The sequence below is a fragment of the Mytilus edulis genome, chromosome 13 (assembly GCF_963676685.1).
Source record: "Mytilus edulis chromosome 13, xbMytEdul2.2, whole genome shotgun sequence".
Taxonomy (NCBI): Eukaryota; Metazoa; Mollusca; class Bivalvia; order Mytilida; family Mytilidae; genus Mytilus; species Mytilus edulis.
In genome coordinates this window covers 56,681,921-56,754,009 of record NC_092356.1, presented here as the reverse complement: position 1 = coordinate 56,754,009, position 72,089 = coordinate 56,681,921, and the positions used below count along the sequence as shown (strand labels likewise).

The following is a 72,089-nucleotide window of genomic DNA, read 5'->3' as shown; positions in this document are numbered from 1 at the left end:
CATATCAAAAAGTTTTAGAAATCAAAAAAGTTCTACAATTTGTCGCACAATGTGACTGTGGTTTCCTGTTACTTCGTACCTTTCCAACTCGTATTTCTACCATCTGTATTCAATATTTTATTCTTCATTGAAGTTGTGATGTTCTTTTAAATAATATAAAAACATAAAGGATTAGTAAGGCCTTTACATATAAAAACACAAAGGATTAGTAAGGCCTTAACATATAAAAACATAAAGGATTAGAAAGACCTTTACATATAAAAACATAAAGGATTAGTAAGGCCTTTACATATAAACATAAAGGATTAGTAAGGCCTTTACATATAAAAACATAAAGGATTAGTAAGGCCTTTACATATAAACATAAAGGATTAATAAGGCCTTTACATATAAAAACATAAAGGATTGGTAAGGCCTTTACATATAAAAACATAAAGGATTAGTAAGGCCTTTACATATAAAAACATAAAGGATTAGTAAGGCCTTTACATATAAAAACATAAAGGATTAGTAAGGCCTTTACATATAAAAACATAAAGGATTAGTAAGGCCTTTACATATAGAAACATAAAGGATTAGTAAGACCTTTACATATAAAAACATAAAGGATTAGTAAGGCCTTTACATATAAACTAGTTAGAAGAATCTTCTTGAAGAATATTTTTTACTGATATTTGCGTTGAACATGTGTTCAAGGGAGATTTGTTTACTTAGTTCATATATTAAACGATTTTAATTCTTTTGATCTGATAAAGTCAGCACAGGACTTAAACAAAGTTCAAACGTTTTTACAAATAAATAAAGTGCATTTTACCTATTTCGAAATTGCCTATTACAAATTCAGAAATGTAGGATTATGGTGGATATTCTCTTTCATAGATTTGTACAATACAATTTTTGAAAACAACAAAAATGAAACAAAGAAACGACTGATTGTTAGGCTTTCTTGAGGAAATCTTATCTTCCATCTGTATCACGAACAAAATAAGTGTAGGTTCTTATGACATTATTAAATACATATCTTTGGTGTGATTTATCTATATTTTAACAAACTGGTATAACCAATGTTCAAAAAAACATGTTTCCTTTCTCAGTTCGGTCGTTTGAAATGGTTTAAGGATGGGAAAAAAGCAAAAGCAGAAGCTTATTTCTTAAAATTTTTAAATTTGTGCAAGATCTATGTGACACATGAACAGCTAAATTTTTGCACCGATGGGACTTGTTATGCCATAAAATGACTAGAGTCATAAGTTCACCATTTCTTTGTTGAAAACATTATTAACTTTTACAATGATTAAGATTATATCACATTTTTGGCTGCTGTACACACATTTTTGTATTTTTTACCTATGATGTCTATTTATTTTGCTCAAACATTTTTATCAATATAATGGAATTATATACGGTTGTTGTATAACACCACGTTTGTAAACAACCATGTTTTATGTAAGGAAGTGCCTATACCAATACAGGAGTATGTTAGTTGTTTTCCATTCGTTTGATGTGTTTATGCTTTTCCTTTTCGATTTGAAAATTGATTTTCCGTTTTGAAAATTCCTTTAAGTTTGGATATTTTGTCATTTAACTGCTCTCCCTTCAAGGGTGCACGTCTAGTTTTTCGCTAATATTATTACAAATCAGTTGTTTTCTATGTAGTCATTTGTGAAAAAGGTATTGTTTGCCTTTTCTTTTCCTTATGGCAAAGATATTGCCTTAGCTGTATTTGGAAAACCTTTTAGGAATTTTGGTCCTCAATGCTCGTCAACTTCGTACTTTATTTGGCCTTTTAAACTTGTTGGATTCGAGCGCCACTGATGAATCTGTTGTAGACGAAACGCGCTTCTGGCGTAAGTTCAAACTTTAATCCTGGTATCTATGAGGATTTTATCTATTGTCTATCTTCCTTTAGAGTAAATGCAAAGCGGTTTCACTGAATGTGCATCTCGGCTGTTCATGATCTGAAGCTATGTCTTGTCCATAACCGTTGCTTTCATAAATATTTTTTAAAATCGGGTGATAAATTAGTTTGATTTAAAGATAATTCAAGGATAAGAACTTATGACGGGATTATAACTACTACAAATCAAATATATTAGTTGATGTGCTTAACACAGGTATTCGTCGTATTTTAATAAGGACTCAAACATACCATAATGGAGATTTCCAAATTATTATAGAGACCGTGCTTACTTTACTTTCACACAAAGTCTAGGCTTCCTAATAACTATGAGTAGTAATTCACTTCTATAAAGATATTTCTATATACTTTTAGAAAGAAATATGACGTTTATTATAGACATTATATCGAATGTGTTTCTTCTAGTGGAAATACGACATTAATTTAAATACAAATTGATAAGTACTGGATTATTTGTTTTAAAATAAATGAAATAAAAGGATGATATTTCACTTTTCATATTAACACATTTATTTCCCAGGGTTGTTATAAACTGTCGTTTTAAAATCTTCTGCATGTAGCAACTTTTTATTTTAGCTCGAATTGAAAATGAAAAATCCAGAATTTTTTATTATCTGTTTAATTGAAGAAGATATAGGAAAAAATCGATTTGTCTTTATTATCATCCCTATTATAATCTGGAAAATGAATCTTCCTTTTTCCTCATCTTAATGAAATTGTTAATTGAAATTTCATTATTATTTTTATGGATTAAATTTTTTTTATGCTACACACGCATAAAATAGGTTTGACAGTCGCGCTTCTGTATACTTCACTTTAAAAATAATGTAAATTTAAACAATAGTATGATGATACTTGTCCTCTACTACTTTTTGGAAATTGTTCAAAAAAATTTCTATTTTTCATTATGTAATTTAAAACGAGATAAAATACGTATGAACAGTTTTCAGTCCGACATGTTGCCCTCCGAAAATTATTTCATATATTAAATAAGCTTAAATAAATTCACTGATTTTAAATAGACCTGTACCAAGTCAGGAATATGACGATTGTTGTCCATTTCTTAGATGCGTTTGATTTTGCAAATTCATTAGGAACTTTCTGTTGTGATTTGTTCTCGGAGTTTTTTTTACTTTTTGTTGGAAACAACAAAAAAAAAGAAAAAAAGTAGAAATATCAAATTAAACTACCTGAAAGCCGATTTTATCCACATGTAGGCAATATTGATATATACTGAATTTTTGTTATTTGCACTTAAACAATGTTATTAAAAATTCAATATCGATAATTTGCGATTATTTTTTGATATTTTAATCACTGGATTAATTCAATAATTCTTGAAAGGATGATACCGTTCAACGTAATTTATAATTTGGGACAGATGTTTGAAATTAAATAATACGGGAATAGTTCGAATGGCCTACACAATATTCACTAATGTTCACACGAAGGCATGATGACGTGGATTTTTATGAATGAAATATAATTTATAGTGGAGAACAAATGGATAAATTTGAATTATACAGGAATAGTCCGAATGAACCATATCATTATTAAAACTTAACCTTTTGTTCACATAAATGCATGGTGGCGTGGAGTTTTATGAATGAAATACCTTATATTTAAAGTACATTAGAAACATTAATCGACATGATAGATCATAGATAGAAACTGCTGATACGCATTTATAGAGTACCTTGTATAGGGGGTATTACTCACAATGACTATGTTTGTAAAACAACAAAGATGCCAGGTCAAATCTCACTTTCACATAGTTTTAAATAAATAAAAACATTGGATTAAATACAAACGTACTTTTAATGATTCATTATGAATATGGTACTTATGTGTTAACTAATCAATTATAGAAAAATAAAGTGAAAAAAAACTGTATGTCATTTCGTGTGGTCCTCATCTAGTATGACTGTATATACATTTTATTTTTATTAAAATTATTGCCGAATCGTGAAAGCTATGTAAACTAATACATCTTATTCTTTTCCTTGTTTTCACGTTTTTGGTCAAGAAATAACTACCATAACTTGTAAGTTACAATTGACAAAGCCGATAGATAATAAAATTAATTTATAACATATTACAATATTAATTTTTCATTTTTATGAAAAGCCAACAGTTACGATTTCAAGATGATACGTAATTATTGTTTGAACACACTGAAAGCAGGAATTATGCAAAAGCTATATGTCGGTGATCGGTATTTTTGTTAGTTTTTAAATTTTTTTGTATTTAGTATTGATCGCTGAACATCATTCCAGTTGACTGGAGAAAAGGAAAAAAAAGCTTGATTTTTCAAAAAATCTATTGTGATTAAAAACTTGGGAGCAACAAGTTGAGTGGTATTATTTGATAAAAAATATGTATTTAGAAGTATTATATACTTGTTTAGCTCACCTTTAACTTTTCAAATTCGTCCCTGAACACCTGTACCGAAAAGTCATACACTAAACAAGCTATTGAATTTTTGGATTAGACCCCTATTTTGAATAATATATTTCTTATATCTTTAGACAGTGACATTAAGTTTATTAAATTATATTACAGTCAACTCAATTTAAAAATAAATCAGAGAAATAATTATAAAATTCTTGATGATTTTTTTTAATATTCCTATTCCTATTCAACCAGTGTCGCTGTGTTTAAAGTTTATTTGATATATATATATTCAAAATGTGCAACTACTGCAAACCCTTTTTGGAAAACCTGGACATTTTATGTCAATAATACAATTACCTGAATCTACTGACATTTGATGATGCACTTACATTAGTTGGTATTTGACATCGTAAGTTGAGATGTTCCCAGTTGTTTGGAGTCGCATATGGATGGTTGTATATGCACTCTACATTTGATGTCTTTCTCTTTATGAGTGTGCGTTGCTGGTCAATCAAATTGCAATCGTTTCTAAACTTGTACTACAAGAGCTACCAAAAAGATCTCTTTCCATAATTTCTCGATATAAATAAAACAGAGACAAAATACTAGGAAGACATTCAAATAGTCCAAAAAAGTAAGTCAATCCCGTGGCAAAAAAAAAACCCCAACCCAAAACAACGATTTCCCCCCAATAACGATAGCAAATACATTACATAGACAGTCAAATAATCGGCAATAAATCATCCGGAGCATAATTAGGTGAACTCGAAGGGTAAGCATTTCCTGTTCCACCTATCAAACGTACTTGTATATAGATTTCAACATAAAAAATGATACAAGCATGATTTCTTTTACTCCACTGCACTGAACCTAATGACATCAACACTCATATCCTCTCCCATTAGATGATGAAACGAATAACTTCACCATGTATAATAGATCTCATATAACGCGCTACAAGAAATATTTACGACTCCATCGCATGATAAAGATAAATGATATTGATACAATGCATATCATAAATTATGATTCCGTAATCTGCATACACGGTTTGAATAGTCATTTTGAAGAAGGTCGAATGACTTGATTAAACATTCTTATGATTGTGCATGCTATAATGGATTGATTGCTTTCAAATAGTCAATTGTAAATGGTGATACACGAATGGGTGGAATTAAGTTTTAACTTCAAAGTAATATCTGGGTTTTTGTACTTTAAAATCATCAAGTATTTGTCGTATATTTCTTTTTTATTTGATTAAATTAGCCTGATTTCTAAGAGTTTTCATCTCTTATACTTAGCAATAATTTTGCCGTAGCAGATTCTAGTCAAATGCGAAAAACATGAATTATAATCTTCAATTAAGAGTCAGTAGTTTTCTAATGTTCTATTATAAGGTCTTGCAATTTGTGGAATTAAAGATTGATGTCCGAATTTGATAATGTCTGTTAGATGTATTCACAAAATGCAATTTATATCTTAACATATTATACAGATACCTGCTTATTGTTGAAAGGACTGTTTACTATTAGTGGTGTTCTCATCTAAAGTACAAATAATGTAATTGACCAAGCTTAATCGGTCAAACATTTACATAATTAAATAATTTAAAAGTGCTTTGTTTAAAGATATGACGGGAACGACTCCTAAAATAAAGAAGAAACTTTATATTACTATCAAACGTACGCAATACAGTTATATACGTGCCTAACGGCAGCATTCACGTGCTTAGCACTCCGGAAATGCCTTACATGACCTAAAGTACCAGTAACCGCAATACCACGGCTTCAACCGTAAACGGGAACAGAGCTATAGTATTCATAACAAGTAATTAATTACCAGATAGTTATATCAGAAACAATCATGTTAATGTAAATAACAATTTTACAAAATTTACAATGTTCACGCATGGTCAAAATGGAAGAAATATGATCTATGTTTCATATAGGAAGCTCATCCAGTTATAAAATTGAAGTGTTGAATGAATTTTAAATTCACATATAGGTGAGGTCTCATTATCGTTTCGCAATCTCACCCTGTGTTTATGTTTCAAAGAGTACAACAAATAATACATTGAGGCGGTAAGGTGGTCGATTTTTTAAGTTTTTGTGGGCGGCGCTCCCCATGATTACCCCCAACCTAGATGCATCAGAGATGACTATTTAATTTGTAAATGGTATATAAGTTGAAACGTCTGAAACAAAAATTAAATAAACATAATATTAGAAAACAATGATGGACAGAAATATGATTTCAAAAATATTTTGGACACTTTGTTTTATATCTGCAGTGCAAGCTATTCCTGTACGGAAGGTATGTATAGCGTATTTTTATAAAAACTTTGTTAATTTAAACAGCATTTAATATTTTACTCATATTCTAAGATCATAATTTCTATCTATTATTTACACAAATGATTATTATAGATGATTTCCGATTCGAATATATTATAAAAAAATAATAATAGAAAAGATAAGAAAACACTCTTTTGTTTGAAAGCCTTTTGCTTTACACTCTAACGTGTTTATTTGGAAAAAAGAATTTTGCATTAATTCTACTATTTTTGTAAGATTTATAAAACATTATTATTATTGTTATTAGCATCAATTTAAATCGAATGTTCTTTTCAACATAAAATAGAATAAAACGTGAAATATTGACACTGATATAAGAATTATCATAAAAAAACATCAGCAACAGTAACAATAATAAAAGTAATTTTAAATAATTATAACTTTGATAAATTAATTTTATTGTAATGAATGAATAAGGGCATAACTTAAAACAATAAATAAATAACAATAATAATTCTTATAAATGATTTCTCAAAGTACGATTTTGTTATTGTGACAAATATCACAAAATTGCTGCACCTTTTGTGGTTATCTACAATTTACTGTGTTAGTTATAGATTGCCTTTTTTTAATTTCAGAGAGATTTAAATGTAGAAGACGACCAATTGATACACTCGGACTTGCAAGATAATATTTCACTTCTTGATTTAGAAAATGACATGTACAATGCTGAAATTTTACAACAATATTTGGAAACTATAGATACATTACATATTGAAAATGACATACTATCTGGCTTACTTAATGACCAACTGTCAAGAAATACAAAACAAACACGGAGATCAAGAAAACGGAACCAACGTATGGACCGTAATAGACGATCTTTTGATTCAATATCGCATTCAACTGGTGGTTTTAGCACTGCACAATTAACAGAAAATCCAACTTTACGGCGATTGCGTGAATTAGCAGCACTTCATCAGCGGAGAGTTTTAACAAGTACAAATAGACCACAACTTCCAAATGGTTTAGAGGTACTTTATCCAATTCTTCATCAAGGACAGAGATAACTGATTGCAATTTTCTGTTACCGTCTGTGTTCATTCTAGCCATGACTTTCAAACTTACTCTAGTGATTATTTTGTCTCATTAATTTATTGGATATATTTATTTAACGTATGTATTTATTGAATAAAGTTGTTTAAAAAATATACATTTTGGGTTATCATCATGCAGCCTTCTACAATACCAAAAGTTGAAAGGAACTGGCGATAATGATTTTATTATATAATGATAAAATTTTGACAAATTTATAGTATTTATCTTAAAAAGAAAAACCAAGACCATAGAAACTACATTCAAAATTCTCATAAAAGTTTTCAATCGAAAAATATTTTGTCAGAATCGAATTACTTTCTTTTAATGCCTGTTGTTCATTAACTCAATATTTCGCAGAAAACATACAAGTTGCGATGATATTTTCCAGCTATATCTTTAAATGATTTATTAAATTTATACGAACTTCTGTGTACCAAGATTGATCGATTTTTATTTCATTATGCTTATATTTAATATTTATGTACGGTTAGAATCCAATCTTAATATCAGTTTCATAATATGTATCTATACAAGTAACCCTTACGACTTATATGTTGCGCTGTGGAAGTTAATTTATTTGCCTTTGATCACGACGGGTAACAAATAAAATTTTAATATGTGCTTATGTTGTTTCAAAGATGGTACATATATTCAAAGGAGTAGGTTCGATAAGGGTCGATTTTGGCCTCAAATTTCAGGTTCATCTGACGAAATATGTTGGACACTCATTAAACACTTAAGCGTCTATTTCAGTTGATTCAATAAGTTTATGTGAAAGATTTTAACTGATTTACTCATCAAAAACGCTCCGATTCAAGCTTAAATATGAAAAATCTATCAAATATGCCAAAAAATGTCACTTTTCAGATGATGTTGTCAAAAATGAAAGTGGCCGAATCCGTGTTCATCCTCAACCTTTATATATCTATAATACTAAAATAACGAGGTCCAATTTGTCAGCCGTCATCACGTAAAAACGATGAATCGAAGAATTCAACTCTATATATTACTAATATAGTACAATGTTGTTGATTAAAAATTACACCACTCCAGGCCCCTTTGTTTTCCACGTAATTAATATTGCCAATAATTAAGAAGGTGTCAGACCACCAATTAAAAATCCCTATCTGTTCAACCAAATTTTGCAATTTTTACAGCTTTCTAAATATTTTACCTTAAGTTTAACTTCAAGGAAACCAGGTATATCCTGAATTGTACATGTATCACCTTCCTACATGCCAATTTTCAACCAATGTTTAAAGTCTTGTAACAAATTTCTGATTTTGAAAAGACAGGTACTACCAAAATAACTCCCGGTTTTCTGGAAATCTTAAATTAGTGTACTATGTAGCGCATTAATCCTGAATTTTTAATGCAAACTCATAGACAAGTGAATTTTGGCTCAAAATGGTCTAAATATATTTCCCTTTCACCAAAAGTTTCATTTCTGCAAATTTATTGGTTAGTTTAAGTAAACAATGACATCAAAAGCACTATTTTGTGTCAAAGTAGTAATTGGTGGTCTGACACCTAAGAAGTTCCGGATCGAGTCCGACACCGATACCAATAGTATATTCACCTGTTACCTATTACCTTATATGTACGTTCCGCATCTGACAGGCGCACCACCAAACGGTGTATTTAGAACTTTGCTGTATACTGTAGAGTAAAAAATACTCCATTCCAGGCCCTTTTGTTTTCCAAATTATTAATATTACCAATAATTGATAGGTTCCAGGTCGACGGGTTCAAATAGAAAGATTTTGAAAGCAGAGAAAACTGTGCATCTTATAATCGGCATGACTTTATCAGATGACAATACCAATACTAAAATAAGGCATACGCAAAGTTTTATACTTTAATTCAGTCACGGACCCGCGATATCACGGGTGTGTTCTAGTGCTATTTTTTATCATCAAATACGACTAACTTTTCAATATTTAGAATGAACATAAATGCGGCCACTTTCATTTAAGACGGAAACCGTCTAAAATTTAACTAAAATGCGTAAATTGTGTGAATTTTTCAGTAATTTAGCATGCCTTTATGATGCTAGTACTCGATAAATGTGTCAAAATATTTATGTAGCATAAGCCTTCTACTCCCTAATAAATAACTAAAAGTTAACATTTTAACAATTTTGTAAAACTGCTATATTTTGGGGCCAAAAAGGGGTCATCAGATAACGCATTTTTAAACAAACAATATATAAACTTTTTGTAGGAATAAATCATGTATTGATTTTCATACCAATGAGTTAAAATGTAACTTAAAAGTAACATTAACCAGCAATTAATGCAATTATTGTTTCAACGGAATGAAGTTATTTTCATTTCTGATTAGAAATACAATATCTTCAGATTTGGTTGAGTAAAACTGTGCCAAAAAGTTTTTTTTTTGCTTTGATAAAATGCATTAATAATATTTTATTGTTCAATTTAATGAAAAAGAAAATTAATGTGTAGGTCAAATAATAAATAACCACTTCATTTCAAATTGAAAAAATTGATTACATGCCTCTGTTTAAAAGGCAAATATAAAAAGAAAACAAAATATGATGGTGCTTTCATTGCGCGAAAAAGTGTTTAAAGTATAATTTCAGTAAATTGTTTGAATGCTCGAAATCATTATTGATGAAAAACCAAATAAAAAATGAGTTTCAAAACCGTAAATCTAAGCACGGTTGTAGATTTTATGGAAAAATCTTAGTTCTAATACAATTACCACATAAGGTCTGCGAATATTCATTCAAAATATAAAAGTAAATCGTGTCAGTAACAAAAGCCCTTGATAATAGCTTAAACGTACCTAGGACAACTAACTACTCCATCAACATCAATACCGACACTAATGCGTTGATTACCGGGTATCTAATCGTTTTAAAGCACCATACTCATCAACTACAAAACCGTTTAGGGTCAAAAGTAAAATCACAAAAATACTGAACTCCGAGGAAAATTCAAAACGGAAAAACCCTTATGACAAAATTCAAAAGCTCAAACTCATCAAACGAATGCATGGATAACAAATGTCTGACTTGTACAACTCTGTCTGAAAAGTTGTTACCATTAGTTGAGTACAATGACTTCTTTTAAAAAGAAATACTTTTTTCAAAGATATGTCAGTAGAGAAACAATTACTACTTAGCGGCGGGTGCCTGCAGAGTCAGTCATTATTAGTAATACTGACACGATTTTAGTTATTACCAGGGATACAGATACTATTGTTCATATATCTTACAATTTATGGAAAGAAGATCCAAACAGTGAGTAATGATAAACGAAATATTGTGAACTGCAAAAGCAGAAATATATTGCGTCGACAGGGTATGCCTTTGTTGCTATCTATTTTGTATTTGTTTAACCCATACCTTGCTATGTTTGAACTTCAACTCTGCATTTTCTAATATCATTTATCATTTTAAGCAATATATATATATATATGAAAAAAGTAAAAAAGAAAAAAAACAGAACTCCATAGAAAATTCAAAACGGAAAATCCCTTATAAAATGGCATAATAAAAAGCTCTAACATATCAAACGAATGGGAAACAACAATCATAATACAGACATGAATTCGTCAGATATCAGACGTGTTTTTGGCGATATTGAAAAGATGATAAAAGAATAATAGTTCACCAACTGTTCATATCTTAAATGTTCAGTTCACTGGACACTTTAAATTTTGTCTATCCCATGTGATAAATAAAATCTAATGGAACTAAAATGTTCCCATTGGACCGAAACAATCACATGGGGTTATAAATCCCATGTTTTTTTAAATACAAATTGAATATCAACTTTATAGTCTACAGCTTTAAAACTTGAAATTTAAGAAATCCCATGTTATTCTACACATTTATGTTATTTACAAGACCCCGTACTTTAACGTGATAAATGGCTGCAGCAGATTTGCAAGGAAGTGTTTTTGCAAATTCAAAGGATCCGGTGTTGTATAGTAATTAAATCACCTTTGGTAGACGTCGGCGTTGATGGACAACAAACTAATTCTTGTAATTTTTCATAGTTTGTGTTTATATATATAAAAAAAAAAATTGGAATGGTCATTTGTAGGATGAATTTATTTTTGTTTTATTGTGTGATCTGTTGTGGAATTGGTTAAAAACGTTATTATTCAAACGCACCCGTTTGGGTTTCAGCAACGCGCAGTATAGATTTTGATGTCAGACAAATCAAGCACTTAATCAATTGATGATTTATTTTCGTTTGTCTATGTAAATTATGATGTCACGTCATGTACGTTATTTACGATAGACTATGAAATGGATCGTTTAAAGCATATCAGTTCTATCATTGAAAATAACATTTCCCTCATACTCAAAACCGAATGAACACAAATGCATTACATTAGAAAGAGTAATACAGTGCAAAAAGCAATATTCGCACGATTTAAAATCAAACGTACCTGCTCAACTTTTATAAACATCAACTTATTAATCAATGTTTATCATTGAAAAATATGTCTTTATAAAATAAACTAATTATTAGACATTTAATTTCAAGTTACCAAGCGCTACCCAGTTAAAAAGCCAATATTTCAATAACAGCTCCGCCGATGGTTATACGGTATAACGGAGTTCAATTGTCGTGAAAGGTTTCGTGACGTTTTCCGTCAGTAACGTGACCGGAAACACATGTTGTTCAATCTTGTTAATGAACTTGTTTTTTTCTTGAATCATTAAATTTTCTTTGAAATTAATGTATCAAATGATCGGATGAAAGATCTCCCATAATATAAAAGTGAAAGAAAGCGTCATGCAAGATGAACATTCAAAGATCTTAAGTCTGTAAGTGTACATGCTAGAAACATGTTAGATTTAATCACTTTTATAGGTTTAAGATGATAACGATTGCAATTCCTGTGAATTTGTAATGAACGTCAACGTAATTTTGTCACAATTGATGTCCATAAAAAAAGCCGGTATCTGACATTTTCATTATCAAACTAGCCGGTTACAGACAGTGTCTGTATCAAGATAGCCAATCATTGACAATTGCCATCCCAGTCATTTATTGCACACAGTATATGTTTTATAACATGAACAAGTAAAAATGCTCATCCTCAAGGATAGGAGTAATTTACGACGGGATGTTGTTTTTACCGTCAAAAGATACATGACTACTGTTATAGACTACGCTCTCTATTCGTATGTCGGAGACTTTTGTCGTTGCTGTCTCATTTGTGCATCCCCATTCAAGGTATACCGGTATTTATATTTATAAATTTCCGTAGAGTTTTGAGAAATTTCAATACATATTTACTTGACCATGATATTCTGATCAATTGATTCTTGAACACGTATAATAAAAAAGTCTTCTTTTTTTCAACTGTACCGGTTCTTATACATTCTTGGTTTTAATTGTTTGGCTTTATGCGTTCCTTATCAAGGTAAATACAGAAAAGGACAATTAATTAAATGTTGTTTGCATATTTTTTGTAAGGAATGCCTTAACTTTAAGTTCTAAAAGAATATATCATCATTCTGTGTGCTTTAATTTTCTAATCCTTTTATGCCAGTGATATGACGTATCTTGTAATAAATAACAAAACACTTGCAGATGGTAACGATATGGTATAAATCAACAGATTTCTACAATTAAAATCAAAAAGTATTTTCAGAATTCTTTAAAGTACTGAAATTGATAATCAATCTCTGAATATAGATGTTTTGTACTTATGTAGTAATGACGACGTCAATTCATAGTAATCAGGTGTTCAACTTTTACTATCAATGGAATTATCGTATCTGAACCTAAGTTGTCGTTTTGACCATAAAGGCCAAAGGTAAACGTCATCGACTTTAAGAGTTCTAAATGTGCACACAATTTCATAAAAATAAGAACTATGTATGGATATAAGTACACGTATAAGTAAAACAAAAACATATCTTGTCTTCTCACTACATAAATAAAGACAACAGTAGTATACCGCTGTTCGAAAAAATATATAAAATGGATCGTATGAGGAAGCGACTTACTAGCAATTTTTAATATGTACGCGACTTATTAAATAAATAAACGTTGTCTTCATTTACTCCCTCCACCACCGCCCCCCCCCCCCCCCCCCCGCCGACCCAAACATGCCTCTATTGTTTTCCCTACCTCAACAAATAATGATATAGAATTAAGATTAATTTGATAGATAATGTTGGTTGCATAATTGCCTTGAAACGTCCAAAATATACAATCATAATCGTGTTCATTCTGCTGTTGATAATATACAATTATGGACCGTAGATAAGGTAAATATACTAACTGGTAACTCGAAAAGGTTATGTTATAGATAATGCATATTTTAAGGTTTTTCTTGTCGTAGAACACACCGAGGGGTGTCAGGATTGATCAAATGAAAGACCGACCGGAGGGAGGTCTTTCTTTGAACAATCCTGACACCCCGAGGTGTGTTCTACGACAAGAAAAACCTTAAAATATGCATTATCTGACTTATATACCGTCAAAAAAATATTAATTTTATAAAGATTTGTAAAATTTAGTATCCTATTTTACCGACAACACTCAAGTGGGATATTCCTTTCTAATGCGTTCAGGTTTTAATACGTCCTGCGGCTCATTTAGAATGTGAAATAAAACTCACTAAATAATTTAGATATAAACCTTTTAAAAATTATTATCCATACACAATAAAAATATTACTGTAACTGCATGAAGTAATTAAGACACACATGTATTGTTACCATCCGATAACGGTGTATGACAAATACAAGACACATTGTAAGTAATTTATTGTACCACTTAGCTTATAGAAAAGGGGGATGGGTATGTTTTTTTTCTATTTGTTATGTTTTTTCTATCTCGGAAAAGTGGTTATTTTTTTTAACAATTTTACTTGAATCGAATGAAAAATTCAGAAAGATTGTATTTTGAATGGCAATACAATTTTATTAAAAGATAATCAGGATATAATTATACCTCCAGTCCGCACCCGACCCTTTCGTGAGTTACGTTAATATTATTCAATAGAATATAAGATTATCTTATTAGTTGATCATTTGATAGAGTAAAAGGTATACATAAATTTTAAAAAGCTAAGAACTGACACGAAGACGAATATGAATACATGTAGGTCACAGTATGATTTCCTATTCAGTGTGTATCGTTCTGAACATGCATGAAATATTTGCCACTGGACGTTAAGCAAGCAACCAAAATCAATCAACCTATTCAATTTGACTTAATAAGATTTTCAAAATCTTACGCACGAATATGTTAAATCTGGATTTATTTTATGAAAGTCTACATTAAAATTTATCTGACATATATAGTAACGTTTCTTTATTGTAGCGATAAATTAACAAAACTTCACGTACTTCACGTTATTTGTTTCTAAAATTAAAATGCGGGACTACAATGACGGTTTCTTTTACACCTATCATCGATTGAACTTTAAAAAATAAATTTCCAAATCGGCAACAAAAAACTGTTAGACGAATTAAGTTCTGAAGTAAATCATAGATTGCATGTTTATCAAGGAAAATAATGACCTCACACAGGTCATTATTTTATGCCTTTGAGCATATTTCAATGAAACATGGTATCGTCCGGGTTGATTCTGAAAAAGAATGACCTGTCGTTCTAAAAGAAAATAACTCCATATAGGTATATAAAACACTGATAGTGCATAAAGGGGATGAAATATTTCTTAGGGTTGACAATTTTGGATGTTCATCGTATTTTAGGTGTCATTTTGATAATTTAAAAAAGCGCTTATTTTACTTAAGTAGCAAACACAAGTTGACGTTAAAAAAATCATTTGTCATTTGTGTCTAAGAATTTTTCGTTTGTGCATAAAAATAGAATATTTTTGCAAAATATTTATGGCCCTGAAAAAGACCGTTTATACGATATAACATTGGCACTAAATGCATTTCCAAATCCTCGTCTCTCGGTGGGCTTCCTGAAACGTGAACGTTGCCTTCTTGCTTATTTACCTCTGTGCACCATTTTCATGGGAGATAACTCGCGTACAAATAGAGACATTCGAAAAGGTTATTCGCTGGTGAAAAATAGGATAATAGACTAGGATTAATCACTGGTGGTATACATTTTAAGGGCTATTCATCCTTTTTTGCAATTATGAATTAACTATATTATTCTATGTCACATGATACCAAGTTTCCAAATAGAATTGTTTGTATTATATGTACGGTATAATAAGATAAGATGTTTAACGCTCAGGATAAATGAGATTGTGACACATAGATGACTGCTATATCCCTATTCTGGCAATTTGAAAAATTATGTCGGTTTTGTTCACGTATCGTTGTAAATATAATGGAATTTGATGCAACTGTCATACGATTGAGAGGTTCGCTATAAAACCAGGTTCAATCCACCATTTTCTACAGTTTGATGTGTTTTATCATTTGATTTTACCATTTGATTGGGGACGTTCCGTTTTGAATTTTCCTCATAGTTCAGTAATTTTGTGATTTTACGTTTTGCTTAATATCACGGCCCGGGCCATATGTATATTTCATATGGCAGCCAGTAAGGTTCATTTTTGTCAAATTAAGCTAAGCAACATTGATGATGAATTATTCTACTAGAGATGGATAACGCGTGAAGTGTGCGTGATCGGTTATTTGAAGGAAAAGAATGTCAACATTGAAAGTGAAATAAAGTTAAATCATTTGATTGACTGATTCGATCCAGAAAAAAATCATTCTTATACAGATTAAAACTATGATTAACATTTATTTTCAATATATACTATGAAATTAAACAGACATAGAAACATCAAATTGCACGAGTTCTCTTTCTATTTACATCTATATTTATGTTTATATCGCTTATATGACATTCAGAGGTATTCTGTGGTCAACGCAATAGTTAATTAGATGACGTCAAGATTTAAATACACATAAAGCTACAAATTATCGAGCACATGCCCTTTTAATTATGTGAACATGAATTTGACAGTTAGTGTCCCTTCAATGGTATAATAGTTTTATCAATTGTCATAAATACACCGTAATGTTTCTAATATATCTTCTGCATCAATTATCGATCGTTTGTTGAAAGTTTTTCATAAGCAAAATGGAACAAATGAAAAAAGAAATGGATTATATAAAAAAAGAAGATGTGGTATAATTGCCGATGAGACAACTATCCACAAAAGACCAAAATGACACAGACAATAACAACTATAGGTCACCGTACGGCCTTCAACAATGAGCAAAGCCCATACCGCATAGTCAGCTATAATAGGCCCCGATAAGACAATGTAAAACAATTCAAACGAGAAAACTAACGGCCTTATTTATGTAAAAAAATGAACGAAAAACAAATATGTAACATATAAACAAACGACAACCACTGAATTACAGGCTCCTGACTTGGGACAGTCACATACATAAATAATGTGGCGGGGTTAAACGTGTTAGCGGGATCCCAACCCTCCCCTAACCTGGGACAGTGGTATAACAGTACGACACAAGAACGAACTATAAAAATCAGTTGAAAAAGGCTTAACTCATCAGATGGACAAAAATACAAGTTGACGTGGCCGGGTACTTATACATCCCGACACATAAAGACACAATGAACAGATCTGATACTCGCAGTTATCTGACAGCTAGTTCAAAGCCACTAACAACTAATAAAAACATCATGCATCTAAGACTAAACTATCAATCCGTACACATCCAACATCCAATGGATTTAGTGTAAAGACGTCATAAACAGCCAGAGAAAAACATGACCTTCTGCAATGCCAAGTTAAAGGTATCGACAGATTGTAGATCCATGAATATGTATATGTATTTAACATACTAGTTATATTTAGTTAGCTTTTAATTTACTGATAACAAAATCAATATTTATACCAATAAAAACAATATTCAGTTATCTTATTACAGTGTTGAATAGATAAACTTTTTGAATAAGTTTATTCAAAGGAGCGACAAGTTTACATGGATCATTTCTAAATTTCAGGCCACGGTTAACAACATTTCCGTAAAAATGAGGATGTGCTATCCCGTTTGAAATAAGTTTTCTACAGGTACTACCAAACTTCAAAATCAAATCTTTATATCTATGGAAAAATTTAGTAAAGGTTTTAAGTAATTTATGGTAACGATATCCCTGGTTTAATAATTTACCAGTAATACATAGGTTGCGTTCGTTAAAATCAAAAACGTCACAACAGACACGGGCATAGCGAACAAGTTGTGAAATATAAACACCGTAAGATGGTGCCAAAGGAACATCACCATCTAAAAATGGAAAATTAACAATAGGGAACGAAAAATCGTCTCTTTTGTCGTAAATTTTAGTGTGGAGTTTCCCGTTCAAAACCGAAATATCTAAATCCAGGAAAGGACAGTTATTACCGAATAAATTTGATTTATTTAAAGTAAGTTCCTTGGGGTAAATTTCAGCAGTACATTGAGAAAATTCTTGATTATTTAACGGAAAAATATCATCAAGATAACGGTAAGTGTTGTTGAATTTATCAATTAAATGCAATTTCGACGGGTCTTTACTAAGTTTAGTCATAAACTGTGATTCGTAACAGTACAAAAACAAGTCTGTTATTAAAGGGGCACAATTAGTGCCCATGGGGATACCTACAACCTGTCGATAAACTTTGTTGCCGAAACGTACATAAATATTATCAAGGAGAAAATTAACAGCTTCAGTCATCTCATCACACCTCCAGTAAGTATATCTAGCATATTTACCTTTCTCATTAGAGAAGAAGGCTTTAAATGAGTTGCAGCAAATATATCTACATTCAGCTTTACCAAACGACCATTTAATTAAATAGGAAAACTTTTGTTTAATAAGATAGTGTTGAAGTGTAGTGTAAAGAGTAGAAAAATCAAAACTATTAACAGAATCAAAAGGACCATCAAAAGCACTTAATTTATCTAAAACATCCAAAGAATTTTTTACACTCCAAAAATTGTTTATACCACTATGTTCATATATTTTATTACAATAGTTTATGATAAGCTCTTTAATAATAGTTAATGAACTAGTTAAGAGCACTGAAAGATTAGTTGTAGAACACTTACTAGAGGCCGAGATGAAACGATATTTAAATGTTTTTTTGTGTAGTTTAGGTAGCCAATATATAGTAGGGACCTTCAAATGTTCAGAAGAAGCCTTAAGTTTTGATGTGGTTGTGATATGCTTGTTTCCTATATGACTCTCTGTGGAGCGGATGGACTTGAATGTAGAAGAATTTAAAATTTCATTCTTAAGAACGTCCGTATAGTATTTACGGCATACCACCACCACATTGTTGGCTGCTTTGTCGGCCGGTACAAACGATTAACATTGAAATTTCCGATGCATAATACATTTTTGGAATATATAATATTTCTATAAATTTAGTCCGTTCATCTGCATTCAGCTATGTTATATTATTATTTTGCCATTTTCATTCAATTATTTCATTTCCCAACATGACCTAAAAATCATTAACAGACAGTTTGAATGTAATTCCCATTAATATTAATTTTCTCAGTATTTCGTTTCCGGGTTCTTGTTAGGTTATATCTTTATTTAGTATTTCCGTATTTTAGTCTATTAGCCCTGTATTTAATTTAGATAACCAATAAAATGTTCAATATAAAAATTCTTTAATGAAAGTGCTGATAACCGACGAACATGTGCATTCAAGCAAATAACACACAAAGAATGACGCACCGATCGTGCGATACCCCCATGTGAAGACAAGGTTACTGAGCACCCCCGCAGCAGTAATAACCGCTGAACACAGGAAATACGAAATAGGAATCCATGAATACAGCTATTAAACAGATAAAAGTACAAACAAAAGTTTAACAAAATATGTAAAAAAATAATCACCTCATATGACATTAGAGGACATTATAAATACACGGTTAATTTGTAATGACTATTGTGGTTGTTTCTCTTGTCGTTTTGAATTGAATTTTTTCAATTCTGTTTTCTGTCCAATCGATTTTTATGCTGACAATATGGTCGCAACATTTGTTGAATCCTATTAGTAGCTGTAAAGATATTCAATGAACATTACATTTTATTCAATGTTACATTCACTTAAACCATTAAGTTAGGCAATTAGCAGATGTTTGTGATGCAGGTGGTTGAGTACTGGAGGAGTAATGTCCTTTGCGGTTATTGGAAAGATTCCAGATTATTGTTCTTTCTGGTAATTACAATCATTTCGAAGTAACAACTTTATATATGGATACAATCTAAATTAATATTATGACAAAAGAAAAGACATGGTTTACCAATTCCCGATACAAAGTCATGACGCACACATAAAAAATTGAAATTAAAGAAACATGGCTTTATTGCTGTCCCTCCTCTCAACTCACATATACAGTGTCAATAATTAGCTAAATACTTCCTCTCATTGCAAGTTAAAGACAATCTTTACCAAAGCTCAGGTTTCAAATTTATACACCAGACTCTTGTTTCGTCTGAGGTAATCTTTTCCCTATGTAGAAAATCATTAGTATTTCTGAAAGTTTTGTAAACAAATCAATTTATAAATATGACCATATCAATGACAACTCATGTCAACACAGTATGGCTGACTGCTTGTATTTAACGACGACACATCTGTATATTGATAGCGACACCCGTGTTGTGATATCAACACATTTTGAATTACGGCATTTGAATATAAAAATAATTTCGTAAATAGACAAATAATCATGAAAAATACAGCAAAAGTGCAAACCTTTAGACAACTGTGATGAACATAGATCATCTGTTTTATTTTACTAGGGTTCATCTTATTTCTTTTATCAAGCTGAAACATTGTTATACGAACTCGTTATGTTTGAAAGTTGAACAGTTGTCTACTTTCGGTTTTGTTTTGTTTACATTGCTATGGATATTTATAATATTTAGAATCAGTAGCGGACCGGTCGTGGTTAGCATACCCGGAAATATTCCGATCGGTAGTCGTAAACATAAGGGCCGTCATTCAAACGTTTTAGCATTAAGGGTTAGGTAATTATAAACACTCATATGAATAAGACATATGGTATCGTCCAAATTAAATGGTATGGTCCAAAACCTTAGTATATAAGCTGATGTGCTGTCAGAACAAGGGTCGCTTGATGGATAATCCAGACGCTTCAAAGAAGGAAAAAGGTAATTATTTACACTTTATAAAAGAATTAATAGAATCTGAATAAGAATCTATCTGCGTACCTGAATAAGGTTGCAGGAGTATTAAAGTTGTATTTACGCACCGGGTAATAGGTGCATAGGCGACTGTGCGGAAATACGTGCACTGGTTAGGCAGTGCACAAGCTGAATAAGCCAGATAGTGCACAGGTTAGCGGTGCACAGGATAGTAGCGCATAGGTAGACATTAGCAAGGTTTGGAATAGTGCACAGGTTAGCACTGGTTGTTGCTTAACACAAGGTCTGTTCAAAGACAGCAACACGTCCCACAAATTGTTATTGTGTGTCAGAGGCAAAAGTTAACAAATTAAAGATAAACATATAAGAAACGGTGCAGCTTCCAATATCCAGGGGTAAACTTTGGTACGATACCCAGAAGTCACTACCCCGAGTACGTGACATAATTTTGGTGGCAGCGGTGGGATATTGGCAAGTGCACCTATACTTGATTAAACATGGACGATTTACAACAGCATATAAGTACGTTAGAGGAAGATGTAAAGCAAAAGATAGAAAAGTTGAGACAAACTCAAAATCCTAGGTTTTTGACACCACAACACTCTACCCCAAAAGAGCAACCTAGAAACCTGACAGATTCTGGTATTGCTCAGACGAGGCGCACAGATTTGGGCGATGTCACAGAGCGCACAGTCCAAACACAGCTTCAACGAGCTGATGATGCACCAACACTGTTTGGACCTTACGTAAGTGAACACGAACAGGGAGCCCGCTCTAAGCAAGGGCATTACAAAACAACTAGCGCAACGCCCGGTACCAGTAGCGGAAGTTCAGTGGAGATTTCTCCTATCTTAAGACCTAGCCAAAGGAATGTAAAACAGGCTGTCAATAACCTGGAAAAAGTACGCACGCCTGGAAAGAATACGAGAAGAGAAATCAAACTGGCCAATTATGATGGGTCTGGCGAGTGGGATGATTTTTAAAAACACTATCTTTTAAACACACATACCAACCAGAGAGGTTGAAGGCAGTTATCGGACAGTGTCGTTAGTTAAGTGCATGTCATAAGCTGGACGTTTCATGAGTTATGAGGACACTGAATAATAGAAGTTGTTTTGAAGTCTAGATTAACAGGCAGTTTGATTTGTAATTAAAAGTGAGGGAATCACTACTGAAAATGTTATTTTTGTTGTATATTTTAATATGTATGTCCGTCGGATGGGGACGTTAAATCCGAGGTCCCGCGTTCAAGAAGTACCACGCTTTGTGCACGTTAAAGATCCCTCTCAACAAGCTCTTTGAGTGGTCCATAAGTGGCCGGTTGTTAGGCAAAATTATTTCATACCGGTTTTGGCTTTGATATTTTCAGTGGTTTTCAAATGTAACATTTGGTTTGTTGGTTTTAAAGGTTAAAAATTGGTGTCTCTAAAAAATGTCAGCATACATGTTTCAAATAAAGATGTAAAACGATGTAAGGGTACTTATGATTAAGTTGACGTGTTTAAGTTGATGTCCATGTTTAACGTTTCCTCCAGTGTAAAGACAATAGTATACAGTTGAGTGGGAATCTTGTCATGTCGGGTAGATCATACATCTACCAGATGTTCTAGTGGTTAGCTACTGAAGAAGTAACGGTTATAATTGTGGTTTTTAAATGGCATGGCTCGAGGCAATACCCGGATAGAGTTTGGGACTGAAAAATCTCCACTTGATGTAGATGTGCTCAATTGATTTCGATAAATGCGGGGACGCATTTCCTGGAGGCGTGGGTAATGTGATGAACATGGATCATCTGTTTTATTTTACTAGGGTTCATCTTATTTCTTTTATCAAGCTGAAACATTGTTATACGAACTCGTTATGTTTGAAAGTTGAACAGTTGTCTACTTTCGGTTTTGTTTTGTTTACATTGCTATGGATATTTATAATATTTAGAATCAGTAGCGGACCGGTCGTGGTTAGCATACCCGGAAATATTCCGATCGGTAGTCGTAAACATAAGGGCCGTCATTCAAACGTTTTAGCATTAAGGGTTAGGTAATTATAAACACTCATATGAATAAGACATATGGTATCGTCCAAATTAAATGGTATGGTCCAAAACCTTAGTATATAAGCTGATGTGCTGTCAGAACAAGGGTCGCTTGATGGATAATCCAGACGCTTCAAAGAAGGAAAAAGGTAATTATTTACACTTTATAAAAGAATTAATAGACTCTGAATAAGAATCTATCTGCGTACCTGAATAAGGTTGCAGGAATATTAAAGTTGTATTTACGCACCGGGTAATAGGTGCATAGGCGACTGTGCGGAAATACGTGCACTGGTTAGGCAGTGCACAGGCTGAATAAGCCAGATAGTGCACAGGATAGCGGTGCACAGGATAGTAGCGCATAGGTAGACATTAGCAAGGTTTGGAATAGTGCACAGGTTAGCACTGGTTGTTGCTTAACACAAGGTCTGTTCAAAGACAGCAACACGTCCCACAAATTGTTATTGTGTGTCAGAGGCAAAAGTTAACAAATTAAAGATAAACATATAAGAAACGGTGCAGCTTCCAATATCCAGGGGTAAACTTTGGTACGATACCCAGAAGTCACTACCCCGAGTACGTGACACAACCATGGATCAAATCAAGATAAAATATGTTAGATAATTTTGCGGAGAATTAAGTATGAACAGGTCAAATATCTTGGTTGGACAGCAAAACATGTTCAATTAACAAACAGAGCAAGATCGAAAAATAACAAAACCAAAGTTGTGTAAAGAAAAAATACAAAATAAATTTAAAAAAAAACCAAAAAAACACCGCAACAATACAAGAGCAGACATTTCAAGCATTGGGAAACTTTTTACGGCCTCCACACAGCGGTACTGGTCATATCTATAAAAGAATAAGGTGAATATAGCACTTCATGACACAAATCACTAAGACTTAGTAAGAGTAGACGAACATATAAAAGCAAAGTGATATGCTTTTCATGTTGTTTTTATCTAAACATGACAATGAATCCCTTCAGCAAGGGACTTAATAAAATTAAACACACAAAGTAAACAATTGAATATAATTTGGTGAGTCCATTTCAGCGACAGATTTAGGAAGCGTTGATTCTAGAAAAAGAAACCACGATAAACGAATACACTGACGTCACCACAATGGTTTGATTTTGACGATTTATCAATTTCACATGGGATTTGGTTGCATACAGGGTTGAAAATCAAAAATTTTGATAGAACTAATTACACAGAAAGATCGAAATTTGAAATTATCCAGACTTTTTTTTATTACAGCTTTTTTAGAATCCAAATACTGTTAACACCACCACGCGAGTAAACAATTTCAAAGTATTTCTGAAGACCCTCTTTCATTGCGAACAGAATCTTTGTCAATCTAATGGATTCCTTAGTCGAACATGCAGATGAGCCAGCAAAGTACCATCATTTGTAATGAATTTTGAAAGCTAAACTAGCCAATACAAACAAGGTAAGTGTTCCGATTTGCTGTTAAATGTAATGTAAATTGAAGCCATGAAAGACTTACGAATCGCCGAAATTCTTATCCATGTCAAATGATACGTTTTTGTATGATGAATAACCTGAGTGCTCATTAATTCATAATTCTTTTTCAAGACCTTCGTAGAACACTTCTATGACAGATTATTCAGATAGTACCGAAGAAATGTTAGAATAGATTTTAACTCTGACACATCAGTGTAGAACATTTCTATGGCAGATTATAGCATCGAAGAGAGGTAAGAACTGACCATAACTGTAAGACAACTAAACGCGCATGTAGCTTATGAATACATAAAAAAAAACTATAATGAGAGCTAGCACTAATAATACTTTAAGGAAGTTTTAAAATTACTCGCTTCCTGTCAACTCTATGTAAATTAATCTTTATATTCACAAATACTCTGCATTTGTAGAATGTCATTAGAATCTCTATGCACGATGAACAATTATAATTAGATCTTATTCCATTTCACAATTTCTGAAACCATTATGATAGTTAAATGAATTAGCTTAAATAACATGCCTTAATTGGACTTTTTGAGAGGAGATCGTTTCGAATTTTATTCATAAAAGCTATAGAGACGATGTGAATTGTATTTAACTTCTTTTGACTGGAAAAATCAGCCATTTTGGAAAACATATTTTTTTATGGCCACAATATTTCCAGTCTTGAGTGAGTCAATTTTGAAACCTATGTCATATATCACTATTAATGTCATCTTTGTTTTCCTAGCATGATTTTTTTTCCAGTGAACCAACGTATGCAAATACTTATTTTTAAGATGTTGAACACCCCAAAAAAAACTTCTATAATTATTAGTTATAGAAGTTTTATTGGGGTGTTTTATGTAATTTTAACCCTAAAAAAGATACCGTTAATATACAAATTGTGTCAATGCATTCAACAGACATTCTTTTTTGAAGTCGGATACACATATAAAAGTTAATTACAAGTAACATTAGCTCTGCAGAGCAATATGTATATATATAAAAAAAACATAAAATCAGTACATTTTTAATACGAAATATACATCTGAAATATGATCCATGATACTCCCTGTCCATTTCACTGAACTAGTACATGTATGGATTATTACTAGGGATCAGCTGAAGTCCGTCTTCGATTTTTTTCCGTGTTAATCACCCATTGGTGGAATTGGGTTGTTTTATACTCTTTAATCTTGTTGTTGTTTCCATTGTTAATCCTGAGTTCAAAGAAGGTAAACAAACATTTCAAAACAAATGTTTAGTATTTAATTAATTAGGTCATTTTCAAATATCAATCATTTGATATTTATATATTCTTTATGTGTAGGAATAAAGGGGGAATAGTTAATTAGCAGTATTTATATTATCTCATACAATATTTAACAAATTACTTCATGAATGTTTTTTTTTCTGTTAAAATATTACGTGAAAAGACTGGATTGTCTATACAGATGTTTTGCGGTGAAATATGAAATATTCACTTTGAGAAACATTGTTATAAGAGCGATTTTTATGCTTGCAAATTAAATAATATAGAAATAAAACCCAGATGTCTTTCGGTAAAGACTGATTTTGAAAAGACTAACAAACGCGTTCACAACATGGACGTCAAGTTGAACCAACGAATGTTCATAGCCCCTAAGATCTCATTAAAACACGGTAACCTACCCAGGGATATTAATGAGAGCGACTCTCAAAATACCGTGATGAAGTTTATTAAAAAAATTCATAATACAATTATGTTGTAAAATACCTCATGAAGGTATAGACAAGTATTAAGGTGAAATCGCCTTTACTTATGAGTAAGCTAGTCGGTGATCACAGCTGTAATACATCAGAAGCAAGCTAACATTGATATCCATTAGGTACCTTATACAAGACATCCGTTCGATGAAATGTAATTGTTGGCATTTAACGATTGATTTGATGAATTTATATTTAACTGTTGTTTACATTCACAATGATAATGACTGACAAATAACGATAAAAACATGTACAATAGGAGTCTTTTACGATGTCTGCACATTTGAAACAAAGTAAATAAGAAATAAATGTTTCAGTTGAAATGAGCAATGCACCGTCGTACCAAGTATGTCCCATCATCAAAACAAAATATAAATTGTCGAATGCCTCACCAAGTTATACTTCTAGATGAACATGGTTACAAAGACAGAAAAAAAAAGCAAAGGCTCTACACTGCACCAGTTCACATATACTAAGCCTCATATGAGTTTTGCAGCAAAGGGAAGGAAAGAGTACCACGTATATCCTTTAGACTAAATAATCTATGACTGAATGATCAAGTGAGTTTCCAAATGAACTATGTAACAAGAGGTAGAACACACGTGAATGAAATCACTCCCCCCAAATTAATGAAAAATAAATAGCTGGCTTAGATATTATAAAATAATATTATTATTATTCTAAATACAAATTAAAAACCTGAAACTATTTTTTTGCTTAAAACGTTTAGACACTTAATGCAAAACGAGAAGAACAGTTGCGTTCATTATGTATAAACCAAAAAAAAAAAAAAAAAAGAACAGACTGAGTATTCATTTCTACAAATATTCCCCTGAAGAGGAGTTTTTACACCAGATGCCTTTTTATTACAAAGTTGGTGTCTAGGACAATATTTGTTGCTTGAGTATGTTTTGTATACAACCAACGATTTATTTTGTTCCCTGCAGCACATTTGTTTTATTTTTGCTTATAGTCTAACTGAATAAATTGTCAGTGTTAAAAATTAATCCTATAACTGGTACATACATGTATAAACCAGAACAATTTACCTTATCTGCTTATCTTAATAATTTAAACGTACTAAGCTGGGAAATAGAAATCCACATACAGTGCAATCTTCACACCAAGGAATGAATTAATAATGACAATATACAGCATGTACTTTGGTATATTTCTTATTCTGGGATTAATAGGTAAAGTACAAGTATATTATGTAAGATAAATGCAGATTCTCAAGGGAGATAATGTTCATTTTGTAACCTATTATTTTCTTTTTACGTGATCTTGTAAGAGGATTTGTCTAAATAATCTTGTTTTAGAATGTTTAATCAGGTAGGCAATTATAATACAGAGTGTTTGGATGAAGTGATATAATCTTATTCAAATAAAAAAATTCCATACATTGAATGACGTTTTAAGAAAAGACTCTTTGGAAAGTAAATTGTCCAAAGCTACTATGTCTACGAGTATGATTAGAAAGCTGATCAGATAAACCATTTTTTTATAGCATGTCTGGCGCGCGTTCAGTCTCCACGATACTCATCAGGTGTTATATATTCAGAACAGTTAAATGGTCAAACTAAAAGCGTATATGCATAAATCAGTTCCCTTTTCGCGGAAAGAACCTACCGAATTTACCGGGTTTGTAATAACATGAGAAACACGATGGTCTCATATGTGGATCATGCAGAATCTGCTTACCCTTCGAGAACACTTGATACCACCCCCAGTTTTTGGTGGGTTCGTGTTGCTTAGTCTTTATTTTTCTATGTTGAGTTATGTGTACTACTATTTAGTCTGTTTGTGACTTTAAATTTTAGCCTTGGCATTGTCAGTTTGTTTTTGATTCACGAGTTTGATTGACCCTCTGGTAAATTTTGCCCCTCTTTTAAATCAGATATTCCTAAAGTCTACAAAGTTGAAGTCATTTCAATATAAACTATGTAGCTTCAAGATAATCTTGCAGTCTCAATTATATGCATACCAATTCTAACAGTCTTTGTTCTTTTGTTGGGTTCTTGTCTCTTTTACACGTTCCCCTGTTCCATTCTCATTTTAAACTTGAACACATTTTCCAAATACATAGCATAGGTGACCAAAGTACTTTAAACGTCATTAAAAATTATCGTTAAAACAAAAAGATGTCATATGATTTCGAATGAGACAACTTTAAAAAAAAAAGACCAAAGTGAAACAGAAATTAACAACTACATTTTACGTGTCACCATACGACCTTCAGCAATGAGCAAAACCATACCACAATGTCAGCTATAAAAGGCACCGAAATGATAAATGTAAAACAACTCAAACCAGACAACTTAATTAAGGCTGAATTAATATGCAAAATAATAAACGGAAAACAAATAAAACACAGCAACAAACGACAACCACTGACCAGCAGGCTCCTGACTTAGTCCATTCTAATAAGATCATTGTACACATATTAAACATATATTATAGATTGATTTTGTTTTGCTTATTTTTAACAGAAACTGCCAGTCGTTTCGTTTTGGTAAAAATATCTAATTTAAATAAGAATTATAGGCCGAATGATTTTATATAAAACAAATACTAGTAACTAACATTTTTGAGTAGAGAAACACAGTTGACAACAACCTATATACATCGAGTATATTGATACGAATACAATATGTTTTGTTATATTTAGAATTCATCAGAGCTTCATGTCCTACAACAGGGTGGACACACGTTGGGGATTCTTGCTACTTGTTCAACTGGGAGAAAATGTCGTGGTCTGAAGCAATGGTAACAACCACATGATTAATATGAATATATTTATGGTTAATTTCACTAAAACGGGTTTGCAAAGATTGAGTTTAATTTGTCAGCTAAAAATTTGGAACCGTTGAACATTTATTCATCGTTTGTGTAAACTGCTGTTGATTTTCAAATACGCCATGCAAGCTTATTAGTATTTAGGACACTGTAATGCCGTACTAGCATTCTCGGTGTCATGCCTAAATAATGATCATGGCATTACTTGCTAGACGTATTTTGTCTTTTATTGGAATGTATTTTGTCTTGAGAAGGCCGCACACTTTTAAATTGCTATCATATGCACTATCACTTGATTGATACCGATAATGACTGTGAGATATTTTTATGAACATTTCATCCTGAACTCAGTGCTACCCTGATTTCTATTATTTTTTCAATCATGTCAACGTACACTTGAAGTTAAGTCTGTAAGCTTCTCGTTCTCTAGAAAAGGTAATCCGAATAACGTGTGTTGACCAAATGCATATTGCGTTCGTATGCAATAAGTTCAATTAAAATATTTCTCTATCCAATAGAGGAACTTTCAAGAGCTACATTATTTTCAAGAAGTTCATCCAGTTCTTCAATAATATGTTTTAAGATGAACAATAGTTTTTTTTCAATTAACTGATTTTCTGAATGTTTTATATGTACATGTATATCGAACAAAAATAATTGGAATAAAAAAAATCTATAGCATTTGTTACAAGATTATGTCATTTTTTTAAGGAATGGTGTAAGTCAAAAGGTGGTTATTTAGCTGAATTAAATACTAAAGAAGAAAACAACCAAATACAACAGTTGGCATCAATTCGACACCAGGTATCTTTGGTTTTCAAATGTTAAACTTTTTTAAAAAGTATATACATGTAGCAATTATAAAAAAACCGCAGGCATATCATTTTATTTCATAAGAACTTTTATTTTGCCCGATGCCATCCATCAATTAGATCGTTTTCTGTTCTATGCCGTTAGTTTTCTCGTCTGAATTGTTTTACATTGTCAGTTCGGGGCCTTTTATAGCTGACTATGCGGTATGGGCTTTGCTCATTGTTGAAGGCCGTACGGTGATCTATAGTTGTTAATGTCTGTGTCCTTTTGGTCTCTTGTGGAGAGTTGTCTCATTGGCAATCATACCACATCTTTTTTTATACATGATATATATCAGTCTCGATATTTGCCTCTGAATATGACTTTGGAACTGCCAGATTGACAACCAGTGGATTGCTACAAATACTTTTTCTGTATACCGTGTTTCACACACATTATATAATTTTAGATGTAGGGTAAACGTAAAATCAATCGTACTATACATTGAACCATATACTATGTGAAAACTTGTCAATCATCGATCGTCATATTTTAATGTTAGATGTAGTTTTGGTTAATGCATTATACATGGTTTATGTTACTCTTTCATCTCTGTTCATTTGTTAACATTTGTAAATTAGCACATATGCCACGAAGTGATATTACCAAAATCGCAATATTTACGCTCCGATTTAAGAAAACATTGGCACTGAAAACCATGTTCAGTTCTGAAGTAATATGTGTCGTTGCTCATCGCCATTTGTTTCTAATGTGTAGTTGTGGGGACTTTACAAACTAATGTCTGCGTAATGTCGCAAAAATAAGTAAAATAACAAAAATACAGAAACCTAAGGAAAATGTAAAAAGGAAAGTCCCTAATGAACTGGCAAAATAAAAAGTTTAAACACATCAAAAAAATAAATAACAACTGTCGTATTCCTGAATATATTCCTTCTACAGTGGCGGATTCAGAACTTTTCATAAGGGAGGGGGAAGGGGGGGGCGCTCCAGTCATGCTTTAATGATTCCCTATATAATCAACCAAATCCCCCCAGGGCCCCCTGGATCCGCCTATGTTCTAACTTCAAATACAGCTTCCCTTGCTGAGATAGTTCTATTTCTTTTATTTGAATTCAGGTTTTATGTGTATCTGTATTTTATTTTTGTTTCTTGCAGCCAAGTGTCACACACATCGGATATGTAAGTATAATTAATTAAATTATGCTCAATGCTCTTCAATTTCGTACTTTATTTGGCCTTTTTGACATTTTTTGATTCGAGTTTCACTTATAAGTCTTTTGTAGACGGAAAGCGCCATGGGCGCAAATTTAAAATTTCAACAAAGGTAACTAAGATGGCTTTATTTAGATCCCAATTATAACTGCATCACAAATGTGACTATCGGAATGTATCAAGCAATGTCATCAATATACTTTGCAAGACAAATCTTGCAATTTCATCTGACAAAATAAAAAGATATATACAATTTGTCGTTTACATATCTGCCTTTTGGACTCTGATAGATAGTTGTCTCTTTATTATTCCTTCTTCATCTCCTTCTTTATATTTTAACAAATAGCAATAATCGAGAAAGTTATGGAGTATGGATTTGTGTAATCCCCCCCCGGTATATGGAAAATATAAGTTGTTTTTCTGTGAACGTTACTGCGATGGGTGGTTGAGTTTACTTTGGTCGAGATTTCTACCTTTACACAAAATCATTTATGTGGTTAACGACAGTAAAAGATAAGGACAGTGTCCAGTCAATATAAAGCAGTTTTATAACATTTTCCGTGTCAATAATAAGCAATAAAACGTATTTAAACCTGCATTTAGTTTGTTAGGACAAATGGTGATTTCTCAAGGGAGAATGACTTTATTTTGAATAATGCTGTAGAATAAATTATATATTAGCATGTTATTTTCTTTTCTATTATGTATTCTACTGGTTAGGCGCCCGTGATATGAAAACTGAAGGTCAATGGGTATGGGAAAACAGTGGCACACCTGTAACATTTACCGATTGGTGGCCTGGAGAACCAAATGTTGACGACGCCGCTATTGAAGACTGTTTAACATTATTTAGTTCGCTTAGATTCAAATGGCTAGATAATGACTACCAGAAGTTACGGAGGTCCATCTGTGAGATTAAATTATCTAAACTTTTAAAGTTGGATTAAATGGGTTATTCTGGATTAATATTCATAAGGCACGTTTAGAATACAATTTTCCTTGTTGTATCGAAGAGGGACGAAAAATACCAGAGGGACGAAAGATACCAGAGGGACGAAAGATACCAAAGGGAGAGTCAACATAGACAGACAACACCTTGGATAAAAAAGAAAAAGAAAAAAAAACCAGACGGACAAATAAAAGTACACAACATAGAAAATTTAAGATTAAGCAACACGAACCCCTACAAACACTGGGCGTGATCTCAGGTGCTCCGGAAGGGTACATAGATCCTGCTCCACATGTGGAACATTACCTTGACAACCTATGTTAACAACAGAGAATGCAGATACATTGTAAAACAAAGTTCATACATGTCGTGGTTCCGAACTTTTACCCATTCATCGTCGGGATCTTCCAAAGGGACAATCAAAATACAAAAGTCGAAGAGAAACAGACAAAACAATGACATTAAAAAACTACGAACATACACACATACATATTCAGATGCTATTTTATGATTTTGAAAATACTTATACATACACTATCATCTTTATATAGTAACTGAAATGCTAGCTTCCTTTTATTGTTCATGAGAAGCTCTAGCACAAAGTCTGCCTCATACGAATAAAAAAAACATTCAAAAGAAGACGAGCATATATATGCAATTGAAATTGTTTGTTGAAAACAACCGCTCTCTAACAAATGAGTGGTAATACAAAATCAAGCATCTTGATGATGCCAGCTACAGAATGTTTTTGTTGTTTGGAGGAGAATCATAACCAGCAAATAAATATTAAACGTTTTTATTTTATGTTTGGCTTCACATGTATAAATTATGTGATACAAGTCCTAATGTGAACATTATTTATTTACTCATAGTTGCTAAGGGGTCGCAAGCATCAGCAATTATTGACCTTCTTCCTTTGTTTATTGTGATTTGTAATGTCGTTAATATTGTAATGTCGTTACTATTGGTTTGCTAAATTATTGACATCCACCGAATACGTATAAACCTTATAATTGAACAATAAAACTAAGTAGCTGTCTTATTATTTTGTTTCTAATGTACATTTCCTCCGTGAGAAATCTTTAACAGCACATAATTGAAATTCTATTGTTTGAACGATCCTTCAGAAAAAGAAGTGTTCGGTTTTTTTTAATGAGACCGCAACTCTAATAATGTAGACCCAACAACACAAATTCATTCGTCAAGCGTCTACTAAGGAAAAATGGAAATATGTGCGAAATCAAACAATTATAGTTTGACAACTGCAGACACAGCATAAAAAACTAAAGACTTAGCAACACGAACCTTTAAAACACTAGGGTTGATCTAAGGTGCTCCGGAAAGGTAAGCAGATCCTGGTCCACATGTGGCACCCGTCGTGTTTCTTGAGCCTGCACCGATCCAGGCTTAAAAGACCATATACGATTGGTCCTTTATTGTATGTATTTTATTAAATGGGCCTTTATACTGTTTAACATTATTTTTGTTTGCCAGTTACATGTATCCTCCTCAGGCATTATTTCAAACTAGCTATAATCTATAGAATTAGGAATGGAAGTGGTGAATGTATAAAAGAGATTAGAACCCGACCAAAAAGCAGAAAACATCTGAAAACAACCACAACACAGCGAGAAAAAAACGCACAAGTGGGCGGGCTTCATCTCGCAACTTAACAAAAAAGTGTACGAATTCAACAAAAATGGACGTCGCACTAAAATCTTTAAAGTTTAGAAAAAACATACAAGACTTCCAAAGGCTCCCGACTTAGGAGTGGCACAAAATTGCGACGGGTTTGAACATGTTTTGTGAGATTTCAATTCGCCCTTTAATTATAGCAAATGAAGAAAATATAGAATAATCAAACACACAGCAATATCCACGGTAAAACTCAGTTTAAGAAAAGTCGAAGTCCGATATCAGAGCAGATAACTTATTTTATATTGATTTCTATCAATGGTTCTAAAATTTCAAATATTTTCTGTCAGTTTGTATTTGTATAGTGGAGCATGGTGGAGTAGCTGATATGTAATACTAGTTTATGGCTTGTTTGCATGTCATGATATCTTTTGATGTGTGATATTTTTCAAACATTGTTTTTACTTTTCCTTAAATAGTTTGTCTGACTTTTGTGTTTATTATGTTGTATTTTTATTTTAGAATCATTAAACCTTTTTTAAACATTTTTGTTCCTTCGCCTTTATTGTTTGTAAGGGCTGCTTTAAAAAAAACGAAAAATGGGTAATAATTAGTTCTAAATGTATCTAAAAACAAAAGTAAAATCACAAAAATACTGAAAATGTCAAGTAATCCGTTTGACCTCTATTCCATAGTTTTTATTGTAAAATGACACTAAATGCTGTCACAGATTTGAAATAGACTTTTGTACAGATCATGTAATCATTTAGGAATTAAAGAATAAAAAAGAAAAGCCTTGTCTTTACAAGATGATGCTGTCGCCGAAATAACAAGGTTAGGACAAGCCAGACATCCATAAACATTGTTTAAGACAATAAGTAATTGTTTTCTGTCAGAGTAACACAGACTAAGAAATGCTTATTCCCAATTGTAATTCCTTCAGTGATTTGGTTGATAGCATACAAAAGTCAAAGATCAGCCATAAATATAGATAAAGCTTAAGGATTCATGACATATTCTCAATTTTACTGACTTTTGCCTGCGCATGTTTTAATCATGATTTAAAACACGATCAATATAAAAAAGTTTGGAGATTTTGTATGCATTTCAATGAGACAACTATCCTCCACAGTTTAAATGATGTACATCCTACGGCATTCGCCAATGAGCAAAGCCCATATTGTATTGTCAGCTATAAATAGCACAGACTTCATAAAAATGGGAAATAATTCAAACAAAAAAACTTACGATTTCTAAATAATATGTATATAAATGATCGTTGGCTTTCTCGAAATATTAAAAATGAGGTCATTAAGCACAGCTGATACACATGTCTCATTCCTTCCCAATTGTACGGACGACATTACGAGTTGGTTGACCGTTATGGAATATCCGTTTCACAGTTGATATCGGATATGCTCCTGATGTCGTAACTACAATCCCGTCCTCTTTTCACTTATGTGATCTACCAAATTAGACTATTTACACTGGTTTGGTAATAACACGACGGGTGCCACATGTGGAGCAAGATATGCTTACCACTTCCGGAGTACGTGAGGTCACCCCCAGTTGTTGTAGGAGTACGTGTTGCTTAGTCTTTAGTTTTCTATGTTGTGTCTTGTGTACTATAATTTGTCTGTTTTTCTTTTTTCTTTTTTAGTCATGGCGTTGTAAGTTTATTTTCGATTAATGAGTTTAAATGTCCCTCTGGTATCTTTTGCCTTTATTTTATCTCCTTTCACATGATATACCATCGTGTTTGTGTGAAGTACTAAAGGTACATTACACATACTGTGTGTCTATACGAGAAGACCTCATTTTGTGTGTCGCTTCTCTTCTTTCCACAATAAATTAACCAACACGTACGCCTCTGTGTCCTATAAGTACAGTGCATAGTCGCATTTGTCATCCATTCATATGATTATTCAGATTGAGTTATTTTGGGAGAAAAACGAGAAAAAAGGCATCCGGATATTGTCCCGTTATTGGACGAAATTTTAAGTCAGATTAGACTTCCGGATTGCTTTTTTCTGTATACTTTGAACATACATATACAAAGAATAAAGTGTATTTTCAGAATTCTATCTGCTATCATTTTCAAGTTTACTATCCACGGCGGTCACAGAGTTTATTAAATAGAGAGGGTCTGTATACTATATCAATGACCACCATGGATCGATTAGTAAACTTAGAATTGAAAGTAAATACACTATATTTATATAGTAATGAATGTTCATAATATACAGATTAGCGCTAAAAATATTCATGTGAACTTTTGATACCTTTTCTGAAATTCTCCAGTCATTAAATCTTTTACAAAATTCATTGATTACAAAAAAAAAAAGATGTGGTATGATTGCCATGTTGAGACAACTCTCCACAAGAGACCAATATGACACAGAAATTAACAACTATAAGTCAGCCAATACCGCATACTCAGCTTTAAAAGGCCCCGAAGTGACAATGTAAAACAATTTAAACCAGAAAACTAGCGGCCTTATTTTTTAACAAAAAATTAACGAAAAATAAATATGTAACACATAAACAAACGACAACCACTGAATTACAGGCTCCTTACTTAAATGTTCATATCATACTAAATGTATGTTCACATTAAAATTGATAGAAAACCAAAAATGGGAATTTTGGAAATAAAGGAGGAGGGATAAAAAAAAAGCATTTTCCTGTCCCCAATAACCTATGACTTATGATATACTTTTGCTGAAATTCTCCAGTCATTCAATACTTTACAACATTCTTCCAACAACACTTTACATACTTTAAACTACGCTCTGAATGCCCGCGATTTCTCGGGTGTGTTCTAGTACTATATAATAAGAATAATGAAAAAACGGGAAGTTGGGAAGAAACAATTATCATGTAGGGGTCTTTAAAGGCCGTGTTTTGACATTTAATTGCCTACATCTCTAAATTTGAATAATAACATATCCGGTATATGTTTAAATATTTCTATGATAACCTTATGTTTCACCATTGTTGTGACAGAGGGTAACTGTGTTGCTTTGTTTTCTTTATACTATTGTATTCACAAAGGTTATCAAAATAAATCTAACATAGATGGCTCATTAGCAATCATAGCACATATATTCATTTTTATATAGAAACAGGATTCAGATAAGAGTCAAACATTTGTATTATCCAAATAAGTCGTATTTAAGTCCCCTTTTCTTGACTTGCTGTAACTTACAGTGGTTGACTTCTACGGTATGTGTGTTCAGAAAGAAGTTGTCTCATTTGCAACCATACCACATCACTCCTTTTATATGCAACTTTATGAATAGCTTCACATGAATTTTTCAATTTATGGTTTACCATTAAACCCTGATATACATTTAGGCATGTTCAGACGCATTCCTGTATGTTAATTTGGCATTCAGTTGCATTATCGATATTTTTAATATAATATTGATCTGAATTCCGATCATTATCAAATGAAACATCAATGTTTCCATGCATATACGATATACGAAGAATGCAATGTTTGCTCTTCTATCATCCTATCTGAACTCATGGTTGCGCAGGTTTGTACAAGTTTTCATGTGTTTGGGGTAAAACGTAACTAGCAAATTCTTTCTTCTAAAGATTTTTAACGTTTTCCATGTACAGAAACAGGGGCATGTGACGAAATATCCATTAAGATGGAAAGACAAAATTGAAAAATATGTAAAAGATAAAATAACGGATCTAACCAAGATTCAATGTAGGTTTAAAACCCATGATAAAGGGGATTCAACCATATGTCCTCATTCAAAAGCTTTGGTCTGAAAAAAAAGTTGCAGATTCCAACCCTCAGAACTCCCACTTCACCGCCACTGAATCTATTTAGAATCCACACAAAGACCAAGTACGAAAAACCCTGAAGGAACTTCAAAAGGGACGAGACAGGAAACTCTGATATAATAATTAGTTTGCCAAACCATTTTTCTGCAACTCTTATTTCACATTAAGAAAAAGGTTAAAAATCACAAGTCCCAATATGGCGGGGTTTGATGCAGCATAGGAAAACAAAACAAAACATAGGATGACATATTTTATTGTCTCATTTACTTGATCAAAAATAGTAAACAATATGGCAATGTAAAAGTATATCTGTAAATAATTCCTCAAGATAACAACAAAATATCATAAACAAGTAATGTTATGTCTGTACATTTGTACATATATATATTCTATATTTTCAATTAGGATGAACATTTTAAATATAATTCCAACACTTCTTCCCCTATTGCATACTTAAACTTTATTTACATATGTTTGACATAACCGACACCTATAATAAGTCTTAAGTCACATACAATAGGAGAACAGTGTTTCATACAGACATTTGTATAAGGTTTCATAAGAACCAAATCTATCTGTCTGTGATTTATCTATTTTTTGTTTACTATCTATTTTTACTTTTTATCTTGTGTATTTGAATAATTTCTTCAACTTGTCATAGTATGCTTTAAACCACTCTTACATTTATTTGTAGTGACCTAAATACTTCGTTGTCATTTCAAATATTTCAAAATATATATGGTCTACATGTATATAACGGCTTCCTTCATAATCACATTTTTCCATCAATATCTTAGATTTTAATCTAAACAACCTTTTAGATTAAACATAGTTGTATCACAGTTAATTAATCATCAGTATACTGCTAAAACAAAAACACCGATGATGTTTAATGAATGTATTCTGTATGCATATAAATTATCTTGTTTAAATTTCAAGCGAATTTTTCTTGACAAATCCTCGCATTCCACCTCTCTGTATTGAGTCAAAACTTTTTTTGTTAAATGACGAAAGGCTACCATGGTTTATTGAATCGAACTTTCTTTTTGCAAAGCTACTTAAACCATATCCGCTATGTATAGAATCGAAATGTCGCTTTGCAAAACTAGTAAATCCTGCTCCTCTAGATATTCCGTCAAAGGGCCGTTTAACAAAACTGTTTAAGCCAGACCCACGAGATATCGGATCGAATCGTCGTTTTGCAAAGCTACTAAAACCGTGACCAATTTTATCAAATCGTCGTTTGTCCAAATCTTTCTTAACAAACCCGTTCATTCTGCCGCCTGAAATTGAATCAAAATGGCGTTTTTCCAAATCTTCGTCGTCCTTCTTTACAAACCCGCTCATCCCCCCTCCACTGATTGAATCGAATCGTCGTTTTTCTGCGTCTTTTTTTACAAACCCACTCATCCCCCCTCCACTGATTGAATCGAATCGTCGTTTTTCTGCATCCTTTTTGACAAACCCACTCATACCACCTCCACTGATTGAATCGAATCGTCGTTTTTCAGCGTTCTTTTTAACAAATCCGCTCATACCGCCTCCATTTATTGAATCAAATCGACGCTTGTCTACATCATCATCATTTTTTTTCACAAACCCGCTCATTCCACCTCCGCTGATTGAATCAAATCGGCGCTTGTCTGTGTCCTTTTTAACAAATCCACTCATTCCGCCTCCGCTTATCGAATCAAATCGGCGCTTGTCTGTGTCCTTTTTTACAAATCCACTCATTCCACCTCCGCTTATCGAATCAAATCTTCTTTTATCCATGTCCTTTTTAACAAATCCACTCATACCACCTCCACTGATTGAATCAAATCTTCTTTTATCCATGTCCTTTTTAACAAATCCGCTCATGCCACCTCCACTTATAGAATCAAATCGCCGTTTTTCCATGTCCTCGTCGTCCTTTTTAACGAAGCCACTCATGCCTCCTCCGCTTATAGAATCAAATCGCCGTTTTTCCATGTTGTCGTCGTCCTTTTTTACAAATCCGCTCATGCCTCCTCCGCTTATAGAATCGAATCGTCGTTTTTCCATGTCCTCGTCGTCCTTTTTAACGAAGCCACTCATGCCTCCTCCGCTTATAGAATCAAATCGTCGTTTTTCCATGTTATCGTCGTCCTTTTTGACAAAGCCGCTCATTCCACCTCCGCTTATAGAATCGAATCGTCGTTTTTCCATATCCTCGTCGTCCTTTTTGACAAAGCCGCTCATGCCACCACCGCTTATAGAATCAAACCGACGTTTTTGTAAGTCGTCGTCTTTTTTCACAAATCCACTCATTCTACCTCCGCCTATAGAATCAAATTTTCGCTTGACAAATCCATTTAACCCAGCCGATCCTATTCGATCAAATCCACGTTTCGTTTCACCATCATCTTCATCATTTTTCTTTACAAAGCTAGAGAATCCACCAGAATTCCCTATTGAGTCAAATCGTCTTTTCACAAAACCTGACATTCCATGTCTACCGATTGAGTCAAATTTTCTTTTTTCTTCCACAATTTCATCTGTTCTTTTATCTGTGTCTCGTCTTATTCTATTTGATTCCTAAAATATAGCAAATATATAATTTTATTTATGAATGAACAGTTACATATACTCAATATACAATATCGTGTCCTATGCAGGCCAATTTAGTAAAATATTATGTAGATGTGTATGAGTGTATTAGAAATAATTTAATTGTGTATTAGAAATCGATGACCCCGAAGAAGCACTGTTGTCTTTTTTGAATAATTTTACTGAAGTATTAAATCATCATTAAAAAGAGAGTAAAACGTTTTGTCAAAATGAGTGGATGAATGATGAAATTCTAGATAGCATGAGAAAACGTGATTTTTATCGTAAGAAAAAAGATATGTATAGTTATAGACTCTGGAGAAATAAATAAAAGTCAAATATCTCATCGAAAACTCTAAACAAAATTATTATACCAATATCATAGAACACAAAAAGGACAACAGCAAATTATGGAAGCACCTACATACTGTCAGCGATACCGACAATCATACCAGTATAAAAATCATAAGTGATTGTAACAAAAAGGAAATTTTAGAATCAAAAGTCATTGATGATGTTTTTAATGCTTATTTCACAAATATCACAGATAATCTTAATATAGATCAAAACATCAACAATTCTAGTAGTTGTTTTAACAAAATTGATGATTTTATATCGGGTCATGTACCAGATAATGTGTATTTTTCTATACCACTTATGAGTTATGATTTTGTGTGTTTATAACTAAAAGCACTAGATGAATCAAAAGCAACAGGCCTTGATACCATAAGTGCAAAATTTGTAAAGATGTCTTCTCATGCTATTTCACTACCACTTTGTCATATTTTTAATTTAAGCATAAAAAAATGTATTTTTCCATCTTCATTTAAACTGGCAAAAGTCATACCAATTTATAAGAACAAAGGCTAAAAACAAGATGTTTTTAATTACAGACCAATTGTAATTCTACCACTCATTTCTAAAATCCTTGAAAAACATGTGATTTCGCGGGTGTGTTCTAGTTATTATTGATGCATTGTTTATTTTTAATGTAATTATTATTGTACTAAGGGAGACTTATTGAAAAATGGTGTAATCCAAATGAGTTACTCTCTCTAAATAAAGATATTAATATTATTATTATTATTATTATTACTAGAACACACCCGCGAAATCGCGGGCATGTACAGCTTGTGAACTGTTGTAGGATGATGTTTTGTAAAAGATATTATGTATGGAGAATTTCATAAAAGGTATCAAAAGCCCTCTCCCTTTTTCCAAAGTCCGATATTTGTTTCCTTTCTGTTAAATTCAATTATTTTCGTGTTTCTGGCCTCAGACCACAATTATTCTTCTCCTTTGCTACAATGCATCTTTTGGTAAAAGTCAAATTAAATTTAAAATTTGCACCGCTTCAAACATGAAATAAATGTAGCTACTTATATAAAGACCATTATTAGTCAATAAAATATGCTTCTAGGACAATCCATTTTCTTTTTAAAGCCTTATTAACATGCCAATGGTAGGATATGAATCTATTATAAAAGACCGACTAAGGCTAATTTGAGGGGTGGTCGGAGCCCGGAAATCCCGGTATTAAAAACATGAAACCCGAGATGCAGAATTTAAAGAAATTCATATCCCGAAACTACCGTAATGATCAATCCCCAAATCCCGAGCTTAAAAACAATCGATCCCGACGTCCAGAAAAAGGTCCTACCTCCCTCTAATCTCTACCCTACTTTCATTTTTGCCAAATCACTTCTTTCACTTCCACAAATTTGTATGCCCCATTTATCGGCATTATGTTTTCTAGTCTGTGCATCCGTGCGTTCGTTCGTTCGTTTGTCCATCCGTCTGTCCGGTGAAAGTTTTTGGTCGAGGTAGTTTTTGATGAAGTTGAAGTCCAATCAACTGGAAACTTAGTAAATATAGTGCCGATGTGGCATCCGTGTACTACGGACACATTCTTGTTCCCACATGTTTTACTTATTTCAATTATATGCAACTGGTATGACCCCTTTTAAATAGTAAACATTTCAAAGAAAACAGTAGACAGAATACAGAGAGTCTCTATTTATTAAAGTAGTATAATCGTAGTTTACGTGTAGATAAACGCGATCTAATGAGACATAATAGTTGTGGTTCTTGCGATCTAAACACCATGATATGGAGAACGCTCTGATTGGCTTATCTATTTTTCATTTTTGTTATGTATCATACGATTGGTTGTACTTGTGGATGTTTCAAACCGGAAGTCTTATCTATGACTAAAAGTCAGTCTGATGTCGGAATCAATATCCGGATGCCTTTTTTCTCGTTTTTCTCCAAATATATCTCAATATCATAAGAATGGATGACAAATGCGACTATGCATGTTACCTATAGAACACAGAGGCATGATGATTAATTTATCGTGGAAGAAAGAGAAGCGACACACAAAATGAGGTCTTCTCGTTTAATAGCAATTGGTCTTTAGCGTAATTAATGTGAACTCATCATTCACCTTGAAATCAGTATCTCATATTGATAATACACTATAGGTATCCTTTGTCTATAATAAGTAATCTGTTTGTTATATCGATAATTCGCAATCGGTTCACTATATCGATAATTCGCAAGCAGTTCAATATATCGATAATTCGCAATCGGTTTACCATATCGAAAATGCAAATTCGATATCATTCATCGATAATACACAATAACTTCAACACAGAAGGTACAGTATTTTAAAGGGCACATTAACGCACAACGTTGAAATTAATGTCTTCACTTCCTGACATTGCCAACATCATTTAACATTAAATAGCATGATATAGATACTAAAACACACATTAAGTTCTAACAGATAACGGAATATTATTTCACCGTTATATGGAAAAATATAAGATAAATTTGTTTTCATTTCAAACATTGGTATGTCATAAATTTTGAATAAACGATGCCAAAATATAACAAGTCAAAGAAGGAAATTTGATTCTAAAAAAAATATTTCTTAAAATTTACACAATGATAGACAAATACTTTTCAAAATATTAAAAGATTACTATATGGATAGGAATTCTTTAACACATAGCAACAAACATACACACGAGATGTGCTGTTCATTGTTGAAGGCCATATGACCTGCAATTGTTCACCTCCTTGTCCTTTTGTCTTTGATTAATTAAGTTGTCGTTTGAAAACCTACTACATATCCTTTACGTATATATGTGAGGTATATGCTAATGGAAGGAAACAAATTGAGCCAAAAAATCTCAAAAGGACTTTTAGAGGTAAAACAAATGTAAAAACTGTTAACTATCGTCTGTTAAACACACTTAAACAGATTTATACTTTAAATATATACATGTAACAGTCTCTTTATAAAACATAATTTAGATTAACATCAGATAGATAAGGCAATCATTTCAAAACAGAAAATATGTTTCATAAAAGCAAGGCGGGCAAAATAGTTTGAAGACATTGTTTTGTTTTGTATTTTATAATTTACAATATTTTAAAGCTAACAATGCGGTATGGGTTTTGCTCATTGTTGAATGCCTTTTTTTACCTTATAGTTGTTAATTTCTGTGTCATTTGGTCTCTTGTGAAGCGTTGTCTTATTGGCAATCATGCCATTTATTTTGTATTTATCATCGAATGTAAGCTCATTTTGACAATAATCGCCAACCCTATCATTAATCTGTTTGAAGGTCGTCTTGTATATTAAATATTCGACAATCCTATCAAGTAACAGGTTGAGGCTCGTTTTGTTAAAAATCGCCAACACTGTCATTGGATATTCTAAAAATCGTCTTGAAAATAGAGCTTTACTCTTAAGTTGTTAACTTATTGATTGAACTAAGTCTAAGTAACGACAATTTAAAAAGTAAAAATAAATTAAAAAAAAAACTAAACAAAGTCGGTTACACATAGAACCAATTGTAGATAAATGAAAATGAAACACCAAATAAGAACAGATCGAATACAACTTGGGATGACTGAAGTTTATCCTGAATTTCTCAGTCTAAATTACTGGTCAAAGAAAATGCTGGTATGTCTTTTTTATGATTAATTCCCTTCCATAATGTTATTAGTTTATAACGCTTTCTAAGTCTAGACTATTGTTTAACGACGTATTTATGTGATCTGTAATTTTGGGTTATGATCATTTTAGCACATGGAAATACATTGTATGTCCCTTTATTGACTCTTTCATTTAACATGTTTTGTCTTGTAGATAATCCATATGCATATCTCATTTAAGTCTTTTGTGAATAGGAACTTTGTAAAAAATGATGATAATTTGACACCAAGATGTACAACTTGTAAACGTACCGGTATTAGCCCGAATAAGACAGAACTTATATTGATCTCTTAACCAACATTCCGTTTATGGAGCAACCAATGAGTAACATATTTTGATTCTGCTATTATAGTTAGGAATTCATGTCCGTGATTTGTGAAATAAGGGTGTTGCTGAGAAATTTTAAATCGTGACAATTAATTATGTGGCGATTTTCGGAACTGTTATATAGTTTTTTTTCAGAATTTAAATATAGTTAGTTTGATTTTGCGTATGAACATGTAACATTTCAATAATTCATTGATGATCATAGTTGTAAAAGAATAAATAAACTCCTCATAGATACCAGGATTGAAAATTTATATTAACGCCAGACTCGCGTTTCGTCTATAAAAGACTCATCAGTGACGCTCGAATAAAGAAAATGTTAAAAAGGACAAAAAAGTACAAAGTAGAAGAGCATTGAGGACACAAAATTCCTAAATGTTTTGCCAAATACAGCTACGGCAATCTATTCCTGAAGTAGAAAAGCCTTAGTATTTCAAAAATTTAAAGTTTTGTTAACAGTTAATTTATAAATATGAACATATCAATGTTAACTCAAGTCAACACAGAAGTGCTGACTACTGGGCTGATTATACCCTCGGGGAACGAAAAATCCACCAGCAGTGGCATATACCTTTTGGTTGTAAATAAACTCATCAAAGATACCAGGATTGAAATAAAGATGCATTTATGAGAAAAAATGTTCCAAGAGCAAAAACCTATATGAATACTGTTAATCACCGCTTTAATACATTCATGAAGTATTATCTGGCAGATCAGCAGATTTTCCTAATTTAAAGGTGAATGACATCAAAATCAACTGGAATAATTTAAATCAATGGGCGAGAAACCATAATAAAATATATCTCGATATTTTAAACTCATATATATTTATATATAAATATTTATTATATAGAAAATAACATTTCCTGACAATGAAATATGGAATGCGTTTTCAATATCTTATTTTTCTCCAATTAATTATATGGATCTCTTAGCTAATTTCAACTATTTGCGAATTCTTAAAATATTACGTAAGAAAAAGACAAAGGAGCACTGTATCTAATGCTGATTTACATATTAAGATAAATGAAAAAAACACAGTTAAGATATTCCATTGATCAATTTTGTTTTTTTAACTCAATTTGTACTAGACACCCTTTCCGTTTAGTGGAAAGATTCACACATAGTGGTGCTTGTTACAACATCTTGTAAAATTGTAAAATGCGGAAATAATTTACATACATAAATAAAATATTCAAAAAATGTATCGATTGAACATGTTGAATACGTGACAAAAAGAAATGTTGGCGTATTTTTCTATTAAGATATCAAAATGTTAACTCAAAAATATTAATTTATCTGCATATACTTCCAACATACGTCGGAGTTTATATTGATCGAATATATGACGAAATAGAAAAGCTAGCTTAGTTTTCTATTAAGATACCAACATGTTAAATAAAAAATAAAAAAAAATAATCTCGTATACTTCCAACGTACCTCGGAACTTATGTGATGACAGCAAAATAGCAATACCAATGCAGTTGTATATTTCCTTGTATCCATTCTTAGTGTGGTCCTTCCGAACTAATCTATCTTTCTGAAAAAAAGGTAAACGTCAACTGTAGATAATGAATTTTAAAAAACAATAGTCTGTGAAAGTCATTCGTGTTCAAATTAAGACAAATAGCTTAAGACGGAAATACTTTGTAGGCTGTAATTAAATTTTGCAAACGATCATACCAAAGACCTTTTTTATTGGCTGACATTGCGCGAATAGCCACGTATATTCATTGGCTTGTCACATAAAATATCTAAGCAACAACCATAAAAATCGGTAGATCACATTACAAACCTGTTTGTTTACCAAACTGCTTGACTGAAATCAAGTTATATCCGATCATCAATTAACATTACCTTAGTTAAGTCTACGATAAACTTGTTAAAACTTAACGGTTACAAGAAGTTTAATTACATTTCAGAAGCTCTGATCACTATCAATTTCCTAATTGTTCAAGAATATGTTAGATCCCGTCTAAAGGTGAACGAAATATAAGTTCTCACACTTTTTTTTTATATATATAGGATGCATGTTAGCATCAGTACAAATGTTATATATCTTGGTACACATATTCCTTCTTTTCACAGAGAACCACTCGACTCAAACAAACTCACAGCAACAAATCCTAAAATCTTCGATATTCCAATCTCATGTGCAAACATGAAGCCACCTTAACAAGACCAACAAAAGAAAGTGATATTGAAAGTGACATGATAAACTTATATTTCTATGAATGCATGGCCTGACATTCTTAGCAAATGAAATTGTTACGACAAAACCCAATATTGATGTAAAAAGTAACATAACAAAAAAATCGAACTCCAAAGAAATTAAAAAAGGAAAGTTCTGTATCAAAAGGCAAAATCAACCGAAAATAAAAAGTAAAGTCACAAAAATACTGAACTCAGAGGAAAATCTAATCGGAAAGTCCATAATCGCATGGCAAAATCAAATGACAAAACACATAAAAAACGAATGGACAAGAACTGTCATATTCCTGACTTGGTACAGGCATTTCAAATGTAGAAAATGGTGGATTAAACCTGGTTTTATAGCGCTAAACCTACTGTGATTTCCCTATAGCTAACTTAGCCTGGTGCAGACATTTCTTCATTTAGAAAATGGTGGATTAAATCTGGTTTTATAGCTAGTTAAACCTTTCACCTGTATGACAGTCTTAAATGAACTTTAATCAATAAAAATGTTTCTTTTAGAGTAAATATGAGACCCTGAAACACTATCAGATGGGTGATACATTAACTTGTAGTAAAAACGACAGAAATGAATATGATATTTTTTTCTACTACCATTATAAATGCTTTTGAATATTGTATCGTAAGGTTGGGTTCCCAGTGACGTATATACCATACTCTATCCTATCATATCACATGCGATATTTGACCCTTTTGTTGGTGTTTATAAAACTATTCAAGCGTATTGCTGCAGAAATAGGAGAACTGAAATGATTTCAACTATCAAAGATATATATTTTCGAAGCATCCTTATCTGTACGTCAAAGAAAACAAAATATGAAATGCTGTTGACCTTAATTTTAACTTCACATGTACGGGGTTGAATAACATGTCCACACTGAGGAGATATTATTTAGTAAAAAAAACCATAATATTTTTAATCTTAAATTGAAGTTAAAGGAGATGTTAGATTCTTTATTTCTAATCATTTTTTGGCGGTTCTCAAGGTCAGAACCATACGTGGATGTATGTTAAATCTTACTGTTTCTCTGATTTTAATTATTTATTCTTAATTGAGGATCTTTAAGAGTGTCTGTAACGTTTATTTTTGCATCTTATTTTAATTGCTCGATTGATTTTCGTTAAAGTTAGCACAGGAATAAATCATGCAAACTGCTCTAAATATTGGAATTTTGCAGTTCTAAAATTTCTGTTTACCTTTAAAAATACAATTGTCTCGACCTATAATGACAATATTATAATTTACATATTTGTAAATTTGAAATCACTGTGTGTAGAATGAACGAACGTTCATTTACAGGTTTACTATGCTACAACCTTCTAATGATTTTTTTTTATCAATCGAAAGCAAGTTCCAAACAGCTGATCCGTAAAAGTGTAATGTAAAAATGTATAAATATAAGGAGTGCTGTAATTAGCTTTTATAACAAGGAATTGCATTCTATCATGGGTTTTTACATTTTACTTAAAATATGCATTAACATTAATTTGCAGCATTTAGTTATTTTTAAAAATGCATCAGAATTTATTTCAATTATGGAAAATCAACTTTAATTCTGAAATCATTTGTATCAATTTTCAGCACCACATGTCTTTAACACATAACTTATTAGTGTTATTATAGTAACGGTGGTGATAAAGTACATTTGCATCTGTTTTTAAGCCATTTAAAAGTTATGTAAATTTAGTTATCATCATCAACCGTCTTTGCAAAGAATTAGGTTGTACAGAATTGTTACGTTCTTAATAAAGATCATATAACAGCTTCAATACGCAGAAATGAGCAATTTAATTCTAATAAGAATACTTCAGAGAAGTTAAAAAGATTTAATGTTCATATAGATTCGATTATAAATTTTAGTTATTAGCAAAATAATCGAGTCCAAGCAATTTGAGAGTAATCAGTTCATTGACTCCAACAAGGAATGAACATCCAGCCTCCTACTCATTCATGGAACCGCGCCTGAATGCATCGCTGAATGATTTAATTGAGAGTGTAGAGAAAATATAAACTGTTGGAAATATTTAAAGAAGACATTGTATGATTGCCAATGCAAAAACTCTCTTCAAATACCATTATCCAATGACGTAATATTTATCATCTATAGGTCAACGTACAGTTTTAAACAATGAACAAAGCCCGAAACTCAAAGCAAATAATTTTGTTCATTTGCATATTTCTTGAAAAATAATCACTATCCGGCAGATGAACTTCTTCTGTATTTATATCGTAACAAACCTAAGAGTTATGATTAAATTTAATAGAAGATATGTTATTTATAAACTTGTAAACATATCTAAACCACAGGAGTGACTGACGGACAAATAAGTGGACATAGGAATTAACCACGCAAAAGACCGCCAAAAGATAAATAAATGAAAACGTAATAATTGGAAAAGCACGTCTCCCAGCATAATAACACCTTTTTATGTTACAACTTGATGAATTTGTAATAAAGTAATCGTAGAAGTGTTCATATAAATCTTCGACGTGATTTTGTAAGCAATATTTTTATAAATATTATGCTATTGCGCAACTTATTTATGCAATATTGAGTAGTTTATGGGACTCCCCAAATTAGTTTATCTGGAGATTTAGACAAATCTAATTTAGAAAAGTAATACCATGCAGCGATTAAGCAAGGATTATCGGTTTTGTGATACATTCTAAGAATTCCAGTCCAACTGTAGTGGCATTAACACAGCGATAATACAAAATAACGGAAATTTTACCGTTTCAAACATACAATTTAGATATACTTGTATATAGCTGTTTTAATATCAGCACCATTTACTAATTATAATCGTTATAATATAATTACAAATACCTAGTTGTATAAAACAGCGCGCTATCCATTAATGTAAGCGGGTCCTTACCATTTCCATGTGAAAAATAATTTGAAATGGAGGGATTATTTTGTAAGCCAAAATCAAGGTTATCATATACCTTTAATAAGTTCATGGAAATAAAATAAACAAAAATATAACTTTTGTGGCAATGTCAACGTCCTGAAAAAAAAAGAAAAAGAAAAGTAAAATCACCAAAAATACTGAACACCGAGGAAAATTTAAAAGGAAAGTCCTTAATCAAATATCAAAATCAAAAGCCCAAAGACATCAAACGAATGGATAAAATACATGTTTATGTATCAGCAGAAGTGGCGAAAAGTTAACCTGTAACAGCTAAGTAAAAAACTAAAAATTACAAAAATCAATCCAATACTTGTTAAAGATTGAAAAGCTAATTGAACAGTATCGAGTGATCACCACTACGCATCTTCTTTAACATTAATGAGCATTTCTATTAAGTATTGCGGTGAAAGCAATAAAAGCATCAAGCCATATTGAATGGATTTTTCATTCAATAAATTAACTACCAAAACATCTTTCCCATTTACAGCATATCAATTTTCTTCTATAATTTTGCTGTGTGCAGACTGTATTTTTTGAAAAGTGCAATGGAATTCAATTGAATTTTAGAGATAAGTTTGAAGTATCACTTTGAATACACTATAATTAAGATGAATACAGAAAACGAATTCAACGCGTAATCACTGTCACAGACAGATACAATGTAATGTTTCAACAGAAAATGTAAGGCTTTGTTTTTCAGACATGTTACACTACCGAGTTCCGTTTTGTTAATTTTACCTGTTGTAAAGGCTATGTTTTGGAAGTTTTTTTTTTCTTTTCTATATTTAATTAGTTTTAATAGTTGTTATGAACTCGAACCGTACGCGTATTTCACTTTGTTTCAAAATTCTTTCAAATGACTATACTTTAGATTGTTTCGTAACCTTTGACGGGAATGCCCTTCCATCACCCACCCCTACATACACACGTTTAGCAAGGATATCAACAAAAAACCATAATAAGTTCATTTAAACATCTAATTAAAATATATCAAAATTTATTAATGATAATCGTATAATGTAACCGATTATAACTATATGATTTATTATCTTTCAAATATTGTTAAAGCGACATGTGTTATAATATAAAGACATTCACGAGTACAACATGAATGAATTGATGCAGTAAATATTCCTTGTATGACAATAAACAGGAAACCATTTGTGCCATCATTAACTATGGTACAATGTCGGCCTGTTGATCCTATCACAACATCAATTTGTAGAAGCCATTGACTTACGTAATTACTTAAGAAATTTTAGATGTTTAGCGACCTGCTAATTGTAAATACTGCCTTTCGATATTCTAAAAGTACTAGTACTGAAAGTTAATCATTGTCTGGGGATAGTATCATTATAGTCTGAAAAGTCTGTAATTATCATTGTACTGACAGATAATATTAGTAGCATAGACATATGCAATTCATTATGAAAGAGACTTATGTTTTCTTATTTAACAGACTATTTTTTTTGTTCATATAGTCTCGAGAGCAGACAAAACTAGCAGTTTCTTTTAATTATAAAAAAAGAAGACGTGGTATGATTGCCAATGAGACAACTCTCCACAAGGGACCAAAATGACACAGAAATGAACAAACATAGCTCACCGTACGGCCTTCAACAATGAACAAAGCCTATACCGCATAGTCAGCTATAAAAGGCGCCGAAATGAAAATACATAACAGGAAAACAAGAAAACAAACGACCTACTTTATGTAAATAAATGAACGATAGACAAATATGTAACACATAAACAAACGACAACCACTGAATTACCGGCTCTTGACTTGGGACCGGCACATGCATTCAGAATGTAGCGGGGTTAAACATGTTAGCTGTATCCGAACTCCCCTAACCTGGGACAGTGGTGTAACAGTACAACATATGAACGAACTATAAAAATCAGTTGAAAATGTTTAAGTATATATAATTCATCTTATTTATCTGTAAAAATGGAAGATAACCCACAAAATAGACTGATGAAGAGATGAGTGAATTTTAATTAGCTGCTAGATTTTTCTTTATAAAATGTTATTCGTCATTACATTGCTTAAAGGGTAAAAGAAATACATTCATTTTACATTTGATAATAGATAAACAATTAAAAAAAATATAAACTGTCGTCTCTTTTTTTGTGTGGATTTAACCAGCATCTTGTATATAACTCATTATTGAAAAAGAATGCACAATAATGCTTTGAAATAGTTGTCAAATAAATTGCAGTCATTGTTCTGGATGAATCAGCTATTATTACTTTCATGTTTTCTTATTGCCTCTATGATTTTAAGGCGTGTTTCAACAAAAAGAAACAATTTTCTCATATCGTAGAAACCCTTCAGAAGGCTTTCTCGAATACTTTTTTTTTAATTTTCTGACTATCAAGCCATTGCTTGAAAGTAGTTTCGTTGTCGATTGTTTCTCCTAATGTTTGATTAAATTTTACTTGTGAATGATGATGTTACAACAAAATCTGAAGGTTTGTTGATTCGTTCATTTTAATCATGACACAGTAGCCCAATTACAATGGATCAAAGCCATAATGGTTTTAATTAATTGGTACATAAACAATACTGATAAATCATAAAGGATGCTATTAAAATGCATTTTCCGGAAGTTTTTTCATTGCAAGTTCCTAATGTCATCCTTTTTTCATAGTAATTCAGTTATGATTCAGTTTTGCGCAAAAAATATGTCCCTTTGCGCCAATGGTGCAACCTTATTACGATCATTCTCGATTGGTACAATCGTGATCACGTGATTGATAACTGTATCAGAATTAGGTAGACCTAAACATTAAGGCGTTGACATTTAAATATTTCACCACACTTTGCTTAATCATTGTATTCTCTCTGACCACCCATGAATAAGTTTTGTCAAAATCGCAGGCAATGTCAAATTCAATTCTGTATAGAAATTTATTAAAGGAATAAAATAGATGAGGGGTTTACTTTAATAAAACACCAACCCAACGACAGAAATAACAGATATAATTTTTATTTTTATCAATAAATGAAAAATATGTCAACACACAGTATCAATCATGGGATAGGTGTCTTACACTTTAAATCGATTCAAAATTTCTTGAAAACAAAAAAATATTAATATTATACATAAAACAATCACAAACGAGGTTCGTATCTTAGACAGTCACACATAGTAAAATATAGATTGAATGTATAATACAAAAAAAACATTGATTTTGAGCTTGAGTTTTGAGTTATATACATGTCCATGTACACAAAATGTAAAAGAAAGGTTTATATTTATTATGAATAAGTGATTAATCGAATTTGGTGTTATATTTCGATTAAGACCGTAGGCGGTAAAAGTTTAGGCCATAACAGCATTTTGAGCAAAAAAGAAAACAAAAAGGAAAGAAAAACAGATTAAGTAGCAACGTATGATCTGCTACGACAATTGTTTTGTTGGTTTGTCTTTTATTATAAGCAAAAGAAAGGAGAAACATTACATAGAACTTCAAAGACATTATATGGCAAACATATTAATATTGTTATAGCTTCTGAAGAAGTGTATTAAGAAGATAATTCATATATACAAGAAAAACCAAGGCTTTGAGAAAATACAATTCTTTTGAATACGATCTAAGAAATTATACCCATGGAGAATAATCTATTGTTGTCCCTATGTTAAGAAAAGCAGTGTTTATAAATTATATTACCATAACCAGAGGAGAGGTTATACAGATCAACAATGACTATCAATTTTTCATTGTTTGATGATGTATAAGATTCGGTTTTAAACATGGGTGAAATGGGAGTTAAACTCTGGTTGTAATAATATTGTCAAGTTGTATTGATATTAATAACACAACTGATACAGCTTTATACGGACAGCCGCAGTGTTCCCTAGAGCATAGCGAAATACAATCCATAAAGTCATTCAAACTTATAAGGGGAAAATAAACTGACAAACCAATGACAATAAAAACAAAACAGACAAAAAGACAAAAAAAACAACAAAAGAAAACCAAGGACTTAGCAGCAAGAACCCAACCTAAAAACCTGGTGAAAAGCCTTTTTTGGTCACATTCGGTGGAAAGGAATGGGATTGTGGTAATGACAATTGGAACATAAGCAATTTCATCTTTGAAACAAATAATCTAAAGCGGTCAACTAACTCGTAATGGCAGTTAAATTTAAGAAGGGATAATTGCAATGCCATCGTTTTGAATTCTTGGTCTGATACCTCGCCTGAGAACAGAAAAACCTGTACCAAGGACTTCATGATAGAAAATGCAAGCCCTGGAAAATTGCATCAACAAGGAAATATATTTACTCCGTATGTATTGGCTTCTGGAATGGTCCTACATAGAAATGGCAAATTTACAATAGGGAATCTGAAATCATCTGTGTAATCGTAACGTTTTGCTTTCAACCGACTTTCATGGTCAAATTGAATTATATAGTTTGAGGACATCAATTATATAGCGGAAACTGAGATGAAAGGATAAGGAGTCTGATCTTATGTTTATTCTCTCCGAACCATATGATCATTTGGACAACACGAACATTATCGGAAAATACCAACAATACACGTTTATGTGGACTCATACAATTGATGCACTGCTTTATTTCCATTTTAAACCTCTTCCATAAAAAGATATAGTATTTTCTTATTTTGTTATATCGTCTATAGAAGTGGACAATTCAAAGAATCTTATCTTATATTTAGTTTTCAATTTTGAGTGTTTTGAATTATTGTCTGTTTGTCTGTTTGTCTTTTTTCGATTTTTTTAGACAAAACGTTTTTGCTTATTTTCGACTTATGAGTTTGAATGTCCCTTTGTATCTTTTGCCTCTCTTTTATATACATTTATCTTTTGTTTTCTGTCAAAGTCTTCTCATAATTTATTATCGGATTTTGTCTAATACTTAATTCGTTTCTGTGTATGTTACATTTTAATGTTGTGTCGTCGTTCTCCTAATATATTTAATGCGTTTTCCTCGGTTTTGGTTTGTGACCCGGATTTGTTTTTTCAATCGATTAATGAGTTTAGAACATCGGTATACTACTGTTGCCTTTATTAATCACATATCTTTTGTCCTCTTGAATATAAGGCAATATTGGCCCCTAGACTGTAAGCAACCTACTATATGTACTGCAGCTGTGCTATTTGAGCAGTCAAATTGCATTGACCGTATATTCATGTGTGATATACAGTCACTAACCGTATATTACCTTGTTTATGACGTCGACAATGTGTTTCCGTAGAGTTTTATTTATGACGTCAATAAAACATACAGGTTTGCTGAAATTTTACGTCTTCCGCTCAAAATTAAGAAATGACGGTTTTTACCCTTAGTACTTCATTTAGAACAGTTATAAGAGTTGCAGTATATAAAGAATAATCATACATTGTCTCTAAATATCAATGTTATTTGTACTCGGCTCGAAACAGGTAGAAATGCTCGGCACAGTCTCGCTTTCTAACTATTTCTAAGCCTTGTACAAATCACATTAATATTTCGAGACAATGTATGGTGATTCTATATTTATCACATCACTCGTTATTGGTATAAATATTAGTATGAGAAAGTATAAATGTTTCTTGCAAAATATCTATTAAATGAAATAACAAGTTGAAAGCATCTTTTCGTAAATTTTACGGACGCCATCACGAGTCAATTGACCGTTATTGAATATCCCTATCACAGATAATATCTGATATGTTCCTTATGTCGTCACTACTTTACTCGTCCTTCTTTCACGTATGTGACCTATCGAATTAGACTATTTAGACTACGGGTTTGTAATGACATGAGCAATACGATAATGAAAGTGCAGCAAATCTGATCTTGTGGTTTTCGAATATTTACTACTTGAATTCCTAGTATTGAGTAAAGTTGTATTACTCAGGAACCTGACATATGTGTTACCTCTGTTTGTCATATAAGATGATAAGAAATGCTGCATTTGAATGGCGATAAAATTACATTAGCCCTGCGTATGTCTCAGACACTATCAATATTATATACATCAGATGTTCTTTGAAAGGTATGAAATTGGTTTTGACGGTACAAATGTAATTGGTCTTCCTTTAAGTCTGATAAATAATAGATTAATGGAATAAAAAGAAAAAAGTCAATTTTGAAAAATCTGTTTTCGTGAAGTTATTTAATGTTAATTTCAACGTTTATCTAAGATATAAAATTTGATAACTTGTTTCATTAATATACAGTTCATATATTCTATAATAAATATTACTGCATCTCAGTAATGCAACATTTCTACGTTACGTAAAAGGCTGTTAATTTGAATTATGTAGGTATTTATTTACACCATCTGTAATTCATTGACCTTTTTTAGTATTTCAAATATAGCACGTTATAAGACAGTAAAATCATTTAAGTAAAAGATTATTTTTAAATTGTAATATCGTAAAGTAATTGTTGATTTATTGAACCTCTATAATGACATATACTAGAGATTTCCAATAAAATGACCTACGTTCGAACTCGATGTACAAACATAATAGGACTGATCATTGAAACACTTTAAAGTTTGCTAAATACTTCAGTCTTGTTTTAACTAAATATGACAAGACTATTTATTCCATACATTGTTCTTGTTGTATCAGGTAAATTAGTCTCATATAAATGCGAGATATCGTGAATATTTTCATCATATGACGCTTTATATTCCCGTCTAATTTATGACAAAACTATTTTTTCCATAAACTATTATTTTGGTCAATATCAGGTAAATGAGTCTCATATAAAAAAGCGAGAAATCAAGTATTTTTTTCATCATATGACTCTTTAGATTCCTGCCTAAATTATCATGTGGTATATATATCCTTCACCCATCATTAAGATTGATCATGGTCATCTAACAAGGTTTTAAATATGACATCTTTTTCGATGTAGTATGGAATTTTGCTATATTACTTTTTCTTTTACTGTTCTTCATTTTTCCCACAGGGCAAACCCAGTCTTCAACAGACTGGTTTATAATTATACAATATGTCAAAACTCACAAAGATACCAGGATTTTAATTGAGTAAGCTTTAAATTATCCCAAGCGGTTGTGAAAAAAGAATAGTTGAAAAACAGAATCAATCAAAGATATACGAGATTCCCGACGAAAAAAACCAAAACAAAACAAACCATGACATTAGGCAACCACTGATGATTGATATTTGTATGACAATTAGAACAGCCCAGACTGAATCTACGCTTAATTTAGCTCTTATGATAATACCTCTTAGAAATAGTTTCCATATATTCAGTAAAGTCACATGTTAAAGTTATTGTACCAGAAGCAGTGATTCTTGTTACCGTTACAGGTCAAACGGAACAGTTACAGACACTTTGTGACATAATTAACCCGTCAATGCAAGTAGCATGATTTCCATGATATTTTACAATTTTGACAAGAAATTGATGTTATTTATGATGAATTAAATCGAAGGTAATCTTAGTTACCAAAAACTTCAAAACAAATATATTCTGTATACATGAAAAGAAAAAAAAATAATGGCAAAAGGTTAATTACTATTATAAGATGATCGATATTGTCTAACTTATGTGCTTACATATAAAATTCGAATTTATGAAACGAGAAGTCATTAAACTTTGTGATAACCAACAAAAGACCCAGTGTATATCTATTTTAACTAATACAATTTCGAATGTTACAACATGATACAAGTCAATGAGGGGTAACTGTATTCATATACCAAATCAACAGTAAATCCCAAAGACATCAAGGGGTCAGTCAAATGTAACAATCTTTATTGGACACTGTCGTGTCGTTCGTATTACGGCTTATGGTTTATGTATTCCCAAATGGTTACATTTGTTGTTTAGTTACTTTAACTTCTAAAATATCAATCGATATTGAATAATAGTTTGACACCACCAACGCATTTGACGAAAATCTTGTATGAGGGTGTTTTACGTAAAACATAATGCAAGAATATAAATAATGGATGATTTCGTATTGAAATATATCTAAAAAAATATAATTATAGTCATATGAACGATTCTATAAAACATATTTACAACTATTTTACTGGTGTCTTTACACTTCATGAAATAAAACTTGTGTTTTAAGACAGACAAATACAATAAATATGTAAATAGATCTTCTTGGAAGCAGGTTTGGAGACAACCTGATTTGTTAGCGATACTCACGAGAAACTATGCGTAAATAAAATTTTGACAATCATTCAATGTGTACGTGGGTTGTAATACGGTTTTAAAGATTTTCCATGTACAATCGAATTTTGACCAATTTTTTAATCATTGAAAGTAGTTAAGAAGTTATTATGTATAACTTTGTAAAGATTAACACATATAAAACAAAACAGCGGAAAGACCCAGCCGTATTTGGCTTTTATGGAATTAAACGGCAAATTCGTCACCATCCGACACTTGGAAGATGTAAGCATTTAAGGAGATTTAGTGAATATGAATATTCGCTATCATGGAAATAAAAGATCAAACTAGACAAGCCAAAGTTACATACGAAGGAGTGGAGTTTGACAAAAAGTTAAATTTTTTAAAGCGACCGAAATGCATGTTCAGTAAAATACAACATAAAAAGTATAAAAAGTTTCTTTCAAAAGTTTTGAAATTGTCAACTCATAACCTAGTTAACGTTTTTTATCATCTCTTGGACAATACTGTTTATAAACTTTTGATAATAATTCTTTTCCTTTTCTCTGTCGCGTTTAAAATGAGATTCATATTTTATTAAAATTTGTTTTTGTAGTTGACAAAAAATGTAAAAGTCGATAGTCACACGGCTCTCTAATAACTCTTTTGTATTGAATACACATAATTATGAAAGATAATGATTATTCCTTTCTTCATGATTGTGATTTCTTACCATGAAAAAGGGATCATAGTTCTCTTAAGCTTACAAACTTAGAATATTGCATAGTTCTTAATGCTCAAATGGTCTCTTGATTGGCTGTTTGGAAAATACAAATGAACAGATTTATCTGGCGCTCTAAAATGAGACATATTGTTAACGCTATAATATCACCTAACACCTCTAAATAATTCCCTTATTTGTCATGCGCCCTTTTAACGCAACCTTCCGTTCAAAAAAATACTACTTTTTCTGATGTTGTATAGTTATCATGGTAATACACTTATATATATGCTAAAGTTTATTTCGGTTTCAACATCCAATGTTCAAAATTAATTATTACAAGAGACACAGAAATCAAGTTTAATGAAAAGTTATTTAAAAAATAAGTAATGTGTTGACACCTCTACAGAAATTACAAAGGTCTACTACATTTATGATATAGGTCCGTTAACTGCAACCGTTCTAACTTCTGTCATGTAGTTTCCACATTCAAAAACGTGCATCAATAATGGATTTTGTTGATACTAAATGTAAAGCCAATTAATTTCATTTAACACATTGTACTAATACCCATTTTCAATCGTTGCCCACGGTGTAATATATTGTTGTTCATTGGAGCCGCACCTTTGAATATAACATGATCGAATATGTTATTCTAATTTCAATCCGTTCTAATGTTTGATTTCCAAAAGCCATAAGAAAGGACGTGCTCTGTTCTGATGCCTTTCAGGCATGTTATCGAGTTTACTAAGCGCTTTCAAGGTTTGATGAATTGGTAAGGAAACTTGCTTCGAGGGAAAGATGTAATTTTCACAAGACTTGATAGTAATATCAACAAGTATACACATGCTTTTATTGCAAATGTATCCAGGTAGCATGCAAACCTTCAAAAGTAATTCGTTACCACTGCATGATATAGTTAATTATAATTATTAATATATAAATAAAAAAACACATGACATTTCTGATCTTATAAAGACAGAATCAGTTCCTGATTGATTGTGCTATCCATTGGTATTATTGTTGTACTTCCAATACAGGTGCGCGTGAACTATTTATATAAAAAAGTACCTTTTTACTTAATTATATCTCAAAATAAAAACTAAACTAATTGAGCACTTTATCAGTATTTGATCTTGTGATGTTTCAAGTCAGGAATATGACAGTTCTTGTCCATTCGATTTTGATGCGTTTTGCTATTTGATTTTGCCATATGATTATGGACTTTCCGAATTGATTTTCCTCTAAGTTCAGTGTTTTTGTGATTTTACTGTTTTTATATGATAATATTTAGGCTGAGTCACTGCATGCATTGTTTTGAACTGACAATATAGACTTTGTAAAGAGTACTTTCACGTGTTTCATCTTTTAACTTACGAGAATTTGTCTTTAGAAAGTATATCCTAATAAAATTTCAACATAATATGACGATAATTATTCAAAATGACGTAAATGACAAAAGTAGGTAACATAAAAACTGGAAAAGGACATTCACGTTTTAAAATCAAATAAAAATGCTGATTAAGTCTGAAACAATAATGTTTATACCTAATCAACTACCAATACAGAAGAACTGGCCAGACAATTCAACAATGTAACGTACGACATTCTAACAAACTTTAGAGGAATCTGGCTGATTATAGAGCGGACAGAATACTAATGTGAGCTAAGGATAACTTAGGAGTATTGTTCAAACTACAGTGCATTCCAAGTTCAACTATATATCTCTCAGCACGATGATTAATTAAAAGTCAGTGAATGTTCGTGTATTGTATTTATAAAATATGACACGAAAGAACACACGACAAGCACCTTGTCGTCAATGTCATTTTCCATTCAAGTTTGAGAATTCATCACCATTTGTTTGCATTCCAGCTTTAGGCACGTCATTATTAAAATGTCCCTGGCAACAATAATGCCATTGACTTCATTCAAAACATAGTGACAGAAATCTTTGTAGTCAGACTAAGTCATTTGAGTAGAATAGTTTTATTATGTAATGTATGCTAAGTTAAACACTTTTTCAATGTTTGGATCAATATAATCCAAAAAATCCCCAGAATCACAAGGATATGTTAGGGATAACAAATTTCTAAATTTGCATCGTCCACTGAAACTAAAAGAACATATAGAAAACATGTACTGATTACACTCGTTGTTTTGTTTAATTTCTTTACTCCGTATGTCATAGCTATTTGTCAGTTTTTACTTCATGTCATGTTAACATATTCAAAAGGAAAATCACAATTTAGACCAGAATGATCCCAGCACTACTTTTTAAATATAAGCTGACGACTTAAAAAAACTAGCACATATATGTATTAGTTGCAAATCTTTAAAGATATCAGAAAAGTCGTATAAGTCCTCTTGTCTGTGCTACCGGATTCAAGTTGTCGTTTAATATGACCTTATCTGCACAGCAATCAACATCATATATCTTTTGTATTTCGTACTGTAAGGTTACTGTCTTGCGTCAAAAATGTAATAGTTTGGCTTTGTGACGCAACTATGCTAGGTCATCGTTGTCAGTGGCAGTTGTTTACTTGATAACTAATGAACAGCCTTGGTCTATAAGTATGGTCAGATGATATAATTAGATAACTTATAGTGCATCATTGAATCTCTTGGTACAAATAAGCATAACTTTAAATTTCCTAGATATGTTTGTGATGAAAACAACATTGACTGTAAGAACAGCATATTAAATTATCAAGAAACGGCAAGTTCATAATTTGTTTTTACAAATCAAGGCAATCTTAATAAGGGAAAAAGTAAAACAGAAAACAAAAGGATGATTATATATTACGCCATGTGGGCGTTTCTCTTTTACAATATTCCTCAGTGAATATCGAATACAAACAGTCTGAAGGCAAAGTAAATACAAATTTGAGGGCATTGAAAAAAAAATCTTCCTAAGGCCATATATGCCTGAAAGTTAATAGCCACGAGGTGTATAATAAAGGCAACAGTAGTATACCGTTGTTCGAAAGTCATAAATCGATTGAGAGAAAACAAATCCGGGCTACAAACTAAAACTGAGGTAAACACATCCACTATAAGAGGAAAACAGAAACAATGAAGTGCAACACAAGACCAAATCGAAAATGCAACATACACAGAAACGAACTATAAGATTAGACTGCCATTTTCCTGACTTGGTACAGGACATTTTAATAAAAAATGGTGGGTTGAACCTGGTTTAGCCAAACCTCTTGCTTGTATGGCATTGTCAAATATATTACTAAAATGATAACATTACATAGCGGTCAAATATAACCACGAACATGATTTTTCCGATATCTACCGTTTCAATGATACATGACATGTAATCATAGCAGGACTGATTATTAAGACGGTTATACCATCGGGGTTCAATTGTCATCTCACTGGTTGTTAAAATCATCTCAGATACCAAGATAATGATATTATACGTCAGACGTACGTTTCGACTGCCAAATACTCACCAAGGGCGCTCGAACTAAAGCATTTTGAGGGCGTTTTCATCTACAAAATTGAAGACCATGAAAAAAACCCCATAAACTATACCTTATTGCAAAATCTGGATTTGTTTTTCTTAGCATGGATTTGGAAAAACCTTGGTGTTTCGAGCCATTTTGCTTGTAATACCATCGAGGATAAGACGTCTGCCGGGATTTTAAACAAAAGACTTATCATTAAATACGCAAGTTTTGTTTACACAGGACTCAGTAGTGCTTCAATCAAACAGTGTTAAGACCAACTTAATTATGTAAATAGAATAGAATGAAAAGAAACCATAAGGAGTTTAGAAATTCGGTTCGGATCATAGATCCACAGGGGGACGAAAAACTTGATGGGTCGTACCATTTATTGCATTAAAAACAGTAGTAAATTGAAAAAAGAAATTTGAAGGAATCAAATGCAGTCTGGAAAGAGCGAGAACAGGCAACGTCTCATGATATGCACGCGTCAATGGGTAAAACATTTGATCTATTATTACAAAAGTATCGACATCAATTGAGTATGATGACAATATGTGACAACAAATAATTTAATTAAGAAATACTGTGATTAATTTTGACAATACACACACGTCTTTTTACGTCCTATAATAATTATAACAGAATTAAGTATAGAATAGATTTTCAGCGCCGATATTTCTTATTAAATTAAATTATTAAAAAAACTAATGTCATGCTAATCCTATTATCAATTTCATGTAAAAATATAATTGGTGGTCGTTTAATAACCATCTTTGAGAGGCTTATTCATTGTGGTGAGACTTTCCAGATGTTTACTATTTTGTCATCTGTTTCAACGGGGTTGAACAGGTTTAAAACAATGCATACATCAATGTTTCTTATGTACTTCCGAAAAATCAGAGCAGAATGGCGTTATCCATAGCTGTGTTGATGACGTTTTATTTCAAGCATCGTAAATTGAAGTGTGCCTATGTTAAACAATTGTGTAATTTAAGAAAATTTGGCCAGAATCATTGACATAATCCCAAAATGAAAATCCACATCAAAAGGATAATAAAATCGCAATTGCATTCAAAATGTGACCCGTTAAATATTAATTATGTTCAAAACAAAATACAAGGAAATTAAATTTTCAATCAAAATGTTCATCCATGTAGAAATAAATTTTATATAAATAATGGATTAATAATGTAAAACTATTGAAAAGTAAAAACAATCAACTGATATTGTAATTATTAACATAACAACTTTTCTGGTTCGCATTTGTTAGTGGAATTAAAATGAAAACAAACGTAGCGTAGTTCCGTCAATCCGGGACATTATGTTTTCATTACGACAAGATTTATCAAACCTTAAAGTTATCTTGTGTAATTTACAAGATTTATTTTCATCTATATTTTTCTTGCAAAATGTTGACATTCAATTTAAGTTGACAGATGTTTAATTTACTAAAGCATTGAAAATAACGTCCCTTTAATGAAACTGAACATTATAGACGGCTAAAATAGTAACGAGACGATTACAGTAGACGAAAACTATGCATGGGAACTTAGAAGAAGGTTTGAATTACTTTATTTCCCCAAAGTTTATTAATTTTGTGGGTGTATGTATATTACACGTTCGTCTTCAAAACTAATTAAACTTGAATGAAACTTTTCATTCAATGTCACATTGACCGATTGATGTTATTTAGAAACTTTGGTATCATTTGTCTTCATATCAATGACATTGTCGTTACAACTTTATTTGCGGGTTACATCGTAAAAATCCCTCGAATCAGTCTTTCATTTTTCTTGATACTTAACGGCTCCGACATATCTTATCTATAGTATTTTAATCATTTCCAGTATTGCCTTATTGAAAGCAAAATTAAAGTTATAAATTGAAAATATACACTGTTTTTATTCTATTACGCTCTTTTTATAGATTTGTTTATATCTGTTCTGACTGAGCCATATAAAAGAAAAAGAGCAATGTACAATTGTCAAAACGGAAGATGCATCGTTTCCTCTGTCGCTTCCCTTCCGTCATTGACATGTTTTTAGTATTGGACTTTTTATGGCTTAAATATAACATTATAAACAAAGCAAGCTTACAATAACAAAAGATAAATGAACGGAAGATTTATCAGAGATAAAGTTAAATGTGAAAAAAGGAACAATTTCAATTCAAAGTAAATTGATTAACACTTTGTGTAATGTTTATTTTATCCTTAATTGCATTATAAATTTTCATGTACCATGTATGGAACAAAAAAGATCAGAATCCGTACATTTAATGTTTGATTCGTGTTGCTAGCATTGATAGACCTAATCATATCCGATGCTTTATATAGCTGAAAATATAGGATATGACTGAAGTTTGTGAAAGACTATCAGTTACAATTTGTAATTTAATTTTTTCAAACATGTGTTTTCACGGAAACACTAACATGTTTACAATAACTCCTGTTCTTTAGTCTCAATGTAACTTTTTTTTTATGTAAGTATCTATTTTCGTTTTTGACTTTAGAAGTATATTTTATAGAAAGCCTTTAATGTGATTAACGGTCTTAATAATTGATCTGTTATCAAATAATTTTATAAATGTTATATACCAAAGCCATTTTTTGCACAAATGAAACAGATTTCTGCCATTTACTTTTATCTATATACAATCAAAGAGCAATGTTTCACTAACTGATTTGGAAAAAAAAAGATATGATTCTAATCTTATTTGTTGTTATTTTTTAATTATCTTTCACTCGCAGTTTGAATTAATTGTTAAGATGCTGATTAACAATCTATTAGCAACAATTGATAATTTGATGATTCTTGGTTAATGATTTATCGTTTTCTTAAACTTTGTTTATTTCTTTCATAAATGATGTATTGTTTGTTTTATTCTCTAGACGTTGTTTTGACTACAATTTTGCCCTTATATAATTTCTCCGCTTTCTCGGAGGCAATTTCGTGTTCTGGATGACACAAAGAGAGTAACATTACATACAGACTGTCAATGAGTATGATTACAAAGCAAAACTAACACAAATATTGTACAGACTATAACTATCCAAATTGAATGAAAAGTGTTTACATTAACAATCAATCTTTTTAAAATACGTAAATATGAAATTGTTAATATCAAAATAATAGTTTTATTATTGGGTTAACTAAAAAATAAAGGCAATAGTAGTATTCCGCTTTTTAAAAGTCATAAATCGATTTAACTGAAACAAAACCCGGATCGCAATCCAAAACTGAGGGAAACACAAAAAAAACCCAGACCAGCGTCATATCTATTAATGTACTCATGGTCAACTAGCATAGGAAATACACATTATGGAGAAAGCTTCTGATACTGTATCAGATCAACCTTCTCAAGTCTTAAATCCATCAAGGTTTAAAAGCCATAGTACCTTTGTTAAAATGTGCATTCCAATTATATAACATTTGGAAGGTCAGATCAAGCACAACTTTTAAACAATTCGAAAAAATAGACTAAGTATTATCCATATTGTTGCCTATTCCCGACCGTGATATTGTGACTTAGTTGGTATTCACTTGACAGTTGATGCATACATGACAGGCCATCCCTGCCTTGTTGACGCATCACGTTGAGCACTTTTATTTAAGGGTGGGGTTTTGGATGGGGGTGTGTGTGTGGGGGGGACACGCATTTTCACCGTGTTTCTTTTTTTTAATCTTTATTGTTTTTTCTTGTTTTTTTTTATCGATATTTGATAACTGAACATCAGTGTAATACTGTAACCTTGATTTAAACTGATGAGCTAAAAAACAAAAGTGTACGAGAAGCAATTTTTTAAAACACCTTAATTATCAATTTAATTACTTATGTAACCGTGTAAAGTAAAATAACATATCAACCGAACAACATTATCTTAAAACTGATAAAACTTTCGCTACCTTATACATGGAATATTACACTACTATATTGATAAACATATTGCATTATAATTCGGAAAGAATTAACAATTTTCAGTTGACTTGAAATTTCATACCACCATGCAAAACTAGATACTGTCATCGGAAAAACTAAAAAATTACATATTTTTTTTTTATTAAAATGTGTCTCACAAATGTCTCCTTTTTTAACCATATTTTTTTAGTCTCATAATAAAGTTGCTTCGTGTTTCCATTTACACAAAAAATGGAGTTTTTAAACTGAAGCATTATGTACCATACATGTTTAACTCACTAATTCGTCGGTATGTTAAAAAGTAACTTTGTTTTAAAGGGAGGTCGCTTATATAAGATTGCGAAAATGGTAATTTAAAAAAAATCATTGACGTATATAGGCATTTGTATAAAACTGTGGATATCTTATTTTGAAAAGTGCTATCAGCAGTTAGGAAACCTTACTATGCAATGTGTAAATATTTACCCCATTAATAAAAACTGTCAAACAGATCATATCATATCGGGAAATTGTGCAAATTAAATGCATTAACGTGAACAATTTATTATCATCAACGACTATCAAATTTAAGCTGTCACTGCCCAAGTTATTGTTCTATAACTGTATATAGTGATCAGCGAAGATACGTTTCATACACTCATCATATATACCAGTATTGATATTTGTGTTTGCGCTAGACGCGCGTTTTGTTAACAAAAGACTCATCAGGGACGCTCGAATTTAAAAAGTTAAAAGGCAAAATAAAGTACGAAGTTAAAGAGCCTTGAGAACAAGAAAAAATCCTAAAAGTTTTGTAGAATACAGCTAGGTTAATCTAGTCCTGAGATAAAAAAAAAACAACTTAGTATTTCGTAAATTCAAAGCTTTGTAAACAGATAATTCATAATTATGACCATATCAATTATAGTTCATGTCAACACAGAAGCTTTGACTACTGGGTTGGTGATACCCTCGAATATTATTGTATACCCATGTAGACTTGTATCATATTCCAATATTGATACCATATTTTACTTTTGTTTAAAAAGAGGTATAGACTTATAAAGGCATGCATACATTACAGTCGAAAGTTTGAAGTCTTTCAATTAACAGAGTCCCTCTGGTTTTATACTTCTACAATGATCTACAGTAACTGCAATATGTACTAACCTTACTTATGTTCAAATAGGTCTTTGTAAATCATAGTCACAGATTAATATAGAACAGCAATGTGACTACTTGGAGGAATATCAAAGAAATCAATGTCATTTGTAAATCGGTATTGGCATTTGAGGGAATGTCATCCTGATATATATATATACAAGTGACTGCTATTGTTGTATTGAATGTTGTATTAAGTAATATATTGTTTTAAAATATTTCTTACGTTGTTGCTTCGACAGAAGATTGTAAATCTAATCAAAATTTATAATACAATAGATGTAAGTTTTGTTTTCCTAATTATTCTATGTTTACGGACTAGATTTGAAAACCAGATTAGGTAGCCAAAATTCCTTTTAATAACTGATTTTAAAGCTGATCCGTACTACCAATTTCATACACTTTTCACTGGTTAAGTCTTTCTTTTAAGTAAATATAAGTTAGTACATTTAACGAAAAAACATATTTCTGGCACAGTTAAATTCTTTGGTAGCACAAAAGTGTGGACATTGCTGCCAATGTTCTGTTTAAAAACATAGTGTCAATCAAAACCTTTTAACATTACTGTTTTTCATTGAAATGTGAACTAAATGTACTATTAGTATCATCTTGCATAATTTAATATATTTGTCTGCCCTTCAGGCTTATTCAACTGATAATTTCTATATGCAAACATATTGAATTATATATAAATCAACGAATTGCATCTCTTAATTAAATATTATTATTAAAAGGGTCTTGGTAGGATAAATAAAGTTAAAACTTTACACTTTATAATTAAATGAACAAGAATTATTTTTGTTTTTTAAATAAGGATTGAAAAATAAATACAAATGTTGTAAGAATTTAAAGTAAAATCAAGATATCACTTAGGTTATTGTGATGATAAATTGAGGGAAAACTGTAAACTTTATAATTGAACGAATAAGAATTATTTTTGTCTTTTGAATAAGGAATGAAATAAGATACAACTATTGTAACAGTTTTAAGTAAAATTAGGATATGAGTAAATGTTCTTGAGAGGATTATTTGAGGAAGAACTTTTTACTTTACAATTAATAGAAAAATGTATTTTTTGTCTTTTGAGTTAATATCGAAACATAAATACATATATTGTAATAATAGTCAAAAGTAAAATTAAGATATGACTTACTTGAGTGTCTAGCAGATCAGATGTCCTCATCAAATGAAAGCACAGTTCAAATTCCAGCTTTCATATTGAAAATAACCACGTGACTTGTTCTCATTTATTTTCTTATTACAGGAGCTAATTAGCTGAAATCACCTGTAAACGTTACGTATGTTGATTATCTCCAGCATGTCCGCTTGTAAGATTATCGACAACACCTTAGACCAGGGTCAATTGATAATTGGAAAGATATGATTGATAATGTAGTCAGGCAGAAAGAAAATTCAGCATCATTGATCATTTTACAAATCTAATACTTTTATTACTATGTAATTTACTCCTTTTTGTTTAATGTAAGCAGTATCAAGAGATTTAATTTTATCTGTTAAAGCGTTTATAACAAGACGTTTATGCTGTCCACATGCTTCACTATTTTGATTAACGATTGAAGTATCTTGGGATTGAACTGGATAATAGAAGAAGCTTAAAATAAAATATTTCTTGGAGAAAATTGGGAATTAAATACCTGATTAATATCTGTGACGGTCAATCGAGGAAGAGAGTCTACGACAAGCATCACGTCTTAATTCTCAAGTGTTTTGTAAAACTGTCTGTTTAATTATGTGTAAACAGAGAATTACAAAGTAATGCGCAATGTAAGTACCTAGCTAGGAAGAAATGTCACATCGGAAGCACCCTTAGGAATAGTAGTTGCAAAATGATTTGTTACATAAAGTTGTAAAATCTTTAATATAGGAGAGATAAATATCTGGAAAAAAATGTGAGATGGTATCCTTTTTTTATTGCTTTTCCTCTGTCGTTGGAAATACGTTTCATAGGGGTTAAAAAAAAAATTGCGTTTTTATTATTTTTATTTCCAATCGCAACGGCGAGACAATGCAAAACGATCAGATGTAGTTTTTAGATTTTAGACAATATCACTATAGTTATTTGATGTGTGTAAAAGGTTAAAGAATGAGTGTAAACATGCTCAAAACAACATTGCACATGGCCATGTTGTACCGAAATGTCTTGGTTTTTTTTTTATATGTCTACACTTTGATCCTTGAAATCGTGTGTTGTATTATCTTCTCTTTTTGATATGGTCCATATATAAAAAAAACCTAGAAGATGAGGTATAGTTGCAATGAGACACACATGACTTAAAATCAGCAACTATATCTCACTGGACGAATTCCTACATTTTCAGTAGAAAATCCAAGGCCCTATTAATACACAAAACAGTTAACGAATAACGAACATGATATACAGCAACAAGCAACAACCGCTTAATTAACTGACTTGGAATATTCTTATAAATAATCTGGCGAAATGAAACAGGTTTGCGGGCGCACAATACTCATAACTTTGGTAGTAGCATATACCGAACTGCACTAAAAATTAAGGTGGATGAATAGTAGTAATGGATTGAAACTAGAGATTCGCTGTCAGTACTAATTCTATGCCATGACGCGAACATGTTAATGTAATAAGCATACTGCAATAGACTATACTGAAACACTTATCCGGCTTTTACCGTGTTAACAAGCTATCAATCAACTGGACGAAATGGCAAAATATCGTTGTCTTGACTATAGGTGTTGTCCTTAAGTTGACCTGACTTTCTCAGTTGAAAACCCTGTTTCTTTTTAGGTAACATGGATAGTAAAATGAAGTTCATTTGTACATTATATTTATTTCTGTATACTTCATATAAACATTGATATGAAATAAGACCGTTTTACTTACATAGAGATTTGGAAACGTGATATGATTTCCACTATTTAGTTAGATAACTTTCATCCAGAAATAGATTGACGTGAATCTAACCAACTATCATACGTTCACAACAAATATTTCTCATACAAACAAATAACTCATATTGAACCCTGAAGGAAAAAATCCCAAACATTTTGTACATGTAGGTTTGAGACATGATATTATATTTGTTGTGCTGTGTTTTGCTCTACTTTTAGTATTTCATTCTGTCTAACACCTACCAGTTTGTAAAATATCATGATATGATTTATAGATGTAGATGATGTTTTTATGTTCAATAATTCTGAGTGAATTGACTATGCTTAAAGCATTTATCCCATCGAACTAGAGATAAAGGATACAACAGATACAGAAAATTATGCCTTATATCTAGAAAATGACAAGAGTGTCAGAAACAAAAGTTTACGACAAAAGAGATGAACTCAGCTTCCCAATTGTAGACATTACCTTTCTATGTATTCAAATTCTAGCAGCGTCGTCATATGAATTAAATGTCTCCTAGTTGATACAATATTCCTTGTATTTTCCACCATGATTTCTTGTTTGAGGGTGCTTCTCACAAGGAGGCTATCAAACAAAAAGCCCAAGTTGTGAAGTTGACATCATCCTTTCGTAAGTTTTACGGACCCCATCACGAGTTGATTGACCATTTTGAAATATGTGTTTCAAAGATGATAACGGTTGTGTTTCTAATGTTTTACCTACAATCCCATCCATTCTTTGGCGAATGTGGCCTTCCAAAGAAAACTTATTACCGGGTTTGTTATAAAATGAGTAACACGACATCTGGTATCTTTCCCCTCTCTTTTATGCAAGACAGAAAGGATGTATATTGTATTATATTGACGTCTATCAGAGCACAGATTATTGGATTCTAGAATGTTTTACATTATTCGATGAACTATATTTAGAAGTATTTCGACGAGATACCAATTTCGTCTGAGTAGATTAGAAACAATTGACATTTTATGATTTTTATAATTATTACAGATAGCGTTCTTACATAATCATCATGATGGGTATCGCATGTGCTTTCTCTTTCGGAGCACCTGAGATCAGCCTTTTATTTGATCGTTCTTATTGCTCAGTGTTCCTTTTTCTATATTGTGTTTTGTATACTGTTATTTGTCTGTTGGTTATGTTCGTTTTTTGTCAAGATGTTGTGAGTTTGTCATCGACTTACGGGTTTTTATATCTTTGAACTCGTCCTCACTTCTTTAATTATGTATACAAAATAGTTAACGATAACAAATATGATAAACAACCACTGACTTACCATCTTCAAAACTGGCACAGAAACATTCATAATGTGCACGTGGCGGGGTTAAACATGTGAATGGGCGCGTCCCCGCCCATTACTTTGGATAAATAGTTTAGTAATTTTGCAAATTGTTTTTTTTAGAGATCATGCACTTGATTTTTTTTCTCGATGTATTTACTTTCATTATCAATTCTTCCCTTCGTACTGTCTCTGTAGTTTTGGAATTATTATTTTGTTGACTGGTCCTTCTTTATTCCTATTTTGTGTTTTGACCATTTTAGTTTTTGTTATATTCGACTTATGTCTTTTGTTAATGCGCCTTTGGTGACTTGTCACCTACATTCAAATTTTCAACAAATAATCTGCATTTTGATTATAACCAATTTTACACATCTTTTCGGCAACGTTCTACATTAATAGTATGAGTGCAAGAAAAATGAAATGAAAATAGCACTGTCTATTAGTTACATGCTCTTTCAAACAGATTATATTCCCTCACGGAATACTTGAAAACAAAATGTGCTTATTCCATTAAAAGCTACTCCATTGCACCAAACCCAAGTTGATGAATTCCATCAATGTTTAAAGTCAACTGGTATAATAATAATTGCACTACAGAACGATATCATGTTACCGGTCTTTACATTATTCATTCAAATTGGACAGTCAGTCCAGGTAAGTTCAACTGGACAAGAGAAGACTTTTTTTTAAAAATAGTTCACATGTTAAACATGGCCGATATAAAACGACCAAATTGCGATCCTGTTTTCGCTAATTCTAAAGATTTGTTCTGCAATAGATGAGCATAGTTTTGTTTAAATAAAAGATGATTAGAAGACCATGTTCCAATGTTGTTTACTTCGTGATTACTACAGGCAATTTCATCATAGTTCATCTAGTTTAATGATACAATTTGAATTGCAATTGAACAGCGGTCCAATTGAAGTTTCTCCTAATGGGCATATATATCCACATTAATATGACATTTACATAATTTTATACGATCTGCAAAAAGCCTTTCAAAGCAAACACAAGCGGGAAATTTGAACTGTAAACATAAAACCAGGCGCCCCTCAAAATATAGATATTGACTAAATAAATTGTATAAAACTGTTAGATAGTTTTAAAACACGTCAATTATGTTATTTCGTTGGGAAAAAAGACGCACCCATAACATATATATGCCTTCTCAACAATCACAAAACAATTGATGCCTTTTCTCCAACGAATGTATAAG

At 31.7% G+C, this 72,089-nt stretch overlaps 3 protein-coding genes across 3 annotated transcripts; 2 read left to right on the top strand and 1 right to left on the bottom strand.

The window, feature by feature from the left end:
* Positions 1-6,341: 6,341 nt before the first annotated feature.
* Positions 6,342-7,776, top strand: LOC139501734 (uncharacterized). Its single transcript, XM_071290880.1, has 2 exons — positions 6,342-6,625; positions 7,245-7,776. The coding sequence occupies exons 1-2, from the start codon at positions 6,545-6,547 to the stop codon at positions 7,674-7,676; spliced, it is 513 nt and encodes a 170-aa protein (XP_071146981.1). The 5' UTR covers positions 6,342-6,544; the 3' UTR covers positions 7,677-7,776.
* A 19,398-nt stretch (positions 7,777-27,174) lies between these two features.
* LOC139500422 (perlucin-like protein) lies at positions 27,175-31,855 on the top strand. The gene is made up of 5 exons (XM_071289160.1): positions 27,175-27,280; positions 28,756-28,853; positions 29,595-29,687; positions 30,852-30,879; positions 31,629-31,855. The coding sequence occupies exons 1-5, from the start codon at positions 27,229-27,231 to the stop codon at positions 31,853-31,855; spliced, it is 498 nt and encodes a 165-aa protein (XP_071145261.1). The 5' UTR covers positions 27,175-27,228.
* Positions 31,856-37,530: 5,675 nt separating this feature from the next.
* On the bottom strand, positions 37,531-68,055 carry LOC139500617 (feeding circuit activating peptides-like). Its single transcript, XM_071289367.1, has 3 exons — positions 67,837-68,055; positions 45,638-45,737; positions 37,531-39,849 (listed from the first exon to the last, which is right to left on the bottom strand). The coding sequence occupies exons 2-3, from the start codon at positions 45,701-45,703 to the stop codon at positions 38,221-38,223; spliced, it is 1,695 nt and encodes a 564-aa protein (XP_071145468.1). The 5' UTR covers positions 45,704-45,737; positions 67,837-68,055; the 3' UTR covers positions 37,531-38,220.
* Positions 68,056-72,089: the final 4,034 nt, after the last annotated feature.

Bases quoted from the DNA above. Each gene is read 5' to 3' on its own strand.
- LOC139500422 (XM_071289160.1), top strand. From the start codon at position 27,229: ATGACAATATACAGCATGTACTTTGGTATATTTCTTATTCTGGGATTA. The intron at 27,281-28,755 runs GTAAAGTACAAG...TGTTATATTTAG, and splicing joins TCTTATTCTGGGATTAATAG to AATTCATCAGAGCTTCATGT. The intron at 28,854-29,594 runs GTAACAACCACA...CATTTTTTTAAG, and splicing joins TGTCGTGGTCTGAAGCAATG to GAATGGTGTAAGTCAAAAGG.
- LOC139501734 (XM_071290880.1), top strand. From the start codon at position 6,545: ATGATGGACAGAAATATGATTTCAAAAATATTTTGGACACTTTGTTTT. The intron at 6,626-7,244 runs GTATGTATAGCG...TTTTAATTTCAG, and splicing joins AAGCTATTCCTGTACGGAAG to AGAGATTTAAATGTAGAAGA.
- LOC139500617 (XM_071289367.1), bottom strand. From the start codon at position 45,703: ATGGATACAAGGAAATATACAACTGCATTGGTATTGCTATTTTGCTGT. The intron at 39,850-45,637 runs GTACGTTGGAAG...GCTATATTTTAG, and splicing joins GTCATCACATAAGTTCCGAG to GAATCAAATAGAATAAGACG.